The sequence below is a fragment of the Beta vulgaris genome, chromosome 1, assembly GCF_026745355.1.
Source record: "Beta vulgaris subsp. vulgaris cultivar EL10 chromosome 1, EL10.2, whole genome shotgun sequence".
In the NCBI taxonomy this organism is placed as follows: domain Eukaryota; kingdom Viridiplantae; phylum Streptophyta; class Magnoliopsida; order Caryophyllales; family Amaranthaceae; genus Beta; species Beta vulgaris.
In genome coordinates this window covers 9,052,890-9,124,978 of record NC_079202.1, presented here as the reverse complement: position 1 = coordinate 9,124,978, position 72,089 = coordinate 9,052,890, and the positions used below count along the sequence as shown (strand labels likewise).

The 72,089-nt window shown below is 41.5% G+C and overlaps 1 long non-coding RNA gene across 1 annotated transcript; it reads right to left on the bottom strand.

Annotated features, from left to right (window-relative positions):
* Positions 1-39,835: 39,835 nt before the first annotated feature.
* On the bottom strand, positions 39,836-48,218 carry LOC125491898 (uncharacterized). The gene is made up of 3 exons (XR_007268471.2): positions 47,935-48,218; positions 47,524-47,663; positions 39,836-40,115 (listed from the first exon to the last, which is right to left on the bottom strand). It is a non-coding gene; the product is annotated as an uncharacterized LOC125491898 (long non-coding RNA).
* Between the last annotated feature and the right edge of the window lie 23,871 nt (positions 48,219-72,089).

Below are 72,089 nucleotides of genomic sequence, written 5' to 3'. Positions count from 1 at the left end.
ACAATTTCTATCAATTGTGACAATACATGACAATGCAGAAACACAATATGTTGCAATTATGAACACCATTTCTATCTATTAGTGTATAATCCTAATTTGTGTGACTTATCATCCAATAAAATCATATATATACTAATAAACCTTATAACAAGTATTAGTTACCCAAAACGAATATTATATTGAATGTTAATGGAAAAAAAGTTTACGCATTTCCTTTTTCAATCTGAGTGATTGACTACTAATAACACTATTTTAATGTCACATTAATAGTTATTTTACAACGTGGTTTAAAAAAGGCATGCGTGGAAAATGTTCACATGAACACCATTACTATCAATTTTGACAATACATGACAATGCAGAAATACAATATGTTGCAATTATGAACACCATTTCTATCTATTAGTGTATAATCTTAATTTGTGTGACTTATCATCCAATAAAATCATATATATACTAATAAACCTTATAACAAGTATAAATTACCCAAAACGAATATTATATTGAACGTTAATGGAAAAAAAGTTTACGCATTTCGTTTTTCAATCTGAGTGATTGACTACTAATAACACTATTTTAATGTCACATTAATAAGTATTTTACGACATGGTTTATTAAGAAAAAAGGCATGCATGGAAAATGTTCTTATGAACACCATTACTATCAATTTTGACAATACATGACAATGCAGAAATACAATATGTTGCAATTATGAACACCATTTCTATCTATTAGTGTATAATCTTAATTTGTGTGACTTATCATCCAATAAAATCATATATATACTGATAAACCTTATAACAAGTATAAATTAGCCAAAACGAATATTATATTGAACGTTAATGAAAAAAAGTTTACGCATTTCCTTTTTCAATCTGAGTGACTGACTACTAATAACACTATTTTAATGTCACATTATTAAAGTAATTTACAATGTGGTTTATTAAGAAAAAAGGCATGCGTGGAAAATGTTCACATGAACACCATTTCTATCAATTATGACAATACATGACAATGCAGAAACACAATATGTTGCTTCGGTCGACATAAGTTTTTTGAATTTATAACGTAATGTCACCTTAACATGACATTAAAATGGTGTTTACGACGCCTTCATTAGTCAATAAACCGATACTAATTACACTAAACATATGAATGATAAAACTTAATTATTGGTTGTCAGTTTTTTATACACCAAAACCATCATTTCTTCAAGATAAACAATATCTATTAGTGTATAATCTTAATTTGTGTAACTTATCATCCAATAAAATCATATATATACTAATAAACCTTATAACATGTATAAATTACCCCAAACGAATATTATATTGAACTTTAATGGAAATAAGTTTACGCATATTAATTCTTTTTTCACATCTAAATGATTGACTACTAATAACACTATTTTAATGTCACAATAATAAGTAATTTACGACGTGGTTTATTAAGAAAAAAGGCATGCGTGGATAATGTTCACATGAACACAAATTCTATCAATTTTGACACTACATGCCATTGCAGAAACAAAATATGTTGCTTAGTTGGACATGATATTTTTGAACTTATAACGTAAATCTACCTTAACACCATTAGATATGTTGTTGACAATATAGCAGAAACGATAAACACAATTTGATGCTTCATTTTAAATACAAAATGATTAGTTCACATATTCATAAAACCATAATCATACAAAGTACTTAAAATTATCCATACAACCATTATAATGCTAAGTGAGGTACTTAAAATTACACTTGCATTAGATCGTTACAAAAGAAAGCAATCTGACGCGCAAAATACAACGAACATGTCATTGTTATCTATCCATTTCGCTGTGAAACCTTCCTCCACCACCCCTAACTTGCATTAAACTACCGGCTACAATTATGAACAAAAATTGTTAGAATTAAAATGTAACTCATAAACTTAAAAGTAAAGACAATATGTAACGTAAATTAGATACAAGTAAAGACAATATCAGCTTCACAAATTCTTATATATATGATTCTTATTTATTTCTAGTGGGATTCTAAAGAGAATAAGTGTGATTTTTATTGGTTGTACGAAAACAAGGTTTTGCTCAAAGTTAACACTTACCTGAGGTAGAAAATAGCCGCAAAGTTCTATAATACACAGATGATAATTCTATTTGGTCCTCAAAGTTCCTAAAAGTTCTATAAATTACCGGAAAACAAGCAATTTCAAGAAGTAAAAAGTCAAATTTCAGAACAAAAATCACCATCAAATAACTCGTATAAAATTTCAGAGCATAAAACCCACTCAATTTGCTCTAACACCACCATAAAATCCACGAATGGAAAAAACACGAAATTTGGAAGTGTAGAGTCTAACACCACCACAAAACCCACTCAATTACAATGAAATTTAATAAAACGCTAGTTATAATACACGAAATTAAGACATGTTTAGAACTCTAACATACAATTTTCATGAATTAAACCCACTAAATTTAAAAAACCTAAGAAATTTCATGATGTAAACCCATGCAATTTTCAAGTAATTAAACATACCTTAAATTCACGAAAAACACAGTTTAGCCTCTTTCCGACGAATTTTCCGGCGAATTCCGGCTTGAAACCTCCCAGTTCCGGTGGGTGGGTCTCCGGTGGGTGGGGTAATGACCGAGGTTGAGGAGTGAGATTGAGGAGTTAGGTTGAGGAGAGAGATAAAATTATTATTAAACTAACTTATGGAATGAGAGAGAATACCCCATTCCCATGCTTTTGCATTCTATCTTACTAAATCATTTGAAATGACAATATTATCCCTGATATAGGCAAAGTTGCCTATATCTGATATAGTTTTATCAGGACTCGTAGTAGGACTACTCTTACACTAAAGTTTTTGCAACACTATAAGATAAAAAGTAGGAGAGGCGCTTTTAGCCTTTTAATTGGTTTTACCTTAGCTGTCTACCACGCAAGTCTGACTTTTTTAAAACTTAGAAGTTACTCACTCCTTGATATTTAGAAAAGATGCTTTCAGTTTGAGCCGTGCAACGAGTGTCCGAAATATGTCCTTTAAATGCGTCCAAACGGTAGAGTAGGGCTTCGCTGGAAATGGAAACAGGAAACAGGAAACAGGAAACTAACGCAGGAAAACCTCTCTAAAATTCCCTGCGTGCCGCATAGCTGATATAATGTGATATAGTGCGTGTAAAAAAAATTGATATAGTGAGGTGTTCGATCATGTGGAGTACGTAGGAAATCATACATCAACATCCTACCTTACTACCAAAAAGGTTTTTTCCTTGCTACGAGCAATGATATTCCCGTATCATGGCATTTATGTAATTTTTATGACAAAAATAATGTTAAAAAATTATAATTTTTTAGTTTTTCAATTATTTTTTGGAGCTTGTTAGTTGAAATTTTATATCATATCAGTTAGCTATTAAATCATATCTGGACTACATCTAATCATATCAAGTATCCGATATGGAAAAAGTTGTCCCATATTGGATATGGGCAAATACTTTCTCTCCTTGCTACCATGCATCAAAGAAATTTCGACCTTCATAAGTGTCACTCTCATTTCAGTGGATTTTGACTCAAGTCTAGTACAGTTAAAGCTGTCAAAAAATGACATGATCTGATAACCCGACCCGAACATGTAACGACTTGTAACTGACTTGCACCTGAAATTTTGGCAAAACAGGGCACCTGTAACCTGACCTGTACCAGATCTGATAATAACTGATACCTGCTCTTGATCCGATACTCTATGACCTGAACCTGAACCGATACCCGTCCAAAAGAAAACCGATAACTTAAATGATATAACCTGACAACGATCTGAACCCGATTCGACACCTGATCTGAGTAGGACCTGAAACTGATTATAACTCGACATAACTTGTCATTAAACCGACCTGTTGCAACCTATTACATGATTTTATAAACCTGTTGTGACCTGATACATTATTTTACCTGACTTGTTGCTACATGTTACCCGATTTTACTCGACTTGTTGATTGTTGATAACTCGACTTGTTAATTATTTCATCATAAATATAATAATCATATAACACTACTATAAAAAGGTATATAACTAGATGAACTAGTCAAGCATTACTTTTCAAGGAAATCTTAAATAATGATACAAATTTGAAGCAACGCCACACAAAATACATGACATGTTCCGTGCTCGAAGCGACCCGAAAGCGACCTGAAATCAAGTATGGTATAACCCGATAACTACCAACCTGAACCCGACTCAAAACTGATCCAAACCGCTATGGTCCTGACATGATAAGTATCCGACCCACGCATGACCTGAACCTGAAAGCACCCGCTACAAAACTGCAATAAACCCGACTCGACACCATATGATCACGAAAGATAACCTGTCCCGAAATTGATTGCGCAGAACTCGATCGAACCTGAAAGAAAAAATGAACCGAGAAAATCTGGCCGAATCATGACCATTCCCGACCTGCACTCGGCCTGTTTGATTTAATGACCTGATACGACCTGACCGAACATGACCTGAAATCTGAGATGACTCGACCTAAATGATAAGTCATTTATATATATAGTTTTTAGGTGCATTTAGGTTGCATTTTAGAGCATTTATTTTCATATTTAGTTTCATTATTTCATTATATTCTTAAGTTTTGCATTTCTATTCCTATTCGGTATGTTTTCTTGTTTTTGATGAATTTCAGGCATTAAGAACGTATTTGGATTATGATTAGCTAAACTTGAGTATTAGGAGCACTTGGAAAGGAGTTACAATGCATAAGGTTCGTATGGATATGTCATAGTACGAGTTTGAGCAAAAACGAAGCGGAAAAATCATTAAAAGAAATGTAAAAAAGGAGTCACGTCTACTCTTCTGATCATAACTTTTGATGTGCTTATTTAAATCGAGTAATTCCAGCATATTTGGAAACTAGACTTGAAGAGCTTTCCGACAATAGGTGGAACGCCCCGAGGAGACTTCTATTCAAAGTTACGCCTTTTTGAAGTTTGGCTGTTTCTGCTGGAATCTGTCACGCGTACGCGCGGATCACTAATCCGCCTATTAATGATTTAATTAAGACTTTTCTTAACTTGTAAATTAATTTTCTAGTCATATTTGGTGGATATTATTTAGATAGGTTTTCATTCTTTTTCTCTCTCCTCCCTCTCACGTTATTTTTTTAGGTTTTAGTTTTCTCTCCTCTCTTTCTCTCTAGTTTTTAGTGTAAACCCTAGTTTTTATTCTTTTTCATTAATTCATGAGTTTCATTAGTTTCTTTCCTTGATTTCTTTGTTTATGCTTTTCTTGGTAGATTTAGATTTCAATATTTATTTCATGATAGAGTAGTTTCTTTTATCTATGGTTAAGTTGAACCCTAGCATGATTTAATTCATGATTGTTCTTTAAATTCTCATATTAATTGTTAATTATTCTTGCTAATTTGATTGTGCATATTCCAATACTAGACTAGGGATAACTAGTATTGTTCCAATTCCATTGTCTTGATTACAACGGGAGTTGGATTTTGACGGTTTTGAGTATTTCAATTAAGGACATGAAGTTCTCCACGGGAGTAGGTAGAATGGATTGTTAGGAAGTTAAAGTGCCGCGTTCAATGTCTTTAAATTGCATGATTCCATGGGAGTAGGCTTGAATGAATATTAGAGAAGCCATAGATACTCGGGAGAGATCTATGGTACTTTATAGCACTAGTAGAATAAAGGCTATATGCTGCGGTTAAAAAGTGCCCTATTGTTGCGGTTTTGGGCACGCAGCAATTAAGGGGGCATCAATAGTATTAATAATATTGCTGCTGTTTTAAACCGCAGCAATATCTACCAATATTGCTACGGTTTTTAGTCCAAACCGCAACAATATTATAATTTTTTATCTATTTAAAACACGTAATATTGCTGCGGTTTCTGGCCCAAAACCGCAACGATATTATTAATTAACAATAATAAAAGTAATATTGATGCGGTTCTGGGCCAGAAACCGCAAAAATATTACTTTTATTATTGTTAATTAATGATATTGCTGCGGTTTTGGGCCAGAAACCGCAGCAATATTGTTAATTAAAAAACAAAAAATTTAATATTACTGCGGTTTCTGGCCCAAAACCGCAGCAATATTACTATTTTGTTTATTATTTTTTTTTTTGTTATATAATAGTGATATTTTAATTAAGGTAAATTTTTTTGATGTCAAAAAAATATACAAGTTAGTTTAATTATAACCAAATCCATTTTTGTCTATCTTTATACTTCTTCAATTTCTTAGTCACTACAAAGATAATTAGCTTGTTAGGTATCCGATTCAAATAAGTGCACTACAACACTAGTAAGTACATTTTTGTTTGAAAGAGAAATTTCATTAATTGATGGCCAAACGACATCTACAATAAGTATTAAAGAAAAACAAGATCAAATCAAATTCGTTTTGGAATAAACTACAATGAACCAGATCGAGCAATACAGCGCAGCTATTGATGGGGAAGTCTATCATTCTGACATAGTTTGGGGAAGAAAATTCTTGATTTAATCATATTGACCACATCCGAATTCCTTATACTTCGATGTTGATGGTCTTGAAATTCAACCAATAGGAACAATTTCTTATACTAGTAAGTACATATTGCAACACTTAAGTTGTCTATTATATATATATATATATATATATATATATATATATATATATATATATATATATATATATATATATTATATATATATATATATATATATATATATATATATATTTCTAGAGCACTACATGCAAAAATATTATGATTTAAATAATTAATGTTTTTTGAGAAATTCGTAGATGTTACTATTATAATAATATAACCTACGGTGTAACAACACATAAATTAAATTAAGGCTCTCCTCAAATTAGAAATAATTCTGGAATTTATTTTTGCCCTAAGATCTTATATGCATTTTTACCGAGAATTTCTTCTCGCGCTCTCTCTCTCTTCTCCCTGGCAACTCGCTCTACTCTTTCATAACCACCGGAAGAAAAACCTTCACTTTCAGTGATTGATGCCTTAATTACACCATTAATATTCTGGTTTGCTAAACGACGCCCTATAATTTCCTACTAACGCCCTAAATACAGTATTTTTATTCTGTATTTATATACTTCCCTAAACCCTCCTCCAATTTCAAAAGTCCGCTTCCCGCTACACCACCACCACAATCCTCTTCTCCACCGCACCACCAACACCACCGTACCCCGGCACACCACTACCACCACTATCTTAATCAAAGTGCATGTAAGAAGATGGATCCTCACCTCGATAATTCTTTAAGATCTTCTAGATGTATGGCTTGTACGATGTTGAAATTTAGCTTTGCCAACTCAAGCAAGATCACATTTTTATTATCTTCTTGTTCGTAAGCATGAATTTGTTGTTTGACATGAAACCACTGTACTTTCCTATGGCACGGAATCCTTAAAGTAGAAGACACTTGTTTGGCAAGTTTGTCATCCATGTCCAGATAACTATCTATGAGATATAAGGACGAAATATAGGGATGGCAAATGGGCGGGGCGGATGCGGATACCCCTAAATCCACACCCACCTCCACCTAAAATTTTCATACCCACCACCTACCCGCCAACCATGGCGGGTACAAGTTTCCATATCCACCTCCGCCCACGGGGGTATAAGGTTATACCCACATCCGCTCCACCACCCAAGTGGATATCCATTACCCACCTATACTCGCCCATCACCTAGGTGGATTTTCCACCCGCCCACCTGATTTATTTTCTATATATAACCTATTACATAAATTAATTATTAGAAACACCCATTTCAAAGAAAAAAAGTACACATTCTTAGTATTCATATTTCTTAATTATCTTTTACAATTTTATATATTTATGAACATAATTCTTTATTTTATAAAGGGTAAATTAGTAAATATTATACGGGGCGGGCGGATATGGGGCGGGGCGGGCGGATTTGGGGCGGGGCGGGTGGATTTGGGGCGGATGTGACCTCATATCCACCACCTACCCACCACCATGGCGGATTTGACTTTTCGTATCCATACCCACCCACTACCCACCAAAGTCATATCCATACCCGCCCCAACTGGGGCGGATGTGGTGCGAAACCCGCCAAATTATACCCACCTGCCATCCCTAACGAAATAGCCTTAGTTTTTCCATTATCTCTTCACCGTCTACAGCTAAATGAGAAGCCTCATATAGCTCAAGCACTCTTCTAGGGTCGCGGCACCACCACCACCACCACCTCCTTCTCCACGGCACCGTTACCACCTTCTTTTACACGGCACCACCACTGCCACCGTACCGCGACACACCTTGTTCTCTCCTCTGTTTCTTTTCGTTTAAATAAAAAATTCAGAAAAAAGGGGGCGCCCACCAAGGACGCCCCACCATCGGTGGAGGTGTCCTTGGCAGGCGCTCCACCACATGGTGAGGCGCCTGCCAAGGACGCCTCCACCGTTGGTGGGGCATCCTTGGTGGGCGCCCCCTTTTTTCTGATTTTTTTTAAAAAAAATATAAGGGAGGCGTCCACCAAGGACGCCCTACCACCGGTGGAGGCGTCCTTGGTAGGCGCCTCACCATGTAGTGGAGCGCCTGCCAAGGATGCCACTACCGGTTGTGGGGCGTCCTTGGAGGACGCCTCCCTTATTTTTTTAAAAAAAAATTCAGAAAAACTTTAGAAAAAACAGAGAGAAGAAGGTGGTGGTCTATCGAGGGTAAGGTGGTGGAGGTGGTATGTCGGGGGTAAGGTGGTGGTGCTGGTGGTGGTGGTGGTGGCGGTTGTTGTAGCCTAAAAATCAACGGCTACCCTGATGACGCATGGCATTATTTCAGCCCTACATGTGGCATTCGCTTATGCAAAGAAAAGTACAAAGGCCTGCAGGTTCTTTGGGCTAAAGTACACTTTTCTGAGGAAAAGGTGTACTAGAAAGCTCTCTTTTGGCCCTAAAATTGTACTTGGGCCCAATGCAAGTGAAGCCTGATTCAGCTAAAGGGTAAATTGTATTAGCAAATCAGCATTTGCCACGTGTCACCATATTATTGCTTAGCCAATCAGATGCTCCCAAATTAGGGTGACATCAAGGTACAACACTCATTCCAAACAGTATAAATAGTCCTTGAAATCAGGGGAAAGGTACGTTTTTCAGAGCATAGTACTGTTATTCTGCCATAAATTCTCTCTCTCTCTACTTTCTCTCTCTAAAAGTTCCTTCATATCCATGATATCTGACTTAAGCATCGGAGGGGGAAATACCACCCAAACCTCCAGGGTGGGTCCCTTTTTGCAGGTTGCTGATCAGAGGTCTGTACCGGGATCTGAGCCCAATCATTGTTGCACAAGTCTCCAACTCAAGAATCCCAAGTTGGGAGTTGTTGTATTAGTTTACTAGTTTTACACTACGTAACATTTGGCGCCGTCTGTGGGGAGACGCAACAATGACGGATTGTCATTCATCAAATGTCGCAAGGAACAGAAGTTTTAGAGTTCAAGTACAGGACACGGTGGATGACGAGAGGCCACCCCGTGGACGGGACAGAGGCCATGCTGCCGTCCATCTGGAGGGTAGGACTGTGACTCCAGTCATCCAGGAAAACCTTGATCGTCTAGTGACAGCTGGTCACTTGGAGAATGTCTTAAATGATTTCCAGGCCAGAATGGCCGCTGTCATGGAAGAGCAGATTAAGAACAATATGTTGTTCTTTCAGATAAGTCCAGGAGGAGAGGCAGCAGAGCCACTCAAGGGGAGGTCCCAAAAGGGTCGTCCAGGGACTAGCCGGCCACCTCGGCCAGAGTTGACCAGGCCGCTTTCCAAGGGAAAGCAGCCAGCTGTTAGTGACTCTAGGAGGAAGATGGACTGGAGGCTGGTAGTTCGTCCAGGAGACAATATTCCCCCTACCGGCGACAAAATGGAAACTGATGCTAGGGAATATCTGGAAGCCAAGAGAGCGGCAGCTCAGCAGCGTTCAGCCTCTGGTTCCACTCCTTATATGAAGGATCCGTCATTGAGGCTCCCATCCAGAACAGTAGGACGAAGCCATGGACCTTCGGCTTTCCAGCCAAGGCAAGAGAAAACAGTTTTGCAGCCAATGGTGTATAGGCGTCAAGCCTTAGCTAACACCTCTTCTAATCCGGTACTAAAGGAGTACCGCCGGGAGCACATACCCATTAAGGGTCAGGTTGGGGCACTCCAGATCAATTGGCCAACTCCTTTCTCGGTCAGAATTATGGAGTCCCCTCCTTTCCCAAAGGTTTTGCTCCCGACCATCGAGCCTTTCGATGGGACAACAGATCCAGATGATCATCTATCAACCTATAAGCATCAGATGTATGTCCAGGGGGTGGACGATGCTACTTGGTGTAAGAATTTCCCAGCTACGTTGAAGGGAGTAGCTCAAAAATGGTTCAATAATTTGCCGCCTAACTCAGTGAACAATTTCACTGAGCTTAGTATCCTGTTCACTAGTCACTTTGTGGCTAATCGTCAAGAACAAAAAACAAGCATGCACTTGGGTAAGGTGGTTCAGGGTCCTAAAGAGGCCTTGAGAGGTTATGTGAAGAGATTCAACCTAGAAGCATTGCAGATCCAGGATCTGAATGCGGGAGTGGCGTTTGAGGCCTTCATCAGAAGTTTAAGACCAGGAAGCTTTAAGTTTGATTTGGTCAAGAAGAAAATCACCACATTGACATAAGCTTTGAAGGAAGCTGAAGCATTCATTCATGGCACGGAGGTTTGTGCTGAGGCAAAACAGCCGGAGGTAAAGAAGGTAGAGGAGGCTATTCAGCCAAAAAAGAATCCGCCCAAAAAAGCTAAAACTTGGGCAATGACTTCTTTGACCACCTTGTCCAAGAGGAGTAGGCGGTCTGAGCCGGCGGCCTCAGTTGAACCTATATAGTTCAACAAAGATCAGTATTCCATTCTTATGGAAATTAAAGATTAGCATGAGCTAAAGGCGCCGGCCGAAATGAAGACGCCCTACCGTAACAGAGACAAAAGCAAGTATTGTCATTTCCACAAGGATTGTGGACATGAAACCAATGAATGCAAGCACTTGAAGAGAGCATTAGAGGATTTGGTCCGAAAGGGTAAGATGAACAATTATCTACCTTCGTCAGGAAAGAAATTCCAGTAAAGAGATAACCGTCAAGGAAGAAAGATGGATGGTGATAGCACGGATGATGATGTTGTAATGGTCATTTCAGGAGGATTTGCGGCCGGAGGTCCAACAAATCGCGGCCACAAAAACTATTTAAGGGAACTCAGCCAGGTTATGCTCACTAACCAGGCAGAGTCTAATCCTTTCCCCAAAATAGTGGTCAGCGAGCTGGACCGGGGTAAGATAAGGACGCCGCATGATGACCCTCTAGTTGTGGAAATGAAGATTGCCAACCTCAGGGTTAGGCGAATTCTGATTGATACCGGAAGCTCTACTGATATAATCAGTGTTGATTGTTTGTCTCGATTGAACTTTGATAAAAATGACCTGGTGCCTGTGAATCACCCTATAATCGGTTTCGGCGGGGGGATCATTCATCCCATGGGGACCGTCACTCTGCCCATCAGGGTTGAGGAGAAAGATGCCTCCCGGACGACCTACCTTAAATCACATCAAGGCTGTTATTGTGACGCACTTAATGCTGATGAAGTTTGAATGTGATGGGGGGAAGATTGGATCTCTCTATGGAGATCAGCAAGCTACTAGAGAATACTATCTTACCACCCTCAAGCCATCATCATGGAAAGAAAAGGAAGACCGTCTGAAGGGCAGAGAGGATGATTCGGCCGAGAAAGTGAAGGGTCAGACTATTGTGTTAAACCAAGAAGTGAAAAAGGTGCAAGTGGTACTTCTTCCTGAGAGCAAGCCGTCAATGCTCTTGCCCAGCAAGAAAAGAAAGTGTTTGGCTATTAAAGAAGAAAAGAATTCATCTGAGGAAGTTATGGCAATAATGAGCCTGGGACTAGAACGTCCGGAGCCGGTAGAATGTCCGGTAGAAATATGTTTAAGACCAGATCGTCTAGAAAGGACATTGAAGGTTGGGTCTGTCCTGAATTTTGAGCTCAAGGACGCTTTGATCAAGCTGCTAAGAGAATTTGAAGATGTTTTCGCCTATACCGTAGAGGAAATGCCTGGGATAGATCCTGAGGTGGCGGTGCATAGGTTAAATATTGAGCCATGGCAGAAGCCCATCCGGCAGAAGAAGAGGCATCTTGGGCCGGCCAGGAATCAGGCCGTTGACCAAGAGGTTCAAAAGTTGCTCAAATCTAAGTTTATCCGTGAAAGTTATTATCTAGATGGGGTAGCAAATGTGGTGATGGTTCCGAAGCCGAATGACACATGGAGGATGTGCGTTGACTACACGGATTTAAACAAGGCTTGTCCTAAGGACAGCTTTCCGTTGCCCAAGATTGATCGGCTGGTTGATTCTACAGCAGGTCATGCACTGCTGAGTTTCATGGACGCTTACTCAGGCTTCCACCAGATTCCCATGTGGCCAGACGACCAAGAAAATTTCATTATAGAGAAAGGGCTGTATGGCTGGCTCCGGATGCCCTTCGGCTAGAGAAATGCGCCGGCCACCTTTCAAAGGCTTATCAACACTGTGTTTCAGCCACAGCTTGGGAGAAATATGGAAGCTTATATCGACGATATGATCGTCAAGAGTCGAGAAGAAAAGGATCATCTGGACGATTTAAGAGAAACTTTCCTCACTTTGAGGAAGTACAAGTTAAAGCTCAATCCGCAGAAATGCATATTCGGCATAGTAGCTGGGAAATTTCTGGGATTTTTGGTCGATCAGCGAGGGATTGAGGCCAACCCCGACAAAATTCAAGCAATCATGAATATGACCTCGCCGTCTAAGGTCAAGGAGGTTCAGCGTCTGACGTGATGTTTAGCTGCCCTTGGACGGTTTCTTTCAAAATCAGGGGACAAATGTCACCACTTCTTTGCAACCATTAAAAAGAATGCCAAGTTTGAATGGACGAAAGAAGCTAAGGTTGCGCTTCAGCAAGTTAAAGATCATCTTCGGCAGCTGCCTAGGCTGATCAGTCCGGCCAAGTGAGAAAAATTATACGTTTACCTGGCCGTGTCTCCATTCGCGGTAAGCGCTGTTCTCTTAGCTGAGAGAGAGTAGTGCAAATACCCGTCTATTTTGTTAGCCATGTCCTAAAATACGCGGAAGGCAGCTATTCATCCATTGAGAAGTTCGGCATGGCGCTGTTAATTGCCAGCCGAAAGTTAAGGCCTTACTTTCTAGCCCATAGCATTCTTGTTTATACAGATCAGCCACTGAGGCAGGTATTGCATAAGATGGACGTATCTGGCCGAATGTTGAAATGGGTCGTTGAGCTCAATATGTTTGACTTGACATTCGAGCCTCGAAAGGCAATCAAGGGGTAAGCTCTAGCAGATTTCATTGTAGAGCTTACCCGGCTTATGGTAGAAAGCGTCCAAGACCCAGCAGAGGGAAGGAGGCATTGGACCCTAATGGTGGACGGATCCTCCACTGCGAATGGATGTGGGGCCGGGATCATTTTCCAATCACCGGAAGGGGCTAAATTTGAGTATGTAATGAAGTTCCAATTCCAGGCCTCAAACAAACGAGGCAGAGTATGAAGCTCTGATCTCTTAGCCGGCATAAAAATGTGCAAAGCGGCTGGGGCCCTGGAGATTGAGGCTAAAACTGACTCTCTGCTAGTGGTCAGCCAAGTGAACAGAGATTTTTAGTGTAAGGAGGCGTCCATGGGTAAATATATGAACTTAGTCAAAAAGGAGATCAACTCTTTGAAACGATTCGTCCTAGATCAAGTGCCTAGATCTGAAAACCATCAGGCTGATGCCCTCTCTAAGCTAGCCAGTTCAGCTGAAGGGGATGTCCCTAGAATAGTCTTCTGGGAGGTCAAGGCGACTAAGAGCATTGATGCCGAGGAAGTTCGGATACTCAGCCGGGAAGATAAGTGGATGAGTCCCATTATTGAGTACAAGAATACAAGACGGTTGCCTCTTGATCCTTTAGAAGCTAAGTACGTGAAGGCTATGGACAAGTGGTTTGAATTGTGGAATGAGACTCTATACAAAAAATCCTTCAACCGGCCTCTTCTTATGCTAGCAGGAAGGAGGGATTGGACGTTTTAGAAGAAGAGAGGAGCTTGTGCTTCCCACATTGGAGGGAGAGCGTTAGGAGAAAAGGCTCTGAGGACTGGCTATTTTTTGCCGACCTTGAAGGAGGACGCCTTGCTCTACGCCAAGAAATGTGATAGTTGCCAAAAGCATGGCAACATCTATCAGAAGCCGTCCAATTACTTAACTCCAATCCTCTTCCCTCTCCCCTTTGTTAAATGGGGAACGGATATTCTTGGCCCCTTTCCTATTGCTGTCGGCCAGAAAAAGTTTGTAATAGTAGTTGTTGACTACTTTACGAAATGGGTTGAAGCCGAAGCATTGAGAGGCATTACCACCAATGACGTCAAAGGGTTCATCTGGAAGAACCTCATCACAAGGTTTGGTATGCCACAGTCGATCGTCTTTAACAATGGACCGCAGTTTGAAACACCCAAGCTTCGTCAATGGTTGGCCGATCAAGGAATCAAAGCTCACTTTGCTGCCGTGGCTCATCCACAAGCCAATAGGCAGGTCGAGGCTTTTAATAAGATCTTGTCGGCCGGGATCAAGAAGAAGTTGGATAATGCAAGGGGACTTTGGGTAGAAGAATCACAGCTGGTCTTATGGTCAATAAGGACAACGACCAAGAATTCCACGGGAGAAACTCCATTCATGCTGGTATATGGCTCTAAGGTCGTCCTTCCTATAGAAATTGAAGAGCCAACCCTGAGGGTGATGATGTACTCAGAAGATGCTAATTGGGCAGCTCTTCGGACGGCTTTGGACTTAGTCCCTGAAGTCAGGGGCAATGCTTTGCTGCGGGCGCAACTCTATAAGTTAAGGATGGCAAGGGAGTTTAACAAAAGAGTTGCAAGGCGTCCATTAAAGCTTGGAGACCTCGTCTTGAGGAAGATGGAAGCGGTCGGCCGAGCTAAAGAGCTGGGAAAGCTCACCCCTAATTGGGAAGGACCCTACAAAATAATCGAAGTAGTTCAGAATGGCACCTTTCGTCTGGAAGGCATGGACGGGCGTTCTATTCCTAGGACGTGGAATTCTGATACTTTGAAGAAATACTTTGTTTAGGGTATCTTGAGAAATTGTAATCTACTCATAATGCATTACAATGAAAAAAGTAGAATGTATACATGTACCTTGACTACCCGTCAAGCAAAATTCATATAATACAGCTCTACTTCTCTACGACTCTCTGTTTAATTTATTTGCTTAAGTTATATACTATCGTCCACAGCTAACTAATATAACAGAGCAGCAAGACAACGCACCTTCTATTAGGAGATCGGCCAACATGTTATCATCCTAAAATGGATAATTACATAAAATGGACAAAGACAACGCTTGTTTACTTAAAAAGTTGAACATCTCATAAACAAGGTCGGCTGGAATTAGGACGCCTTAGTAAAGGTATCCTACTTTCTGTCCAAAAGCCCAAAAATTAGAAATAACAACCTTAGTAAAGGAAAAAGTTATTTCATAATTCAACAAAGATGGACGGGTTGCAATCATCTTCCTTAAAACGTCCAAGTTATTAAAAAAAAAATTATGGCCTTTTCTCCTTCTTGAACAAAGGAAGGTTATCAAAACCTCCTCGTCCAAGAAGGGAGGCATATAGGGGCATAATTTATTAAAAATGACTAAGTCTTTGTCCAATGACAAATTATTGTCCAGATTCAGGCTGAACTAGTTATTAGCAGTTTTTAAACTAAGTCTTTGTCCAATGACGAATTATTGTCCAGATTCAAGCCGAACTAGTTATTAGCAGTTTTTAAACAAGTTTTTGCTTAGACATCTGGTGAACGTCCTACTCGTCCAAAAAAGAACTAATGGTTCAGACGAAGTGGATTATGACGAATTGTTTTTCATACTTGAGTATCAATGATAAGGCAACTGATATGTCTTGATATACTCGGCCAAAAGAGCTGTTGGATCAGACGAAGTCTTTTAGGACGAATTTCCCTTGTACTTAAAGTATAAATGTTCAATTGCAAAACAAGGCGTCCTTTGCATGAAAATGTAAAGCATTAGAAATGAAGAAAGATAACTTTTAATTTTATAGATAGATGGAGGGATTACAAGCTAATCTAAAAACTAGATTACAAGCTAATCTAAAGCAAAAGTACAAAAAAATTACAAGTGGCCCGCGGCCAAAATTGAAAATGGAGAAGCTAAGCTTTAGGAGGGGTGTCATTCTCTTCGTCCTGGGCCTCAACATCATGTTCTTCTTCTTCGTCTTCTGAAGACTCTTGGAAGACGGGGGGTTCCTCCCCTTTGATGTTGGTTCTGTGCAGGCTTTCTTGAAATTCTAGCCGGCGAGCATACCTGGGGATGTCCTCTTCCTCGGCCATCATTCCAAAGGCCTGCACGACCCAGTCCTTTGAAGTATCAATGATTGTATTCATGGCCTCCTTGGCCACTTCCACTGTGGCCGTGACTTTGGCTCTTAAGGCTTGGTTTTTCACCCTAAGGACGAGATTCTCTCTGATTCGGCAGCCATTAGCATGACTGAGTTTCTCTCGTCCTTATGAGAACGCTCCAGGGCAGCCTTCTCGTCCAGCAGTTCGGTCAGCCGAAGGAGATAGGTCTTGTTTTGGGACTCTAACTCGGCCGACCGCATTTCCCAAACTAGCTTGGACTGTTGGTGCAGCACCTCTTGCGCGGCCATCGAGTACTGAGCGTGGTCCGCAGCCTTAGTCACGTCCTGTACGAGCTGCTTGTTTTCTTTCCTAAGCCCTCTCGCCCAGTCTTCAGTTATCATGCTGCGAGCAAAGAGCTGAAAATGGAAAAAGACGAAGATATGCCAGGACGGTTGTATAGACTGATAAAAAATTCTAACAAGTATAAAAGACAAGCATCCAAAGAAGAAGGATGTACCTCGACAGCAAGTTGAGACATGTAGCCTACATGTCCTGATGATGCTCCCCTCAACCCCTTGATGTAAGGTTGAGGGAAGCATTTGAAAAGCTCCAACTTGAGCTTCTCCCGGTCAGCCGATGAAATCTTCCCAAAAGCAGCAGAAGACTCATCGTCTGAAAGGATGGGAGAGCCGTCAGTAGCTGGTCCTTTCCCTTTATCTGAAAGAGGAGATTCGTCAATATTTCGCACTAGGATAACCACGGCTTGTTTGTTGGACGGACTCATCGGACGCCCGCCAACCCGCACTGTTCTAACTATATTTGAGTAATTTGACTCACCAGAAGAAAGTGAGTGAGGGAGGGGGACAGAGAGAGAGAGAGGAGAGTGAGAGGAAGCGGCGGTGAAAGAAATTTTAGGTTTAAGTTTCAAACTGCTGGAGTAAGTGAGGGGTGATTCGGTTAAACCTAAAGACACGCGGGTTAAGTTGTGGGTCGCGGATCTGCGTCGGACGGGTCATGAAGTCCGACGCAAATTGGGCTTTTGAAACGCGTTAAAGTAACATGCGACGCAAATCCACGAAGACGATTTACGTCGTATGTGCCTGAAGGTCCGACGCACATTAGGCTTTTACAACGCACCTATGGTATATGCGATGCATATAAGAAGGAAATCGTCCAAGGATAGTCTAGGACGCTCTGCTCCTTGAAGCAGGAGCTCGTCCTTAGGCATCTAGAACGGTCTGCCTTTGGCAGAAGGAAAACGTCTAAGGATAGTCTAGGACGCTCTGCTCCTTGAAGCAGGAGCTCATCCTAAGGCATCTAGGACGTTCTGTTTCTTCGAAGAGGTAGTTCGTCCAAAGACACCTGAGGTTTTTCCTATTGCAGAAGAAGACCGTCCTAGGATAACCTAGGACGTTCAAAAAAAAAAAAAAAAGAGAAAAAAAGACTGTACCAGTGTATCTGTTCTTTTTTCACCACCGGTCTTGCTGAACTCCTTCCAGAGAGAGTCTGTGAACTTGGACGCACTCATATCTCCTCTCCAAGACTTTCTAAGTTTCGCCTTGGCCGACTCTGCAGAAGAAAGGAAAGCATGGTGAAAATCCTAAACTTAGGACGAAGGCATTTACTTAGAGTTTATTGAAGGGTATACCTCTATCCGCGGCCGGCCTCAAACCGGCCGCGACCAAAAAATCGTCGCTGTAAAACATCTCCTTGAAAGGGATCCAGTTGGACGGACCCTTGAAGGAGATGTCATTGATGGAATACTCCGAGACCTTCAAAGATTCCATCAACTCCTCATCCGAGCTGTTCTCCAGCTCCAGAAAGGACGCTGTTCGTCCAGTGTTGGTAGCACTCCGGCTAGTAAAGCGATACCGTCTGGCTACCGCCTCGTTGGGAGCTTGGACGAACAAGAACTTGGCCTTCCAAGCATGCATCTTGGACGTCTTGTCCCAAGACGTCATGTAGCCTTGCCAATTACAAACAATAACCCAAGCCCCATTAACAGTTTTGGGAACCTTGGAGACATAGTGCATTTGTGAGAAAGCCGCAATGGACGGATCGACGCCCTTAAACTCACAGATAGCTATGAAAGTCAGGATGTTTTGCCATGAATTTGGGTCAAGTTGAGTAAGTCCTATGTTGTAGTAGTAGAGAAGTCGAGTGATAAAGGGATGTAGAGCAAAACGAAGTCCGGCATCTAAGGCCAGACGATAAACAGCGAAATGGCCAGCAGGAGCACTAAGTATAGTGTCCTCCCGGCCAGGAAGAACAAACTGATACCCCGGCATGGGTATGGCTGAAGAAAGGTGGTCAAGATGGCGACCTACTCGTCCTAGCCAGCCACTTTCGGCCAAGATATATCTAGGGTCAGACAAGGGGCCAAGGCGCCGCCTTATCTCAGAAGAGGTGGTGGATGGCTCGTCTGAGTCGCTAGCTGCATCAGAAGAGGTTTCGCCTCATTCGACTCATCTGAGGCCTCCCTTGGATTTGATGGGTTGGGCTCTGAAGAGCCCCAAATTTCAGATTGCTCCTGGACGAGTTCAGGAGACGGACTTCGGTTCGCATGACGAGCGCTCTAGACTTCTCGCTCTCCATCAGCGGGAATCCGTCCAGTTGATGCCTCCCTTTCTGAGCTAGAGGCCGACATGTTAACCCCTCTTTTGATACGAGTCATTTGCTTGACGCGCGCCAGATTACCCTCCACAGGTAAAGACTGGGTCGTCTGACTATGCCGTCCATGGTTAAAGAAAAAGAATGCATGTCCGGCCGAGATAAGTCCAACTCTAGAAGATGCCGAGGAAGTCAGGCCCTATGTTCTAGGGTTACCACCAACCCTTGAGCGGCCGGGATTGTTCGATGAAGAGGACGAATCCATTTTCTTAAAATATGCTTGAAAATATAAAAGAAATGAATGAAGAAATACCTGTAGATGAAAGCTCGGACGAATGTCAAAGACGAGTTGAAATCTCGGACGAGCGGAGTAGGAGTTTGCAAGAGCTTGGACGGAAGTAAATTCTCTCTCTAAAAAGCTCAGTAAAAATTGCAGAGTCTCTCTCTCTAGAAAATATCTCAGCGATGTTAAAATGATTCCAGAAACGACAAGGTCACATATTTATAGAGGGGTGAAAATGACCCCCTCATTCGGTAAAAGTAACCGTTGCACTTAAGGGTTGACCTGTGGAGACCGGCAAAATGGCGCCTCTTTTTTGAAAAAGATGGCAGTACCAGGTCGGTTAAAAGAGGAAGATCAACCGTCTTGGCGCCTAATAGGTAACTCCCTCTTTTAAGGGGCAAATGTTGTAGCCTAAAAATCAACGGCTACCCTGATGACACATGGCATTATTTCAGCCCTACATGTGGCATTCTCTTATGCAAAGAAAAGTACAAAGACCTACAGGTTCTTTGGGTTAAAGTACACTTTTCTGAGGAAAAGGTGTACTAGAAAGCTCTCTTTTGGCCCTAAAATTGTACTTGGGCCCAATGCAAGTGAAGCCTGATTCAGCTTAAGGGTAAATTGTATTAGCAAATCAGCATTTGCCACGTGTCACCATATTATTGCTTAGCCAATCAGATGCTCTCAAATTAGGGTGACATCAAGGTACAACACTCATTCCAAACAGTATAAATAGTCCTTGAAATCAGGGGAAAGGTACGTTTTTCATAGCATAGTATTGTTATTCTGCCATAAATTCTCTCTCTCTATTTTCTCTCTCTAAAAGTTCCTTCATATCCCTGATATCTGACTTAAGCATCGGAGGGGGAAATACCACCCAAACCTCCAGGGTGGGTCCCTTTTTGCAGGTTGCTGATCAGAGGTCTGCACTGGGATCTGAGCCCAATCATTGTTGCACAAATCTCCAAATCAAGAATCCGAAGTTGGGAGTTGTTGTATTAGTTTACTAGTTTTACACTACGTAACAGGGGTGGTTGTGGTGGTGTGGCAGGAGGTAAACTTTTGAAATGGGAGGAGGAGGGGTTAGGGGAATGAGTCAAGTGGAGGAGAGAGAAAAGAAATGTAAAGTATATAAATACAGTATAAAAATATTGTATTTAGGACGTTAGTAGGAAATGAAAGGGCGTCGTTTAGCAAACCCCTTAATGTTTGGATCGATCTTCTATGTGGCCTTATCTTTGCTCGTTCATATTTTACGGATTTGTTTTGGTTTTTAGGATTCATTATTACTATGAATTGTGTTTCTTTGCTTGATTCTTCAGTGAAGTTAATGGCAATTTGATATGATTGAAGATAAAGAATGAAAAGGTATGAGTGTAATGGTGGTGTGATGGAGGAGAGAAAGATATAAATAAATAAATAAATAAATAAATAAATATATATATATATATATATATATATATATTATTAGCTAGAGATTATACCCATTCATTACGGAGGAGCAAAATAAGGTGGCTCTCTTATTTTCTTGTGCATAAGATTTCTTCCGCAAGTTGCAGTAGATTAATTGTTGATTGAGTCGATCCGGGTTCTCAATCTGAAATTTGTATTGACTATTGGTTTGTTGGGCTGATTGTTGCGAACAATTGTTCATTGAGTTGAATTAGCAATTTCTTGATTGGATGGTTGGAATCTAGTTTGATTTGCTTTTACTGCTCAAAAATTGCTAAATTTGTTGTTTTATTAATATCGATCTCCTTTTGATTTTCTTCTTCAAATCTCAAAGTTATAGTTTTATATTTTCTTAATCATTCATCTTGCTTTATTTCTCACATCTTGACTATCACCTTCTTGATTTGCTTGATTCATGTTCCTGGAATGTCCTGAAAGTTTCTCCACCTTTTTCATACACCTCATTATGGAGTGTGTTACAACTGGAGTTTTTTGAAGAATGTTGTCCCTAATGTCTAATGAAAATAGGCCTTCAAGACATTGTAGACTGGTGTTTTTTAAAATAAATGTTACATGCTTTGCAATTTCCTGCTCATTTCATACACCTCATTATGAAGTGTGTTACAACTCCTAAATTTTACTTGATGATTAATGGGAGTTTGCAAGGTTTTTAAAGTTCCAAGAGGTTATTAAGACAAGGTGATCAAATATCACCTCTACTCTTTATTATATGTAGAGCTGTCAATTCAGTTACTCGAGTCGGGTTCAGGTCGGGTCATCTCAGGTTTCAGGTCATGTTCGGTCAGGTCGTGTCAGGTCCTTAAATCAAACAGGTTGGGTGCAGGTCGGGAACGATCATAATTCGGTTAGGTTTGTCTCGGTTTATTTCTTCTTTCAGGTTCGGTCCGGTTCTGCGCGGTCAATTTCGGGACAAGTCATCTTTCGTGATCATATGGTGTCGGGTCGGGTTTATTGCAGGTTTGTAGCGGGTGCTTTCAGGTTCAGGTCATGCGCGGGTCGGATACTTATCAGGTCAAGACAATAGCGGTTTGGGACAGTTTCGAGTCGGGTTCAGGTTGGTAGTTATCGGGTTGTACCATACTTGATTTCGGGTCATTTTCGGGTCGCTTCGAACCCGGAACCAGTCATGAATTTTGTGTGGCGTTGCTTCAAATTTGTATCATTATTTAAGATTTCATTGAAAAGAAATGCTTGAATAGTTCATCTAGTTATATACCTTTTTATAGTAGTGTTATATGATTTATGTTACTATGTGGTGAAATAATCAACAAGTCGAGTTATCAGCAATCAACAAGTCGGGTAAAATTGGGTAACATGTAGCAACAAGTCACGTAAAATAATGTACCAGGTCGCAACAGGGTAAGTAAAATCAGGTAACGGGTCGCAACAAGTCGGGTTAATGACAAGTTACGTCGAGTTATAATTAGTTTCACTACCTAATCAGGTCAGGTGTCGAATCGAGTTCAGATCGTTGTCAAGTCAGATGATTTCAGTTATCGGTCTTTTTTGGACGGGTATCGGTTCAGGTTCAGGTCATAGAGTATTGGGTCAAGAGCAGGTATCGGTTATTATCAGGTCGGGTACAGGTCAGGTTACAGGTGACCTGTTTTGCTAAAATTTTAGGTGCAAGTCAGTTATAGGTCATTACAGGTTCAGGTTGGGTTATCAGATTAGGTAATATTTTGACAGCTGTAGTTATTTGTATGGAGTACTTGTCCATAATGTTAAAGAATGTGGGTAATATGGAGCAATTTCACTTTCATCAAAGGTGTTGAGAGGTTAAGTTTACTCATATGTGCTTTGCTGATGACTCAATGATGTGTTGTACAGGTGATTTTAGGTCAATCTACTTGATCTTACAAGGGTTTAAATGGTTGTCTGACACTTCTCCCCTCTAAGAAAATAAACCGAATTCGACAGCCTATTGTTGTCGCATGCCTGAAGCAGTTGTGTAATGAATATTGATGTTTTTGGTTTTGTTAGAAGTTCTCTTCCTTTCAGATATTGAGGTTTTCCTATTTGCTCTAAAAGACTTTATGTGGCTGAAAATGATGTGCTTTTGGATAAATAGCGGGTAGAATTAGGATGCGGAGTTCTAGGCACCTTTCATGTACTGGTAGGGTGCAGTTAATCACTTCTTTATCTTGATAAGTTTGCACGTGTTTTAGGCACATGTGTATGTATTGCCTAAGAAAGTGCTACACAATATTGTGAAAATTCACAGGGCTTTTATTTGGAGTAGCCATGTTTCTTTACCAAAAGCTTAGTTACATTGCTTAGATCAATTATTTTTCTGATAACGTTGCTGGGGTTTGGGGTTTGGAGATGTATTTTCTTTGAATTTGGCTCATATGGGGAATTATGTGAGGGCTTTGGCTACAAAGCGAGATAATGCTTGCATAAAAAGGATTAGCTCAATTTACGTGAAGGAGGACGTATGGTGGGATTACTCCACCTAACTCTGGCTCCAGTTGGTACTAGAAGAAAATTTTTTCTGAAAAAAATTTATGTTCTGCAACAACATTATTCCTTAGTTGAGTTATGTGCTATGCCAACATATTTTGGTAAAGTTTTACATGCAAAACTTAAACGTGACTCTCCTCTAGTTCAATGGGACAGTTTGTATGGAACAAACCTAATTATTATTCATAAGCATAGGTTTATAACCTAGCTTTCTATTCAGGGCGGATTACATACTATAGAGAGTTGTGCTTACATTAGTATTAGTTCCACATATAGATATTTGATTTGTGACAGTGGTACTGAAAGTCACAAGCACTTATTCAAAAACGAGTGTTTGGTACGCTACTGTCATTTGTGTCATTTATTTAGTCTGGTAGCTAGTACATGAATGACTATTATCGGAATACTAAAATTTCCAACAACTTCGAGTGTCATTGATGTGTCCAAGTTATCCGCCAATCTTAGGCAGATTTCGGGTCGTTTTTGGTGTTGGTTCGAGCATAGTATCGGGATTTAGGAGAGATTTGACGTTAGAAGGTGTTGTCGGAGGATGTTGTGATTTGAGGAGTCTAGGGAGTGGATTGCATGGTGGCATAGTAGAGGGCCGATCTTAGCCCTCCGATCACTTTTTGTACCCCGGGGTCCTTTTATGTGGTTTCTTTATGGCGTATCTTCCGAGGTTTTCGAGCTTTGTTCGAGTTCCGAGGTCCATGGTTCAAGCTTCGTAGTTTGTTCGTCTCCCGAGGATCATCTTCACTCTAGTTCTACAGCTTTATGGCTTACTCAAAAGCCAAGTTATTTCACTTTTTGTTCTTTGTAATTAGTTTTGGTGGTTTTTGAGGTAGACTACAGGTCGCGACCCGCGATCAGTGTCGCGACCTGCCCTTGGTCGCGAGTCGCGAGGGTTGTCGCGAGTCGCGACGCTTGTGTCAGCGCTTTTATGTTTTTCTTTTCCTCCCTTGGAGGGTTAGGTTGTTATATTAGTTTTAGTTTTTGTTCTAACTACGAGAGAAGGGCGAAAAAAGGACAGTGTTCTACATGGTTTCTTCTTCTCTTCTTTGGTAGATTTTTAATGAACTCTATGGCTTTGCTAGCTTAAACTTCTATCTTGGATTTGGTTGTTGAAGCTCTAATCTATTTGTGAGAACTTCTTACTCTTTAGTTTCTCTATGGTCATTGTAATGCTTCTTGTACTTATTTCTATGATGTTTGCATAATCTTTGCTAGGAACGTTACTAGTATTGTTGTGTGAATCATCTTATGCTAATTCTAGGTGCATAATCGGATTGTTGTGTTCCTAGCTCCATGTAGCATACAAGGTATTTGATTAATTGCTGAACATTAATCTTGTACACTTAGAGAAGCATTGTTTATTACTTGAATGTTATTGCTTTGATAACATTAGTAATCCTATCGTGTTCCTCGACTTTAATGCTACTTTGGTTTGGACTTAAGTGCGATTCATTTGAGTTAAGTCATAGTAAGAGCGGTTCAAATCACGCGGATTGTGTGTTTAACCACGATCTACGAGGATAGAGGTCTAGACTTCTTGATAGGTGACCATATGAAGTGTTGAGGGTTAAGGTTTCGTGATCACAAACTAGGTAAGGGTGGATGCTAATCGAGTCCAAGGCCTTTTTATATTGTAATCTCTTTGGGTTTTAATACCGTGCGTAGTTTAGTTTACTTACATTGTTCCAGATCCCCCCCCCCAATTTGGTTACTTTGGCCTTAACACATACTAGGGTTCTTAATCCGCTAATTTCCGATCAAGTTCCTGATACGATCCCTACTTCCATTCTACTTGATTAGTGTGCATGAGAGTAGGTTAATTATATTTGGTCATGAGTACACGACAAACACCTACCAAATTTTGGCGCTGTTGCCGGGGAGCAACGCATTACTTGTTTGTAATTAGTGAATTTTTATTCTTAGGTTGTATTGCTTTGTAGTTTATGGTTAATACTCGTGCTACTAACCAACATCCTTGAGTACGATCGAGATTTGGAATTAACTCTTTTCAGGTTGAGAAGAGAAGGCGTGAAAATTAAGGAGCTTCCTTTTGCTATCGAAATAGAAGAAGAGATGCCTCCGAGGGTCGAGCCACGCACATTGAAGGAGCTCACAGCTCCTAACCTTGATCAATAGCCCTTATGCATTACATTCCCACAAGAAGATGAAGGGGATACTTTTGAGCTGAAATCAGGGTTAATACATTTGCTTCCGACATTCTATGGGCTAAATGGTGTGGATCCGAATAAGCATCTTTCAGAGTTCCCATGTGGTGTGTAGCAGCATGAAACCAAGTGGAGTGTCGGAAGAGAAGGTGAAACTCAACATTTCCATTCTCATTAAAAGGTGCGGCAAATGATTGTTGTATTACCTTCCACCGGGTAGCATTTCTACTGGGCTGATTTGAAAAAGGCTTTTCTCGAGCAATATTTCCACTTCAATGTCTTCGGTGTTGAAAAAGGAGATAAGCAACATCGAGCAAAAGAGTGATGAAACCTTTTATGAGTACTGGGCTAGATTCAGGAAGTTATGTGCTAGTTGTCCTTATCATGGCTATGCAGATGAAGACTTAGTGCTTATCTATAATGGATTAAGTGTGGAAGATGCACGAATGGTGAATGCAGCAAGTGGAGGTTCAATTGTAATAAAACGCACAAGCTGCTAAAGATTTGATAAACGAGCTAGCTGAGGGCTCGAGACAATTCACTAGAAGATCAGGAGCTCGTCGTTGGCTGCCGAGAGTCTGGAACTTCTAAGTTAGAGGATCAAGTGCAGTTGACATCTATGGTGTGGAATTCATGACAAAGGAAAAGAATACTCAACATGTGAAAGCTTGTGGCATTTGTTCTTCACCATTCCACATATTTTTGTCCTCATTTGCAGGAGGAAGCGAGTGAAGAGGTAAAGGCGGCCGGGTTTCAGGGCCAAGGTTTTCAAAAGCGGTATGACCCATATTCAAGCACATATAATCCTGGGTGGCGAGATCACCCCAATTTGAGATATGGGATGCCCCAGGAAACCAGCAGGGAGCGCACCAGTATAACCATCCTCCACCTCCTTACCCGAGACACCAGGAGCAAGTAGCTCCACATTTTAGGCCACAAGGCCAAGTACAGGGACCGAGTACTAGCATGTCAACTGAAGAAATGATTAATGCTTTAACTAAAAATGTGACTAACATGCAGGGAAATATGGTTCATTTCAGGAGAGCCCGATCGAGCATCAAAATTTGAGCAACAAATGAGTCAGGTCTCTGGAGAGTGAGCCGTTAGAGGCTCGAGATTCGGGAAAGCTACCGTCTCAAACGGAGCTTAATCTGAAACATAATGCAATTGCAATCACATTGAGGAGCGGAAAAGAGATAAAAGGAAGAGATAAAAGGGTCGAGGAGGAGATTGTTGTTTATGAACCAGAGCCAGAGCCCGTGCCTGAGCTTGAGCCAAGACCTGAGCCTTCCACATCTCGTGAGAAGCCCAAGCAATCACCACCTCCACCACTTTACGAGCCAGCTCCTCCTTTCCCAGAAGCACTGCGAGATACTCGGAAAAAGGAATGTGATCGTGACATTTACGAGACTTTCCATGAATGTGAGGTAAATATTCCCCTTTTGTATGCTTTGAAGCAAATTCCTAGGTATGCTAAATTTATTAAGGAAATGTGTACTACAAAAAGGAAACAAAGGTTAAGGGGAGCCCAAAAGGTAAAGGTTAGCGAGCATGTCTCTACTATGTTCCAAAACGCACTTCCTCCAAAGTGTAGTGATCCATACGTGTTCTCTATCCCTTGCGTGATTAGGAACACCACATTTCCTAGGGCTATGCTAGATTTAGGGACTTTGATTAATGTCATTTGATATTCTTTATACGAGTCCCTAAAACTAGGTACCCTGCATGAAACAGGTGTTGTGATTCAGTTAGCCGACCGCGCTAATGCTTACCCGAAAGAGATAGTGGAAGACATGTTGGTTAAGGTCGATAAGTTAATCTTTCCTGCTGATTTTTATGTTTTAGATATGGAGCATGACAAGCATGCTACTCCTATTTTGTTAAGAAGGCCATTTCTAAAAACTTCTAGAACAAAAATTGATGTGCATAGCGGTTGTCTTACTATGGACTTGATGGAAGCCTTGTAGAGTTTAACATCTATGATTCCATGAAATTCACGAGAGATGACCACTCTTTTTACTCCATAGATGTCATTGATTCATACGCGCAGCATGTTTTTGAGATAGGTGGTGAAGATTCTTTGTAGGTAGCTCTTGAACATAGCTTGGAAGGAAATGATGTTGAGTATGTTTTAAGTGTTAACTTGTAGGAAATAGTCCAGGCATTGGAGGAACATGTGAATCTTCCACTCGTTCTCCTTTGTGGGTCCTTTGCCTTTGACTATCCCACCGGAGAGCTTTTACCGTCTATTTTGCAGGCACCCATAGTCGAGCTGAAATCATTGCCTGAGCATTTTAAATATGCATTCCTTGGAGATGGAGATACACTACCGGTGATTATATCAAGTAAGCTATCCGAGGAACAAGAAAGAACACTCATCGAGGTGCTAAAAGAGCATAAGGAGGCGATCGGGTGGACTATAGCAGGTATCAAGGGAATTAGCCCAACCACTTGCATGCACCTGATTTTGTTGAAGGATGATGCAAAGCCCGTGCGACAGCCTCAAAGGCGGCATAACCCACGTATGATGGAGGAGCCTGAAAACTTGGTCACATACCATTTGAGTCGATTAGTATCCTCTTATGATCTAGAACCAAGTTCGGAGAAGCCATGGCAAGAGCCTATTCGGGAAGAGTTCCCGGATGAGCAATTGATGGCCCTAGGATGCTTACACCCATGGTATGCCGATATAGTCAATTTTCTTGTTTCTAACTGTTTTCCTCCTCATTTTTCCAAGGCACAGAAGGATAAGCTCAAGAGTGATGCGAAGCACTATGTATGGGACGAACCTTATCTCTGGAAGCACTATGCAGATCAAATAGTAAGGAGATGCATTCCTGATGAAGAGGTAGCTTCTAAGTTCTATATCCTTACCTTTTGTCATTCCCATGCATGTGGGGGTCATTTTGGAGCAAGAAGGACAGCACGAAAGGTATTGTAATGTTGTTTTTATTGGCCGAGTCTTCATAGGGATGCATTTCATTTCTGTAAATCTTGTGATAATTGTTAAAGGGTCGGGAATATATCGAAAAGGAATGAAATGCCACAAAGTGCGGTTTTGTATTGTGAAAACTTTGATGTGTGGGGCATTGACTTTATGGGACCTTTCCCGACCTCTTTTGGTTTCATGTATATTTGATGAGTCATATTAATATAGGCATTTCATGATGCATTTTAGGATCATTTAGTTGCATTCTTAGTCCGTAATTGCGTATAGTTACTTAAGTTGAGAAGATATTACTCTTGTGTGTGTTTTCGGTGTTTTTGATAGTTTTCAGGTATTGAGGACACAATTGGAGTATCATTGGACAAGCTTAAGCATGAGAAGCATCTAGGAAGGAGCTAAGTCAAATGAGGAGTCCAAAGGGCATCTTTGAGTCGGATTGCAACTCAAACATAGCGGAAACATGTTAAAAGAAGTATGGAAATTGAGTCATGTGCACTCTTTTGATCATAACTCATTATCCAGAGATCGAAATTTAGTGATTTCAGTGGAATTGGAAACTAGACTTAAGTTGAGAAGAGTACTGCTTCTTCTGAGTTGATATATATAGGTTGAGATCATTGAGTGTCATTGATTTTCGCCCTAAACACAAGAGAGTACTAGTTCACATGCCTATAGTGAGGTCTGTCAAGTTTTGTTAAGTCCAGCTTGGGAGAAAGGGTTTGTGGTAAGATTGTTGAGTTGATTGGTCACATGACGTGCTATGCGACTTTGTTTCATTGATACTCGATGCTTGGTTCATGTAGTATTGATATCTCTCATGTTGTGGATTGTGTGCTTGACCCTGTTTTAGCCCCATATTGTAGGTTATCATTTTCTTCCCGTGTCTATTGTTTGATTGCTTGAGGACAAACAACAGTTTAGCTTGGGGGAGTTTGATGAGTCATATTAATATAGGCATTTCATGATGCATTTAGGTTGCATTTTAGGATCATTTAGTTGCATTCTTAGTCCGAATTGCATATAGTTACTTAAGTTGAGAAGATATTACTCTTGTGTGTGTTTTCGGTGTTTTTGATAGTTTTCAGGTATTGAGACACAATTGGAGTATCATTGGACAAGCTTAAGCATGAGAAGCATCTAGGAAGGAGCTAAGTCAAATGAGGAGTCCAAAGGGCATCTTCTAGTCGGATTGCAACTCAAACATAGCGGAAACATGTTCAAAGAATTATGGAAATTGAGTCATGTGCACTCTTTTGATCATAACTCATTATCCAGAGACCTTAATTTAGTGATTCCAGTGGGGTTGGAAACTAGACTTCAAGAGCTTTCCAACGGTATATTACACGCCCCGATACGACTTCTAGTTTGGGAGATATGGTCTTTGCAAGTTGACGCTGTTTTGCAGGCCGAAAACCCGCGGCCGCGGGTTATTCCGGGTTTCCTAGTCGAATAAGGCTTTATCTTTTGACGAATTAGACTATATTTTTCTAGTTGGTTTAGGAAATAGAAAGGTATAAAGACTCAAGGGAATATTATCATTTCCTATCTTATTTTCTATTTTGTTTTTTCCATCATTAATTCATTAAAGATTAGAACTCTTTTTTCTCTCAATTAGTGAAGAACCCTAGTTTTGCTTTTTCCCCAATTACATTGAATTTTCAATAGAAGCTTTGATTTTTGCAAGATTGGTTCTACAATTGGTATTATTTCTTTTTCTCTTTTTATTCCTATTCAATCCTTTAGTATAATTCATGTTTGCTTATTTAATTATGAATATGTTTTCCCCAATTATGATTGAGTAGTCTATTTCTAGGGTTTAAGGGGATCCATGATCAATTAGGAAGGGATGTTTATAAAGTATTGATTTTTTTGATGCATGTTGATTCCTATTGAATGTTTTTATGTCTTTTCAATCCAATTTGCCAGATTTGATTGTTATAGTGTTGCAATATTAGGTTATGCGCCGAGAGGTATAAACTTGATATTAAGGCTAGTTTCAATAGGTAGAATTGGTGTTAATAAATTGCGGGAGCCTGTTAATATCGTTCTATGCTTGATTTAGACTTGAGAGAGCGAATCAATCTGTTTAACTGCATTATTAATTGTTGATTTTAGTGTTTCATCCCGAAATATTGATCATTGGTGAACCTATGCCCTAGACCTTTTATTCTTGATAATTCTTGATATAGTTATAGTCTAGTTTAGTATAATTACTCACAAACACTCGTTCCTATACTCTAGATTTGACTGACAATTAGGAAAAGAACATTGTTTCTCTGTGGATTCGACCCTACTTCCCTGACTACTATTTGTTAGAGGACTTTAGGATTAATTTTGATAAGGTGATACGACTTTAGCCAGTCAATATTCTTTTTGTAGTGGATTATGTATCAAAATAGGTGGAGGCTAAGGCCACTCGTACTGACGATGCTAAGGTGGTTGCAGATTTTGTGAAATCTCACATATTTTGCAGATTTGGAATTCCAAGGGCATTGATTAGTGACAAGGGAACCCATTTTTGCAATCGAACCATAGGTGCGCTGCTGAAAAAGTATCATGTGACTCAAAAGACCTCAACAGCCTACCATCCACAAACAAATGGCCAAGCGGAGGTGTCTAATCGCGAGATCAAATCAATCTTGGAGAAAACGGTGAATCCAAGTAGGAAGGATTGGAGCTTGCGATTGGAGGATGCACTATGGGCATATAGGACATCTTATAAAACCCCCCATTGGTATGTCACCATACCGATTGGTGTTTGGAAAGCCGTGTCACCTTCCAGTAGAGCTTGAGCACAAAGCATATTGGGCCGTCGAAAACTTCAACATGGCCTTGGATGATGTTGGGCATCGGAAATTACAGTTGCAAGAATTGGAGAAGATAAGGAACGAGGATTATGAAAACGCAGCAATTTACAAAGCAAAGACGAAGGCATGGCATGACAAGCTAATTATAAGGTAAAAGGTCCTCTTGTTTCAGTCCCGCCTACGTCTTTTTCCAAGAAAATTACTGTCTAGGTGGATCGGGCCATTCATTGTCGTGAAAGTGTTTCCACATGGAGCTGTGGAAATCCGAAGTGAAGCCACCTCAAAGATTTTAAAGGTAAATGGGCAGCGGATTAAGCCGTACTTTGAAGGATTCAAGCAAGTTGGAGCCGAGGATGTTCCTCTCGGTGACCCAGACTATGGTTAGACCATATGGTTGTAAGTCGTGTCGACGACGGTAAATAAACGAGCTTGTTGTATATAATGTACAAAGTTAGTTTTCTTTTGGTTTTTGGCAAATATTATGCTTTTGGTGGTTGTTCGTTTTGCAGGGAATAAAAGAAAAGTTCGTGACTTGTGAAGTTGTTGTGTTTAAAAATGTTGATGAGCGAGTATTAAAAGCCGAGAGTTGGTTATTGGTGTGTGAGCAAAAGATGAAAGAATAATGAGAGTGATAGGTGGACAAGAGTAAAGAGGGAGCATAAAAAAAAAGAAGCAAACACAAAACTGTAAAAACATAAGACACTCGCGAGCCGCGATGAACATCGCAGGTCGCGACTATGCATGTTGCGACTCGCGACGCTGTTCGGGACTCACGATGGCATCAGGTTGCGACTCGCGACACTGTTCGCGACTCGCGACAACCGTCTGTTTTTTTTTTAAGAAAGCTCAATAACGCCTCCCTTTTATCTCTCCCTAACATTTCACACGAAGCCCCCTCTCTCTCAGCACACTCTCTCAATGTCAAAAATCACTCAAGGACCTCATCTTATCTCCCACACTCCAATCTTCACCTCAAATCTCTCCTCTAATCTTCTCCTTTTCACCTCTCTACACAAATTCCGTACTCTCTACTCTCTTACACATCATAATCTCTCCACAATTTCTGAAAATCATTACCTTCTACCAAACCCTAGAATTTAGGGGTTTTTGATTTGGAGCAACACCATCCGAATTGAAGCTTGGAGGATCATTCTACATGCTTAGGGAAGCTATTCACAAGTTCTAATCACCCTACATAACACTACTTCACTTACATTTTGGTATAACACCCTCTTTCCTACTTCTCTTTGATTTTGCTTGAAATATCTTGTTCTTGCTTAATTGTAGAGTTGTAGCTTGATTAAGTCATTGTTTGTAGTAGTTGATTAAACTTGTTGAGTTGTGTGGTGTTGTTGGTGTGATTGTTGAACTCATTTGGGAATTGGTGGTTGGTTATTGGTGTGTGGAGGGTGTTTGGAGTGTAAGAGTGTTATTGTTTGTGTTCATGTGTCTAACCCTTGTTGTTGTTAGCTCTTATAAGTTGATAAAATGAGCAAGTGAAGCCGAACTGAGCCCGTCCCCCACATTAACTCCCGTGGCCTTAAGAAGCTAAGTGACCAAGCTAAAAGGCGATGGGACCACCTTGATAGACTCGGGAGGGTGATACAAGAAACTAAGTTTACGGATCACTCTACCCTAGAAAAATTGGGGTTGGCTAGCTTGGTTGAGTTTCTTCTCGACAAGGTTGGCCTCAAAAACTTTCTATGGAAGAGGGCCCGAACTTATGAGCGGTACGCCGGCACACCCTCGAGTTCCTTTCGACCCTACAAAAGCATGCCGAAACCAAAGATGAATCTGAACACATCACTTTTTCTCTTAATGATAACCAATACAAGATAAATTTCCTTGAGATAGAGAGTGCTTTTTCTTGGGACTTTATGGCCGAGGATGACTTTTTGGAGCCTGAGAACTATAATCCTGCCGTATTTTGGTTCATAATCACTGGTAGGGGTGAGCACAACCGGGTACCCGGTAGAATTTCATAGACCCGGACCCACTGAGTATTGAAAATCTGGAATTGGAATTGGAATTGGTCCAACCGGGTCCTAAAGTTTTGGACCCAGACCCGGAACCAGTGGGTACCAGGTCCCGAACTGGGTACCCAGTTGTAAGTTTAACAACATACTAAAATGGGCCAATTGAGCTATAAAATTTTTTAAAAAAATAAATGGGCCTAAAGGCCTACTAAATACAAATTTTTTACTTAACAACTATTATCCTATTACCAATTCTATATGAGTATATGAAAAAAAACCAATTCTAAGTACTGGGTACCCGGACTTATACCCGCTCCAACCGGGTACCCAGAGCCGGGACCGATCAAACCGGGTACCCACCAGGTACCGGGTCCAAAAAATATACTACCCAGAATTGGAACCAGATGCAACTGGGTCCACTTTTTTAGACCCAGACCCGGACCCAGTTGGACCGGGTCCAGGTCCGGACCCGACGGGTCCATGCCGGGTCCGGGTGTGGGTCCGGGTACCCAGAATTTCTGCTCACCCCTAATCACTGGTGGTCGCACGTGGCATAGCCACTGCAAGAGTAGCGCCATTCCCTACTCTGCCTTATGCTACGTGCACCGTGTTTTGTCTATGACGGTCTTTTTTGCAGGAGAGCCCACTAATTTACCCGAATTTAATCTTAAATGTCTTTGGGCCATGACACCACAAGGGGAGGGGTGTCCAGATTGGGTGAAAATATGGGTGGATAAGTGCTTAGCTCAGTCGGCTGAGGGGAAGACCTCGGGGAAATTGAGTATGGGGGGTATGATTAGCCTTTTAGCCTCCCAACTAGGTGTCCAAGTCCCAGTAGACAAGAAGGGCACCCCCTCACTGACCCCTTTAGGGGCAGCTAGTGGTTGGTATTCTCGTGATTCTAACTGCAATGATTCCATTGCCTTGAGGAGTATTACCATGCTTCAATTTAAAACCATAGGCAATGAGATAAGATATGTGTGGCTCTTTCGGCGAGAAATATCAGGTATATGGCTTTACCACAGGAGCGGGTGGCCATTACGGAGCAAACTATCCATGAGGAGCTCTTACTTGCCCCTGATGTGAGGCATCCCCGGGGGGTGGCGGAGGAATTAGGTCAGAGGGACCCTGAAGAGGTCCAACCCGTGCCTCAACTATAACCTCAGCCACAACAGTTCCAATACCAACAGTTTCAGCAGTACCACCGGTAGTACCAGCAGGAGCAGGGTTACCTCCCTCACGCCCAATTTCAGGCTCAGGTAACTGAGCAACGATCCAGTGTTAGGGGAGATTTGGGAGAGATGTAGGATATGATGTACGGGATGGAGGACCAGATCTCTTCATTTGGTTCTATAGTTTCGGCTATGAACAACTTCTTCGTGTCCCGTTATCCACCCGAGGGACCGGAGAACCAGGACTCCTGGTACTCGGATCCCACATCCGAGATTGAGGCTGCGCGCATTATACGTCGCCAGGAGAGAGAGAGACCCGTAGGGCAGCCCACAGATTTGAGCGCGGGGGGGTCCTCGGGATCTTAGAGCTTTTCCTTTTCCCTTTTCCTCTTATTTGTATTTGTCCTTTCCACATTGAGGACATTGTGCATAATCAACGTGGGGGAGAGATTGATTAAATGTGGTGATACTTTAACTTAGTTAACCTATTTTAATTTGTTCTGTTTTGGTTTGTTTTGTATATATTGTGGTAATTTGATGGAAATTTGAAAAAAAAATGAATGAAAATGAAAAAAAGAAAAGAAAAAAAGTGACAAAAAGAAAAATAAAAAAGAATCTCGCTGAGTTGAAAACTCGCAAGGGCGGGCAACTCGGGCAAATTTGGGGGCTCGGAGAGGTCGAGAACCCGAAAGGGCGGCCTATGCAAAAAAGAGCTGGTTTAGCGGGTGAGTTTTGTGAGCCGAAAAATGAAGAGAGATGAAACAAAAAATGAAAATGAGAAGCTAGGATGAAAACCCGAAAGGCCTCCTAGGCAAAATTACAGAAAAAAGAAAAGAGAGAAAAGAAAATTTGCTTTGATCCTCATTTGTCGGTGTCGGCGTCATAAGGTGGCGGCTTTGGAGTCGGTGTTTTCAGGCTAGATTAGGTTCTTGTTTTGTGTCCTTTGAGGGCGGGGTGTACATCTCTTTTTAGCTTTTTTTTTCTTTTGTTGCTTGTGGTATGATTTGATCGGAGCAAGAAGCTAAGCGTGGGGACCTTCGTGCCTTAGTTTCCTTGCATTTTGGGTAGGTTGGAGTTGGGAGGTCATTGTTGATGATCGTGTCCCGAGACCTTTCGGGATTCGAGGTTCATTTGTATAGAAGAATTCTTTTGGGGTAGATTTTGTCGATTGGCTTTTGTGTTTTGTGGATGGCGATTTTGGAGGTTGGCGTGGTATGGCGTATTTTGGGGCTTGGGTGTGTTGAGTTCTCTTTTTCTTTTACTCAAGGTTGAGTAAGGTTTATGCGTCGGGGAATTCGATGTGTCAAAGTTATTAAAACACAAAGAGATTATAATATAAAAAGGCCTTGGACTTAATTAGCATCCACCCTACTCGACGCATCAAATTGGTTACTTTGGCCTTAGCATATACTAGGGTTCTTAATTTGCTAATTTCGGATCAAGTTCCTTTGCTCGCTGTGATATAAGTTTATCAAATAATTAAAAACCTAGGGCAATTGATCGGTCCACCATGCTTATACCAATCTAATCAATACAATATAGTTCAACAATACTTGGATTGAGGTTCGAATAACTAGAGTATTTCGCTAATCCTTGGTCAGGCATTAACAACTCTTAAATTAACATATGCCAGTACAGTCGCTCAACATAATCAAATCTACCTATTGTAACAAGCCTCTAATGAATACGATCTTTCGATTCTAATTCTTATTAGCTAAACATAACTCATAATATTGCGCAATTACATGAATTAAACAAACATAACAAATCAATAGGAATTATTCTAATTCAATCCAATTATCAAAGAACATCAAACCACAATCAAAGAGTTATAAACATGGCTTCCCTCTCTAAGCCCTAGAAATATACAACTCACTCATAACAATAATAAACTCAATAAACATGATCGAAGTAAAAGAATTCATTAAATTAAATAAAGTAAAGAGGAATACCGAATGATTGAAGTAACAATGAAAAGAAAATCAACGATCTCTATAATCTTCAAATGTAAAAGTTCATACAAAACTAGAGAGAGAAAAACTAAGTGTTTGGCCCTAAAAACGTAAAAAATAAGATAGTCTAATCAAAAATACTAAAAACCTATTTATATTTTTTACAAAACCGGCTAAAAAAGGCGAAAAAACCCGTCCCGAGAAACCGCCCGGTCGGGAGACGGTGATTGACAACTTATGAGTTATGACAAAACTAGAAAATCCGCCCGGTCGGGCGTGCAAGCGATTTTGGCTCCTTTCTTGCCCGGTTAACCGGGCTAACATGCCTTGCGTCCTGGTGAAATTTTCATTTCACCCGGTCGACCGGGCGAGAAAACTGCGGTTTTGCGTTAACTTGCAAAGGTTGTATCTCTCAAACTAGAAGTTGGATTGAGGCGTGTCACCTATCATTGGAAATCCATTGAAGTATAATTTCCAACCCAATTGGAATATCGTGATTATCAATTTTCTATTAAAAGTTATGATCAACATAGTGAACAGGTGTCAGTTTTGGCACTTCTTTCACTAACTCTTTGCTTCATTCTAACTCGAAACTGTCCCGAACGGATGCATTGTCATCCTTGTTCAAGCTATGTTCACCTTCAATGATTAATAGGCTCGATCTTAGATCATCATAATCAATTTGCATCAAAATAACCTGAAAATCAAAGAAACACGCAAACGGGGAGTAGTATAGCACAATTTACGTAATTCATGCCATTATACATTTAAATGATCTAAAAGGATTTCTAAATGCAATCAAAATGCGTCTAAACACTATATATAAATGTGACATATCACTGACCACTCCTTCCTCTTCTTCGGCTTAGCAGGGTCCTGGGTTGGACAGAAAGATATCAATAACACTTCAAGCAATTCATCAAGATAAGAAATACACTAACCTTGGTGGCAGCAAAAGGAGAAAAACACATAGTCAAAAAGAAGAAAAACATAAAATAGAGTCGACGAAAACCGGTCCCCTCTCAGCAAATTACCCTTCAAGAAGGTCGGGCTCAGACCCATGGCGAAAAGGAAATGTTTAATCCATAAAGGGTAGCAACTGGGTAGCCAATTGCCCGCCACATAAGTCTCGCCCCCATTAATGATCTTGGACTCAGTCTGCATGTAGCAATCTGTTACACCCTCCACATCCTGTAGATCAGAAACTCAAAAATTCAGTTGAAAGTTAGACTCGACATCCGGTCGAACCAAAGGGATCTAAATGAAGAGCTCCCTTCGTGTAACACCCGACAATTCTCTATTTTCCAAAATACCTTTTTAACATAAAACTTGAAGAATTGTCAAAGCATTATCGCTCATGTGATAACGTATCGGCTTATTCAGAATTTTGAAGTGGAAATAATAAATAACTTTGAAAATAATAATTTAGTCAACCAAAGTTAACTTCAAAACCAAACTAAAGTTAAACCAACACAAATTCAAAACTCAACTATAAATGTAAAACTCAATTATAATATTAACAAAGTCAACACAAGCTCTCAACGAAATCCCAAACCCATGATGCATCATCTTCAAACTTGAAATGGACGATGCACTATTGATCCCGAGAGACTGCTCACCAAATGGGTCATTACAAGATCGATAAGACATAGTCATGATCAACATACACACATACACAAATCACGTAATCAGCAAAGGTAAGTACTAAATATAAAGCCTAGCATGATAGCCTAGCATGATACTAATAAACATTGAGGCAAAGATAAAATAATAATATAATAACATAAAAGACTACTTCAATGAACTTAACTCCACAACTAATAAGTTAATTAATTGAAATTGAATAGGCAATGGAAAGAGTTGGCCAAACCAAACCACTTTTCAATTTAGAAGACGAGGTATATGCGCGACTTCGTACTCCCCTGACCTACGATATCAAGGAACCTTTTAAATAAAATAGGATGCGGTGATCAATTCGGTCCCAAAAAAAGCATGGGCTACCACTATGTACTCCAACTCATATTAGTCCAACATTTCAGATGTGCACAAGTCTAAACCTTATTGCTATTCACTTCCAACTTTAGGTAGGTGATTAATAAATTATTTACTTGTTATGACTCACAAAGTAAGACAAACAATATAATCATCAAGGATATATAAGCTTCCATTTTTATCGAAGGATTAGATAAGGTGATCATTAACTTAACAACCAAAGAAGAATTCCATTATTGATTCCATAACCATTATTTATTTGTCGATCCAAGTCAACAATCAACCAACCTTCCATAGGTGAATAACCAACTTATCAAATAAGGTCATCAGTCCTGATAAAGTAAATACAATAATCCAAAGGAAAAAACATGATCCAATTCATGATCCAATAACAACATAATTATTAATCTCTCATGTGAATTAATAAAAAAGAAGGGTTTTTCTACGTAGTGCCCTGCGTTTTTCAAAATTTTACGTTGTACCCAGCCTTTTTGAACTATCCACATTGTACCCATAAACTTTCTAAACGTCACACAAAATACCCTTACTAATAGAAAATCCTACTCCAAACCTCATTTAGTCTTCAATTTATCATATTTTATCCCAAATCTCAGTCAACTAGTAAGGCTAAAAAATCCTACTCTATGCCCACATGGTAAGAACGTTCCAAAATCTACTGTTTGATATCGTATATAATGATATTGTGTGTAACGTTAAGAAATCTTAGGGGTACAACGTGGAAATTTCAAAAAAGTTGGGTACAATATAGAATTTCGTAAAACACATGGTACGATGTAGAAAAACCCATAAAAGAAAGTTCTGAATCACATATGCTTGCGTCAATCATCCATACAAACATAACATAATCATCATATATAGTCAACATGATTCTCACAACGACATCAAACATGCAATTCCACTTGAATATAAATCATATATGAACTATAAATAGTTTCCTATACATGATTCTACATCAATCCCGTGCTTAGGACATGATACTAATCCAACCAACACATAGTTATGAACATATATACACTACTACAAAGAATCCTAAAGAGACCCCCTAAAATCTCATTTAGAGACCACATGAGAGGTGATCTTCAGCTCACAGGTCTCTCAGGATAAATAACCACTTATTGCATGTGGTTTCTTAATTTAATAGAAGAGACCACTTTCTTAAAATAAGTGGTTATTTATGAATTTAAATAGGAAAAAAAGAAGAAGGATAAGGCACCACATTTTACAGATAGGTGGTCTTTTTTATCTTACAAAGAAATCATTTTTAATATATAGGTGATCTTTTTAATCATTCCTAGAAACACCACGTGAAAGGAAAATGTGGTCTCTTTAACCCTTTTTTTTTTTAAAAAAAAAAAGCAATATTTCAATATTATTATACGTTTTCTCCAATCTGTTTCACCTGCTCAATGCGCGTCTTTCATAATATACAAGTGATTTACATATATATAGAACATCTAGGCACTTGTATTGAGATAATTCAGATGACTTTATAATTGGCATAACCTTTTCATTCATTGAATATTATTCACTACAAAATCACATGCATATCAATATAAAAAAATAATAGAGCACCTAGGCATGTTCCTAATTCATGTGCATAAACTTAAGAATATAGCTCTCAAAATTTCAATCAATATACACAAAAGTTTCAAAGACCAAAAACGATGTAGATCAATTACACTTCCTAATAAAAATCTATGTTATCTCAAAATTCCTCCTCCTCCAGCTTGTTTATGCTTGTGAGTATGAGCTCTGCCAAGTACTGAAAAGCACAAAATCTATGCATTAAAAATAGAATACAACCAAAAAGGACAAAAAATGCTACTTCAAATTAAAATTTACTAACTTTGTTCCATAATATCATCTAATGAGTCAAAATAATTGCTAAGATTTTTCTCTCTCTAGAATTTTCTCTCGAAAATATTTTGTTTCTTTCCTTGACTATTTTATCCTTCCTTATTAGTGTGGTCATCGGAGGTTTCTACCTCTGTGCTAATGGTGCAGGGGCTCCGGGAGCCGACTAGCAAGGATGATCAAAATAGGCCAAGGATTTTAGATGAGTCTAGAATGGACATGGATCTAGTGCATGGTTTGAAAGCTCTGGGTCCCCAAGGTAATATTGAAGAGATGGATTGTGAAGTAGTTAGTGTGAATCTGCAGAAGGAGGAGGGGCAGCTGGCTAATGAGCAAGAGCCAACTGAGGGTCAAGAAATGGCGGAATCCTTCAAATGGGAGCCTGAACCACCAAAAACTATGGTCTCATTTCGAGATGCGGTGGCAGGATCTTCACAGTGGTTTAAAGAAGCAAAGAATGTTGTCTTTAATGCCCGTGAATGGGAAGATGAAGATATTCCCATACCGAGTGATGCTCTGGCTGTAACCTTCCCCAAGGAAACTCTCAGTAAGTTAAGGGAACCATGGCGTAATGCTTTGATGGGAAAGGTCCTAGGAATGTCTATTAACAGAAATTTTATGAATGATAGAGTTCGTAGAATGTGGAAGACTCAAGATCGAGTAGAAGTTATTGACTTGGGAAACGATGTCTTCTTATTTAGGTTCAATAACAGGGAGGATCTGGAAAGGGCCTTGTATGGTGGCCCATGGTTCATTATGAATCACTATCTTATGTTGTCCCGCTGGAAGCCGGATTTTAGACCTTCTGAATCTGGGTTTGATAAAATTTCGATCTGGATTAGATTTCCTGAACTCCCCATGGAATACTATGACAAGGAGGCCTTATTCATGATAGCTGCGAAAGTTGGGAGACCAATTAAGGTGGACTACGCCACGGATAATGCTGTTAGAGGAAGATATGCTCGAGTTTGCATTGAGGTTGATTTGGCGATCCCTTTGATCACTAAAGTTTGGGTTGGTAAAGCTTGGCAAGCTGTTGAGTATGAAAATTTATCTCTGGTGTGCTTTGAATGTGGCAAGATAGGCCATAGAAGGGACATCTGTAATACCCGAGAAGATAATAAGGTCCAGGAAGAAGGTAGGAGACAGAAGGGGAAGGCCGCCATGAAAGAATCAGCTGAAAGTAGTTCGTATCAAGCAGCTAGGATCGTGTCAGACCCAAGTGGGTCAGTTAGAATCAGGGTTTCAGAAGACAAGGAGCAATGGAAAAGTTTGGACAGTAGCTCAAAAGATATGGGAAAAGATGCGGTTCAGGAGAATCAGGAGAATTATGGCCCTTGGATTGTTGTGACAAGTGGAAGGAAGAAAAATAATAATCTTAGAGAAGTGAGGAAAGGAATGGGGAAATATAATCAAGAGAAGAATCGAGTTTTAAAAGAAAAAAACATAAAGGAAGGAAGTGGGGTCCGGGGAAGTGGAGAGAGAGTGATAGTGGATGTTAATAAATGGGAAAATTTAAATAGGACAGGGGAAGACAAAGAAGTAAATGAGGAGTTAGAAAGAAGCAATGATGACATATATGGAATAAATACAAAAGTGGCAGGTTTTTTTGGAATTAACGAGATTGCGGCGGAGCGGATTGGTGAGAGAAAAAGGGAGGTGGGCTCTCCAAAGGATAATAATTTGCATGGCAAAGCTACGTCTATTCCTCTTCCAACTGATTTAAATTCTCGGAATTCAACTATTAAGCAACCTATTTTATCTTCATCCTCTCCCCCTCTGCATGAAAGTTATGGAAGGAAATCAAAACCTGCCTTTAGCTCTGCATGTGCATCAAGGGCCCCGGAAAAAATCTCCGATGGAGCCATCTCGGTTCCTCACACCGGTACCTCCTCCTTTAACTCAAAGCTTGTTCCCAACATTCCCAACTCCACTGCTGTGGAAATTTCTGGCCAAACCTTTGACCCAGGAGAAGTCTCTGGAACTTCACTTTCACTTGAGACACCTTATGATGTATCAACACCACCGGATATCCGAGCCATGGATTTTCGACTTCGGCCCGGAACCACGGCTTCAGGCACCGCGAAAAAATCTCCCAGTTTTTCTCTTAAAGTCCGAAAGTCAAGAGGTAGAAATTTCGAAGCCGCAAAACCTTATGTCAGTCGTAATACTAGAGGAAATGCTCGATCTGTTCCAGTTAGAATTGGAATTTTACAGAACACCAGCGTCTCCTCCGGAGATCTGGGCACTGATGATTCCGGTGAAGCTGAGCATGGAGAAGGGAGCAGTGGGGTCGGATATGTTGCCACCCAAGAAGCGCCTGCGTCAGGAGGAGACGAGCTCGGAGAACGGGAGGGGGAGGGTTCAAAACTCGCTTAACATGAAGGCTGTTATTTGGAATGTTAGAGGGGCCAATAGTAAGTTTTTTCTTTGGCATGCCCTAGATATGGTGAAGGTGCACAAGCCGGATATTCTGATCATCTTGGAGACCAAGTGTTCTAGCCTTCGTGCGGACCAGGCTGCTGCTAGGTTAGGCTTTCGAAACTTCAGAATTATCCCCTCCTTTGGAAGAAGGGGAGGCATTTGGTTGCTTTGGAAAAATGACATCACTCTTGTTCAATATGCTGATTATAAGCCGAATCATTTCCATGCTCTTTTTAAGCTTAGCCCTAGCATTCCTGAGGTCCTTATTACTGGCATGCATGCACCAAGTATTGCGACTGATAGGAAGAAATACTGGGTTGACCTTACTCATGACTCTCCTCCGAAGGGGACTCCTTGGCTGGTGGCGGGAGATCTGAACGAGGTTTTGAGTGCGTCGGAAAAATGGGGTGGCAGAAATGTGAACTCGTCTCAGGCTCAAGATTGTAAGAACTGGATGAATGCTAACGCGCTCATTGATCTTGGGTATCAAGGTCCGAGCTACACCTGGACCAATGGCAGGGATGGCAATGACCTCATTAGAGAACGCCTGGACAGAGCTCTCGCCAATGCTGATTGGCTTGATGTTTTTCCTAATTCTAAGGTAATCCATCTTCCCCGGATTTTTTCTGATCATTGCCCTATTCTTGTTATTTTTGAGGATCGCCCTACGTCTTATGCCTTCCCTTTTCGTTGTAAAGAGGCCTGGGTGTACCACCAGGATTTTGAAAATGTGATGAAGAAGGCTTGGGGGGATGGTAACATAGCTTTTCTAGATGCCAGGAAGGATTTCCTTTGCAATGTTAAACACTGGAGTAGGTATACTTTTGGTAGGGTGGATCTTAAAAAGAAAAGATTACTAGCTAGGTTGGGTGGTATTCAGTCGGCCCTTTCTAGGAACAACTCCACTTTCTTGATTAACCTGGAGAAGGATTTATTAGTGGAGTACAATAATGTTGTGTTTCAGGAAAGGGTTCTTTTGGCTCAGAAGGCTGGTGTGGAGAGAGCTAAAATGGGTGACATGAACTCTAAATATTTCCATACCCTTGCTAAGGTTAGGAATTGTCGCAAGAAAATAGTTTGTTTGAAAGGCCAAAGTGGGGAGTGGATCACGAGTGGGGAAGTTTTAAAAAAGATGATGGTTGATCACTTCAACCAGATTTTTACCACCTCTCACTATGAGGAACGAAGGGAGGGGCAGTTTCAAAGCCTGGTTCGAGTGTTGGATGAGGATTATCATAGGATGGCTTTGAAGATTGAGGAAGGGGAGGTGTCTACTGCCATTGCACAAATGGCTCCCATGAAGTGCCCTGGGCCGGATGGGATCCAAGCTATTTTCTTTAAAAAGTTCTGGAAGCAGGTTGGCCCATGTGTTGTGACCTTAGTCTCTAAGGCTTTTGTTAGTGGTCGGATCCCTAAGGGCATTAATAATTCGTTCCTGGCCCTTATTCCGAAAGTTGACCCGCCGTCTGAGTGTAAGGATTTTAGACCCATTGGGCTCTGCAATACCATCTATAAAATCCTTACCAAAGTGATTGCTAATCGCATCAAGCCTCTTTTAAATAATCTCATCCACCCCTCCCAAACTAGTTTCATCCCGGGAAGAGTTATTCATGAGAATGTTATTATTGCTAAGGAAATGGCGCATTTTTTTAAGAAATGTGGCAAGAATAAGAATGTCATGGCTATTAAGGTTGACCTTTCTAAAGCCTATGATAGTTTGGAATGGGGTTTTATCAAAGATACTTTGCTGGGCTTTAATTTTCCCAATGAGCTTGTGAACTTGATCATGGATTGTATTTGCTCGCCTGAGATTTCGGTTATTTGGAATGGTGAAGTCACTTCTTCCTTTTGTCCTTCCCGGGGTATCAGACAAGGGGACCCTTTGTCCCCTTACATCTTCGTGCTGTGCATGGAAAGGCTTTCTAGAGCGATTGAGGAGAGTGTTGTGCGAGGTGAGTGGAAGCCTATTAGGATGGGGGAGGAGGTTAATATCTCGCATATTTTTTATGCGGATGATGTCCTGCTCTTTGGTCAGGCTTCCCAGGACAATGGGGAAGTGATAAAGAAGGTCTTGGATGAGTTTGGTGAGCTTTCGGGTTTAAGGATTAATGTTGGTAAGTCTACGGTGATTTTTCCTCCTAAGATGCAGCACCAAAGAAGACGTATTTTGGCGGCTACTATAGGGATTAGAGGGGCTACAAGCTTTGGGAAATATCTGGGTATACCCATTATCCCAAACAAGTTGAGAAGAGCTGACTATGGGACCCTTCTTGAGAAAGTAAAGAATTCAATTAGAGGCTGGCAAACCAATTTTCTTAACCTGGCTGGTAGATGTACTTTGGTCAAGTCGGTTGTCACGTCGTTTCCGGTGTATGGCATGCAAACGGCTCTTCTGCCTATTGCGGTCACTAAGGAGATCGAGAAGGAGTGTAGACGTTTTCTGTGGAACAAGGTTGATAAAACTCACTACCTCGCCAGAATTTCCTGGGATGTGGTGTGTAGTCCTACCAGGGATGGAGGGCTGGGGTGTAGGAAGATCCATAGCTGGAATTTGGCCTTCATGGCTAAATTGGGCTGGGCTATTCTTAAAAATGAAGATAAACTTTGGGTGAAACTTATGAAGGCTCGTTACTGGAATAGGGGCTCCTTCTTAAATGCTCAGGCTAAGAATCACCACTCCTCTATCTGGAAAGATATTGTTAGAGGACGAGAGATTCTGGAGAAAGGTTTAAAAAAAAGAATTGGTGATGGGTGTGGTACTTCGCTTTGGCTTGATTGGTGGGTTGGGGAGGCACCTCTTATAAAAGTTGCTGTAAGTAGAGTGTCAGATTCCATTTTACATTGGAGGGTGAGCAATATTATTAAAAATGGGAAGTGGGATATTGGTGAAATTCAGGAACTGATCCCTGATGAGTATTGTAGGAGTATCCTGCGTACTCCTCTCCCCTTTTTCGACATGGAGAAGGACGTTTATATCTGGGCTTGGGAGAGGAATGGGAACTTTAGTGTCAGGTCTGCGTATAGAATGCAAGGTGGTCCTAGTGTTTCGCAGGGGCAGAGGAACACTTGGAGTCAGATGTGGCGTTTGAGTGCCCCGTTTAATTACAAGCTGTTGTTTTGGAACCTTTTGCACAAAATCATCCCTACTGCTGTTTTCTTGGCTAACCGTATTCCTAATTTTGATGTTGTGTGTGTTCAATGTGGTCAAGCTAGTGAGTCTCTTTTTCATTTGTTTCGAGACTGTAGAATCCCCAGTATTATTTGGTCTGACCTTTCCCCTATTATGCCCCCTGTTATTGCTCACTCCTTCTTTTGTCTTGACTGGGATGGTTGGCTTAATTTGAATTTAAGTCAAGAGGCTACGTGGAAGCTTCTCTTTGCCACTGCCATTTGGCACATTTGGTGCTCTAGAAATAGGGCTGTCTTTGATGCTGCTGTCTCTCACCCCAGGCATCTCCTGAATAGGGTGAGAGCAGACCTGGTTACTAACTCTAAAGCCTTTCAGGTTACGGTAAAGCAAACTGCTCAAGGGAGGTCTCAGATTCATTGGAAGCCGCCAAAATTGGGATTCTTGAAGCTTAATGTGGATGCAGCTTGGAAGCAAGAATGGGTGGTGGCAGGTATAGGAGGTGTTTTCAGAGATAACAAAGGAAAATGGGAATTTGGTTTCGCTAAGAAGATGGAAGCTAGCTCCCCAGAAGCTGCTGAGCTCTTGGCTGTTAGAGAAGGTCTTCAGATTGCCTGGGATTGCTGCTATCCTAAAGTGGAAGTTGAGTGTGACGCCTTGGGGGTTATTAACCTCCTTTCTAAACACTCTGATGTGGCTAATCATCCGCTGGGGGTTGTCCTAAGTGACATTAACATCCTGATCGCCAGAGACTGGTGTGTGGAGTTTTCCCATTCCAGGAGAGATGCTAACAAAGTGGCTCATGGCCTCGCCTCTTCCGCAGTGGTGCAGAAAGACAGTAGGGTGGTTTTTGTGCTCATTCCGGAGCATGTTAAGGAGGTGTATTTGAAAGATCTGGAGTATGTACCTAGCTCCTCTAGTTAAGTTTGGTTGTCGTGTCTGGTGTCGGTGGAATAGATTGTATGGTTCTTTTTTGTCTTGCTGTGTTGGTATTTCCTGGGGTGGCTGGTGTAGTTGTTTTGGCTGGGTGGTGTTATTTTATGTGGTTTTCCTCTTTGTTGTAATTTTGGGTGGCTTAGCCACATGTTAATTTAAGTTGTTTCCCTTTTCCTTAAAAAAAAAAACAACAAATTATAAAATCACCTCTTCCCAAATTACAAAATGCTGCCTGAGCTGCACTAGTGGCGGTGGCAATTATAGGAGCATTGCCACCACCTCTTCCCAAAACTGATATAGCTGCATCCATCAGAATTAATCCTCAAAGCAGTAAACAAGAGCGACCTTTGCACTATCTTATCCCTTACTTCAGTGTCTTTCAGCCATTTTTATATATTTTGGGTGGACACAGTGTGATTTGTTGATGTAATTTTATTGCTTTAATGGGTAAAATTTACTGTCTCTACTCTCTAGCAATAGATTATGCACTTCAAATGCAGCAAAGTCCTATGCTGAAGATCAGATAACCCAACATTTTTCGTTCTATCATCATTACCTAGAAGACCATACAATTCTAAACCTTAATGATAAATGTCTCAATGATATCTTTAACTGCATGAGCTTTTAAACAAAACTACACAGCAATATCACACACCCAAACAAATCCCACAAATCTATAAATTGCTTATGATACCGACGCCTTCATAAGTCATTACAACGTATGCAAATCTAAGACATCAATAATCACTAAAAAAACAAAATTCTTTAAACAACATTCAAAAACATTATTATATACCACTGGTGCAACAAAACCTCAATCATATGGTACCTCTGGTTTTTAGTAAACACGAATTTCTCATACGCCAATTTCCCCCCATTCGTGGACCAATCATCGGAATAATACTTTACAGCTACCCTTTTCCCTTCTAAATCAAGCAAAAGTATGTTTTTCACTATTGGGCATGAGTCCTGCACAATCAAATCATAATCACATACCAACTCATAAATCACAAATCAAAAGAACCAAATTCAATGAAGATATATCATTTCAACACTACATTACACAGTACGTCATTAATGAAAACATAGTAATATGAAATGCTTCACCGACGAATGAAATTGGTTAAATCAAACCATAATCAATGTTGATTTTACTCATAATGAAAAAAGAAACAACAAATCGAGGCGGCGACGACGGCAGCGCAGACCAACCACAGCGACCACAAAAGAAGGTTGGTACCTTCGGTACTTTGTGAACCACCAGGAAATCGAGGCGGCGACGACGGCAGCGCAGGCAAGACCGACAGGGGCAATAGCACACCAACCACATCAACAACCGCAACATCAACAGAGCTCCGGCGAGATTCGGCAATTACCAGCGAGGGGAGCGAAAGAAAGAGTCGGGGAGGTGCGAGAAAAATGGGGTTTGAGAGGTGATGAGGCAGAGAGAGATTTTTTAGGTGAAGTAGTTTTGTTTCATTCACATTAAACTGACAAAAGATAGTTACAAGAGTATATTGATTTTATTTCTTAATTTGGCCAAATATAACTTTAAACTTAAAAATTGGAATAAGTTTATTCCTCATTTCCTTGTTTAAAAAATTCAGGTGCCTTTTTTTCTCTTCAATTTACAATTCATCATTATACCCGTTAATATATATTTTAGGAATCGATATTTTCTCTAAAAGGATATAAACTAAAAATAACCACTTAACAAAAATAAGTGGTTTCTTTAATATTTGTGATTTTAAGGATGTGCAAAAAGACCACATGTCTAAAAAGGAGGTCTTTTTATCGTACTATAAGAGACCTCTTGTCTAAGAAACTAGGTATTTTTTGCTAAATAATCACTTATACCATCAAAGTGGTCTCTTATGGGTGGTCACTTTGCCCATATTTGTAGTAATACCTCGTGTAGACAATATGCGAGGCGACTTTAACAACCTTAGAAGTCGCCTAAAGAGAACTCTCCGCCTACCAAATACTAATACAACCACTAATCAATCCTCAAATAAAATACCAGCAACTTTAAAATATTCTAAACCCTCTTTAAAAGTGTTTAAAATCATTTTTCATCATTAAAACTTCAATTATTAATGTCTCCTAGTATAGTATCACTATACTAGCCATCAAACTCTCAAAACCCCGTACTTTGACAATCAAAACTCCATCACAAGCATTGTAATAAAAATTCCAGCAATTTATAATATGTTTAAAACCCTTTAAAACATGCTTAAATATAATCATAATCATAAGAGTATTCAATTTCATAAGCTATAATATAGTACCATGATTTTTCAACTCTTAAAACCCTAAAAATTCATACTTTGATATTTAAAATCTTAATTAGTTTAAACATAATAAATAAATCTGAAATTTAATTACTTCACTATATAAATTACATAATCGAAAATTTATATTTGAATCATCAAACTATAAACTTTAATCATGAAAACATTAAATCAATCCTTAAAAACATAAACTTAACATTAAATAAAATAGAGGATGAAGAAATAAACCAAGAAGAAGGAAAGAAAAGACACGCGTTGAGGGGGATGTAATGTCGACTGTAGGAGATGGCGGCGACGACAGTCGTCGTCTGGCGGTGGCAGTCGAGAAACGAAGGAGAGAGGAAGAAAAGCCGGTGGAGAGAGGAGAGGAAAGAATGGCGTGAGAGACAGAAAGAAAAGAGGAAGAAAATTTAGGGTGAGTTTTCAATGTGGCAATAGTGTTTATTGAATGAGTATTTATAGTTTCCCCATTAGGGTAAATAGTGAGTTGGGTTTTGATGGGTTAGTTTAATGAAGATGCTCATATGAAAAACTATAAGGCTTGGACTCTTCTAACCTAATAGTAAAATCCTTTTACTTCAACTCCTCTAGTTTAATTATAAATAATTTTTAAAGTATGGCTAAATAAAATACTTTATTGTTTAAAACATTAAATAGTCCTTTTGACTTTAAAATAGTCAACACATTAAGAAATTAATTATTTAAATATATATATATGTACTCTAAAATATATTTATAAAATTCATAAAATTCTCATTCCCATTTCTATTCTTCTTAAAGTCACTTGATTTCCTCCAGCATTGAAGTCCTTTTCTTTCTCACCCAATACAGCATTCTTCTTGTCACGCCTCGATTGAAGACCATTAATATGGACAGCTCTTTTATACACAACATCTTGAGTAAAAATACATTACCTGGATGTTGTGATGACGTGGGCGAATTTGGCATCTTCCTTTGATCAGGCTTTAGATGTTGCCACGTGTTTCCCTGGGGTGAATTGTTGATTTCAAAAAGCGTAATCGTTGTTTTTTCTGGAATCCCACTCGTTTTTTCCTTTGTTTTTATTAGGGTGTTCTGTGTAGGCGACACTTGTCGCTGATCTGTGAGGACAATTGATACGGTTTCAATCTTGACCATTTATTCCAATACTTAAAAGCGAAATCCCTTTTTTCTTTTCACTTTTACTCAACTTCTTCTCCTTCCTTCAGACATTTTCTCTGGTTTTCTTTGCTTTTCTACGAACTTCAGACTTACTGTTCAGTGAGCAAAGAACGTTTCTTTTACTCTAAAACTACTAAAGATTGTTACTTTTCTTCGTTTCTTTCTTATTTACTGGAAAAATTCTTGTATCCTTCGACGCTTCCCCTGGGCTTGCTTTTGGGAGTTTCTTTGGCTCTGTTGTGACATTTTTTCCGGCGAGTACTTGCTTGAAGAACGCTTTTGGGTACTTTTCGGGAATCTAATCCTTCACGCGAGTTTTTACTCAGGTACCCTTTCTCATAACTTTTTAGTTTTTTGCTCTTTTTTCTTCCTTGAGATCATGTGGGGCCAGTCAGATAGTCAAAATTCTCTAGGTAATAACTTTATGATTGAGAATGAACCCTCTTCCCCTTCCTTTGATGGCGGACTTAGTTCGTCAGATTCTAGCCCCCGAGATGGGAGGACTCGTCTTTTAAGTGACCTTCCTCTTCCGGCCGACAAGAACAGAGAACTTAGATCTAAATTTTTGAATGACCGTTCTTCTCCTGAACGAACAAGCTTAACTTCCCAATTCTTGACCGCTAGGATGAGTGGGGATAATCGAACACTTAAGGAACAGAGACATCAAATTATTGCCTGTAGGACCCTTAGGCACCCTCCTCCTGAAGCTGTTCCTCGCCTAGACATCCAGCCTTTGAAAGAGCATGTCTGGTTGGAGAGTTTGGCTGATGCTGGGGTCGTGACCGACACCAGTGTTTTTGATCGTCTTGCCCATGAGTCGGCTCCTTCTCATCCTCCTCCTGTTGTCAATTTAGGTTCTGATAGTGACTCTAACACCAGCATGGAGACCGATGCCCCCCCTCTACTTCTGGCCGGGACCAGAATTCCCGTCCCCGCCAAATTGATATAGGCGAGAGTTCCAGTATGCCTTCCTCCTCTCTTCCCGAACCTATTCCTGCCCGGGATGACGTCCTTCACTCTGGGATATGGCTGCCTCTAGAGTCTAGACTATAGCCATGGGCCTAAGAATACTGTCATCTGCAAAGGCTGGCGGGCGTCGGCTTTGGAGTTAGATTACTGCAAGGTGACGAAGGAGCTGTATGGGTTCCCACCTGAGTACAATTTGGTCATCCCGGCTGAGGGATCAAAGGTGGTTGACTGTCCGGCAGGGCACGTGGCTATATATGCCCACCATCTCGAGTTTGGGTGACGATTCCCCTTGGACTTGGTGTTGGTGAAGATCCTGATGTTTATGCTAAAATTTGTCACTTACCACGAAATCAAAGTTTATGAGACGTGTCAACCAGATGATGTTAAAGACAATGCGACAAAAGTATGCTAAGAGGGATCAAAGGGGATGAACACACAAAAGTGGTGACGCGGAAAACCCCAATGAAGGTGGGTAAAAAACCGCGGGTGGTTGGAGATCCACCAAACTAATATAGTTCACTATCTTTCTTTGCGAATGTCCGTCGTTTACAAGAATGCTTAGTTCTCTCTAATGTTCTTCTAATAGTATTGCGTAAAAAAACCTGTCAATGACCTCTCTCTCCCTTTTATATACCTTTTTTTTGTCCTTGGCTTTTTCCCAACGAATACAAAAATGAAATCACTAATTATTACATTAATTTCACGCTTTAATCATGGGAGATTTTCTATGCTCACGCTCCAACGTCTTAATGCTGTCCCATTTAACGGCTAAATTTATGGCTTATAATACTCTTTCCTTATTTGGCTGGACCGTTAACATTCAATGCCCTGCTCTCAATCTTGCATCCTTCACTGTGTCTTCGGGTTGCATTTGCTTTGTCATCACGTCAGATGGTATCACGTCATTGAGGCATCGCGTCAGTGTCACCCTGTCAAAAAATTCAGCCATAACAGTTTGCCCCCAATTGTTGAATTGGGGTGGCACAAAGCCCATGAGACAATTGTTAAAAAATGAATCAAATGAAATTCTACTCAAGTCATTAAGATATCACAAATCGCAAGAAATCTCGCCCTTGTCAATTTACGGAAAAAAAGATTCCCAAAGAGACGCATGGAAGGAAAGGAGATCTGTTTTGAGCGGTTATTTTTGGTAGTCCAAGAGTCTCAAAATACAAAAGGTAGTTTTGTTTTTAAATAGCCGTTTTAATTATAGCCGTTGACACGATTGTCATGATTACTCGCTGTTGGCATAAATAACTTAAGCGGCTAAAAAATCGCAACTTTTACTCTAACTTCATCAAATCTTTCTCTCTCTTTAAGTAAGGCAACTTCCATAACTTCCCTTATTCTCTTCATCGGAAAACCGATCGCTGACACCAGGTAATTTCGCACTTTTTCGTTCGTTTTTTCCTTTGATTCGCTCTACTTTCTCTTCCTCTACTGTTCTCATGGCACCTAGTAGACGCAGCATTAGGACTTTTGTAAAAAACCAAGAGAAATCGAAAGGGAAAGAGAAAGATGTAGAACTAAGGGTAGAAAATGAGGATGAACTGTCAACGATGTCAGAAGAGGATCTTTTAAGGTTTTTAGACTTAGGAAATTTGCCAAAGAGTACTGTCATTAGAAATGCTGATCCTCACGAACCCCCAGCGTCGTGTCCCCAAAAATGGGTAGTGCTCTATGAATATCCTTTCAAAATAGGTCTTAGACTTCCCTTCACCCCCCTGGCAAGGGATCTGATGCAGATTTACCAAATCAGCCCAAGGCAGATTATGCCCCAAGTCTGGAGGATCCTGAGCGTCATCGACAGGGTGACGGCGTCGTGGGACGAGGCCTTCACTCTGCACGACTTGCTGTTACATTATGAAATTAGGGTCAAAAAGAAAAATAGGATAGTCTTGCATGCAAAGGCGAGGTTAGAGCCTCTGGTCGGGGGGATACAGTCAAATGACAGAGGTTGAAAAAACAGGTTTGTGTTTATGAAGAGATCGTCGCTAGGGGAAGCCGAGACGTGTCTGGTTGGCGGCTGGAATACCGAAGGTGTGTTTAATTTTAGTCTTTCTAAGTTGTGACGTGTCGTTAACACCACTCTTACATCGTTTCTACTGCAGGTCTTAACCCAAAACTACTGTCGCATCGCGACGAGTCTCAGAGTCTCTGTGACAAGTTTCTGAAGGTGTCAGAGGAGGACAGGCAGTTCAGAAGGGTTCTTTTTGCTTCTCAAGATAGTTGTTCATCTATGGCTTCTGGTTAGTCTATCTAATTTAAATTCCTCTTCTTCTTTTTATTCTTTGGGGTAGGAATCTATCAGGGAAGGTTTTATACTAACGAATTAATCACTTCCGGACAGGTTCATCTCAATCGCGTCCTAGGGGGAGTCTGGACGGGCAGGCGCTGGCTGAAATGCTGCGCAAACGCAAGAGGGAGTCCTCTACTGACGCTGCGTCAGCGTCGTCTAAGAAGGATACAGCGGTTGTCGTTCACTTGGACGACGAGCTGGACGTCGCGTCTAAGACGCATAAGACTTACTTCCTAGCTCTCCCAGACAAAAGTGGTCCTTCCTATTCCGTGACCGTCCCCAATGACTTCATGTCGTTGGAACGGTCCATATGGCCTGAAGCGGACAGGTTCCTTTTTCCTAGCGCAGTGGAGAGGATCAAGGAACATACTCTTCCTCGCATGATGTCAGATGGACTGGAGCTCCTATTTCAGGTATAGACCCCTGGTTTTTTTTTATGCATTATGCTCATTATGACAATAACTTGTGATTCTCTAAGTGACGCGTATCATGTCTTTTTGTGCAGTCTTCTCAACATCTCCTAATGGCTAAGAGGGAGATCTCCTCTCTGCTGAAGGGTCATCTGACCATGAAGAAGAGAATGGAGAAGGCTGAATTGGACGCGAAGTCCAAAAGCGATGAGGTCGTCTTGCAAGAAGGCCATGGAGGACATGAAAAAACATTACAGAAGAATGCGGAGGAGCTGGAAGAGATAAGGCAGAGGGAGATTAAGTTGGAGGAGTCTTCTCGTCACGAAATCACGACGCTCCAGGCGAGCGTCGACGCACAGAAGAACAAGCTGGACATGCTCGATGCTGAGGTGACAACTAGGGTCAAGGCTAAGCTGATGTATCAGTTTTTAATGAAGAAGACGGCATTGTGGACGCCACAGAAGGACATTGACCTGTACCTCCAGTTCATGGGATCCATGAAGGATTTGATGGACGAAGAGGACTTGGCCGCGACGGCGGACTCTTCATCAAAAGTTGATGAAAACGCCCCGTCTTGTGCTGGGTTTCTGATGTGCCCCCCGACCCCGAAACCGAGAAGGAGGCTCCAACTACTGTCTTGCCAGCTGAAGCGTCCGAGTAGAAGGAAGCTAAAGAGGTCCCTGCCGTTTAATTTTTAGGCCCTTTATATCATCACCCTCTTATCTAAAGATTAATCAAACTTTTGTTAAAGGTCACTTGAAAGAGTGACCGTTTGTACTGTACTTTTGGGTCACCCACGGGGGTGGCCATAACTATTTATCGTTTTAAATTTTTTGGGTCACCTATGGGGGTGGCCATTACGTTGATGCTTTTGAACTTTGGCAAAATTGTTCTTATGTCTTTGTTTTACATGGCATGTATATGTTTCAGTCGTTATTCTGACGTTCCTAGAGGATGGTCAGGCGCTCAGTAAGCCATCTTTGGTCGTTCAGACGTATCGTTTGGACTTAATAAAAGTCATCATTGGTCGTTCAGACGTATCGTTTGGACTAAACGATTTCAGGATACATATAGGAAATACATAAAAACTTACGTGTGTGCATCAGGGAGATAGACGAAATGTCGTCAGCAGTTATGACTTTAAGATGACTGTGCCCCTGTCGTAACGTCGGCTGAGGCAATAGTGGACCAAAACACTTTACATGGTGGCAAAATGCAAATCTGCCTGATGCCTTGTGAAAATCGTTGGGACGTTAATAAGTTGGACGGGAACAATTTGCCTGCAACTCAACAAATACCCAGTGAGAGAACACTATGGTCGCTAACAACTAGCGACACAGATATAATAGCATTACCATCTATCTATATCTTTATGTATATATATGTATCTTTTTCTTTTTTTCTTTTTTTTTTTTTAAAAAAACTGGGAAAACAAAGCTTATCACTTAGCTTTAAAAGTAGTATCGTTTGAGGTGTGTGGCATTCCAGCTACGTGGCACGGAGCTTCCGTCACGTCGGACCAATTGGTAGGCTCCATGGCCTACCTTTACTAATTTGATATGGTCCTTCCCACTTCTGACCTACCTTACCACCGTTAGCCTCTTGTGTGTTCTAGAATACTTTCCTTAGGACCTAGTCTCCTTCGATGAAGGATTTGGCTTCGACGTTTTTTTGTTAAGCTCCTCGCTACTATTTGCTGCTGGGCCGCCATGCGTACCAAGGCTGCGTCGCGCAACTCCTCAATGGTATCTAGGTCGTTTATCAATTCATCGCGGTTCTGTCGTTCCGTCGCTAGGCTGCATCTCGGAGTTGGGATGCTCACCTCCGAAGGGAGGACAGCCTCACAACCATAGACTAGTGAGAACGGAGTTTGTCCAGTCGCGGTGTGCGGTGTCGTGCGGTTAGCCCATAAGATGGAAGGCAACGCCTCCGCCCATTTATCTTTCTTGGCTGCGAGTCGCTTCTTCAAAAAGTCAATGATCGTCTTGTTACTGGACTCAGCCTGTCCATTGTTTTGCGGGTATCTTGTTGTTGAAGTTAGGAACGCTATGCCCCATTCATCACAGAAGCGTCTTGTCTCGTTGCTGATGAACTGCGACCCGTTGTCGCATACTATCTCGGACGGGACGCCAAATCTGCAAATGATGTTAGTGTATATAAAGGAAATCACTTCCTTATCGCTACCTGTTGAAAAGAACCTGCTTAATCCACTTAGAAAAGTAGTCAGTTAGTGCCAACATAAAGACCTTCTGACCTGGGCTGGAGGTAATTTGCCAACTATGTCCATGCCCCACTTCATGAAAGGCCAAGGTGTTAGAGTAGGATGCAAAAGTTCACAGGGTTTGTGCGTCATACCTGCATGTCGTTGACAACATGCATTTGGCGACATACCTTATTGCATCATTCCTCATTGTTGGCCAATAATAGCCCATGCGCAATACTCTGTTGGATAAGCTGCGTCCTCCTGAGTGATTTCAACAAGTGCTGTCATGCATGTCCTTCAGGACTTGCCCCCACTGCTCCTTCTCCAAACAGCGTAGGTAGGAGCCCGGCAGATTTTTTGAACAGTACTCCTTGAATGAGTACGTATCGCGACGCCTTGAATCGAATTCTGCGTGCTTCCGCCTTATCTGTTGGGTACATCGTTAGCAAGGAAATCATAAAATGGTTTTGTCCAACTGACACTTACTTCCTCGCGTCAGGGTCGCTCTCAGGTGCGAGATTATCGATTACTGACGACCCCTGATTGTCTCGAAGCTGTTCGACGTCGTTGTGACAGCGTCTCCGATGCTCCTAGCGATAGCAGGGCTTGTCAAATGAACCATAGGGACGGACGTAGACGAAACATCCCTCAAAGAATATCCGAGATTGGCCAACGCATCCACTTGCGTATTCTGGTCCCTAGGTATCTGCAAAATGTCAAATGAATTAAACACTTTACTTTTACTCTGAGCTATTTCTAAATACATGGCCATTTTAGAGTCTTTTGCTGCGAATTCGCCTTTGACTTGGCTGACTATCAAAGTGAATCGCTGAAGACTTTCAATGCTTTTGCTCCCATGTCCTCTGCTAACGTCATTCCTGCTATGAGCGCCTCGTACTCGGCTTCGTTATTCGTCGCTCTAAATTCACAGCAAATGGCTCGTACTATCTTGCCCCTTGTGGTGACTTTAGCACAATGCCTAGACCTGCACCACGAAAATTAGAAGATCCATCAACAAACAATATCCAAGAGTCGTCGTTCACTTGATTAATCCTTGCGACTTCGTCGTCTGCAAGCTTTTCTAGCTCTGGGCTAAAGTCTGCCACAAAATCTGCCAAAGCTTGTGACTTGACAACGGTTCTTGGATGAAACTGGATATCGTACGCGCTGAGTGTTATTGCCCACTTGCTCATGCGACCTGTCAATTCTGGTGTCGCAAGACAGACTTGATAGGATAATTAGTCATAATGACAACAATATGTGTTTCGAAATAGTGCCTAAGCTTTTTAACAGTTACGACTATGGCTAAAATGAGCTTTTTTAATGAAGAATACCTGGTCTCCGGGTCTAGCAGAGACTTACTGACATAGTAGATTGGTAGCTGCTGGCTCTCCGCTTCCCGCGTCAGGACAGGCTGACGGACACTTACTTACGCGAGATAGAGCTGCAACGTTTCCCCGATATTTGGTTTGACAATAAGGCGGTGACGCTAAGTAGCTTTTAAGTTTTGCAGCGCGTCTTCTGTGTTTTGCGTCCACTCGAAGCCCTTGTTCTTTTCAGGACGTCATAAAATAGGTGCATTTCTCAGATGACCGGGATATGAAACGATTTAACGCAGCTACGCGACCTCAACTTTTGCACTTCCTTGACGCTTCGTGGGGACTGAATGTTGATGATGGCTTTTATTTGATCTTGGTGGCTTCAATTCCTCGTTGGTCACGACGTACCCTAGAAATTTTCCTGCGGACACTCCAAAGGTGCACTTAGTAGGATTTAATTTCATGCGATACCTTCCGACAGATGCTAAATGTGATCATCTGCTCGCTTGGATTTGACGAGCATATCGTGTATGTACACTTCCATAGTGTCACCCAGTTGATCTTTAAACATTTGGTTAATCAGTCGCTGATATGTGGCACCTGCATTTTTCAAACCAAAAGGCATAACCTTGAACAATATATACCTTTATCAGTAACAAACGCGGTCTTTTCCTGGTCGTCCGGATGCATCAATATTTGGTTGTACCCGGAATAGCGTCCATGAACGTTAAAAGCTCGTGACCTGCCGTCGCGTCGACCATTGCATCTATATGAGGAGAGGGAATGGATCCTTGGGACATGCTTTGTTTAAGTCTGTGAAGTCGATGCAAACTCTCCACTTCCCGTTCTTTTTGCTGACCACCACGACGTTGGCTAACCAATCCGGATACTTGACCTCGCGGATCTTTCCGGTATCGATCAGCTTCTGAACCTCATCATTGATGACTTGATTCCTTTCAGGGCGAACTTGCGTCTTTTCTGCTTTACAGGCTTGTGAGCGGGTCGACGTTGAGCTTATGCGTAATGACGTCGGGACTGATTCCTGTCATATCTTCATGGGACCAAGCAAAACAATCTTGGTTAGTTTTCAAAAAATCAACTAACTGACCTCGTATTTCTTGGACAATGTCGCTCCGATTCGAACGACAGCGATCGGGGATGGATGGATCGAGCATCACTTCATCCACGTCCTGCTCGCTGGCGCGTCGGGCGCTGACCCATCCTTTAATTGCTAGATAGTCGCTTTGGGGGTTTGAGCGACGAACTATAGCATTCCCTTGCAGACTTCTGCTCGCCCTTTATTTCTTGGACGCCCCACTTGGTAGGAAACTTCAGCGATTGATGATAGGTTGAAGGGACGACCTTCATCTTATGTATCCATGGGTGCCGAGAATGATATTGTACGCTGACGGCAGTCCACAACGTTGAATTGGTTGGCAGGTTGACGCCTTTGGCCAGCATTGGCAGTGTGATCTCTCCGACAGTATGTTGAGCCTCTCCACTGAAACCTACCAAAACAGTAGATTTTTTAGTAATATCTTTATCGCACAAACCCATACCTTCGAGGGCGCTTTTAAATGATGTTGGTGAGCTGCCCCCATCGACTAACACTCGCTTAACAAGCAGTTGCTGACAGTCAGGGATATGACTAATCCATCGTGATGCTCCACGTCGCAGACGTCGTCGTCGTCAAAGGTTATCGCCATTGCTTCAAGCTTGCTGTTCCTCAGCTGACCTGCAAGATTTATAAACGGCGGACGAGGGGTACCCTCTCTTGCTAGCCTTTTGGCTGCGGAATACGTTAGTCCACATACATCAGATCCACCAGAATATGTTGATTACCTTTACGTGTGTGGGGACGCAGGAGGGTCGGACTGCGGGTATTCCTACCAAGGAGCTTTACCTTTGTCGCTCAAGAGGTCTTAAGATGCCCCTTATTGAGCATGAACGCACCTCTCGTCGCAACGCAATGCACTCCTCCGTCTTATGGCCATGGTCATGATGGAACTGACACCACTTTATTTGATCTTTTTGCGCTTCCGGTCGGTCGCTCTTTTTTGGCCAATGAACTGGTGCTCAAATTTTGGATAAAGCATTCATGACACCTCCGACATCGACGGAAAATCCGTAGGAGTCTAGAGTAGGGAAGGTTGGCGACTCCGTCCTCGCGATGTTACCTGCATTTTCGACAACGTCAGTAACATTGTTTACCTGGTTTGAACGGCTATAAGGGTGGCTTCGCCAATTGTTCTTCTTATGGACGAAAGACTTCCGATCGGCAGGAGTCTCTGGTGCGCGTCGGTGGATATGGTGTTGAGGATGCATCGTCTTCCTCCAACCTCATCTGTGCTAAGCTCGCGACTTGACTTCCTCAAACGTCTGGCATGGGTACTTCGTCAAACGTTTGTATAGCTTCGATCGCAAGATTAATCCTTTCCGGAAACATTCAATAGCAGTCTTAGTATCAAGATCTTTAATGCTAATCATCTCTTTTTTAAAGCGATTATGATAATCGCGAACGGATTCTTTGGTCCTTGAACGACGCCATATAAGTCGCTCGTCTGCTTCTCCAGGCTGCAACTGCCTTCGAACTTCTCATAGAACTTATTGACTAGGGTGGAGAAATTGCCAATGCTTCCTGGCCTGAGAGATCCGAGCCACTTGAGAGCGGGACCGGTGAGCGTGGCTCCAAAAGACTTGCACATGCAGGCCTCTACCAAATGCCAAGGGATTGACGCTTGCCACATCCGTTGCTTGTATTGCGCGATGTGCTCGCCTGGATCGGTTGAACCATCATAACTAGCAGCTAGGGTAGGCAGGTTGAGCTTCTTGGGGAGCACGGCCCTTGAGATCCTATCGACGAAAGGCGATTCTGCATAGCCGTCGGGATGCTCCACGATGCCTGGTGTTGGGGCTCCAGGGAGCTGGGACATGAGCTTCATCAAGCGCTTGTTTTGCTTTTCGATTTGAGCCATGCGCTTTGTCATAAGATTCGCTTCTCCTTCGCCTTAGCCGTTCTCTTCATTGTTCAAGGGCTCTTCATCCTCGGGCTCTTCGTCGTTTTCAGGCTCTTCATCATCTGACTTAGAAAGATTCCCCATCAAAGGGATGTCATTCAGGTTTTCTCGACGCCGGACCTTCGAAGCCTTGGACGATGCTAATCCTCTTGCAATTTCTGGATCCTCTCTCCGATGTCGTAAAGTCGGTAACTAGACGCTCGTTAGCTTGCTTCATTTCGAGCATTTCTGCTCTCATTTGTTCGTACTGCCTCCGCATTTCCTCGAGGTTAGGTGTTTCTCCCATTTGATGGATTTTGAACAGTAGATGGTCTGGTTATGCCCCACGGTGGGCGCCAAATTGTTTATGCTAAAATTTGTCACTTACGACAAAATTAAAGTTTGTGGGACGTGTCAACCAGATGATGTTAAAGACAATGCGACAAAAGAAGCAAAGGGGATCAAAGGGGATGAACACACAAAAGTGGTGACGCGGAAAACCCCAATGAATGTGGGTAAAAAACCGCGGGTGGTTGGAGATCCACCAAACTAATATAATTCACTATCTTTCTTTGTGACTGTCCGTCGTTTACAAGAATGCTTAGTTATCTCTAATGTTCTTCTAATAGTATTGCGTAAAAAAACTGTCAATGACCTCTCTCTCCCTTTTATATGTGTTCTTTTTTCCTTGGCTTTTTCCCAACGAATAAAAAATGAAATCACTAATTATTACATTAACTTCATGCTTTAATCATGGGAGATTTTCTATGCTCACGCTCCAACGTCTTAATGCTGTCCCGTTTAACGGCTGAATTTATGGCTTATAATACTCTTTCCTTATTTGGCTGGACCGTTACCATTCAATGCCCTACTCTCAATCTTGCATCCTTCACTGTGTCTTCGGGTTGCATTTGCTTTGTCATCACGTCAGATGGTATCACGTCATCGAGGCATTGCGTCATCGCGTCAGTGTCACCCTGTCAATAAAAAAATGCCATAACACCTGCTGGCTTTCAATGTCTGCCTTGCTCAGCTCACTCCCCTGGCCGTGAGGAATATCATAGCCTATGTCTGGATCTGCCGCTATTTAGGTTTCCCTGAGACTCTGAACCTCTTCCGGCGTTTTCACTTGCTGAGACGGAATGGTTCCACCGAGAAGGGGTGGTGGACTCTGATGACGGCCAAAGACAAGATGACTATCTACCCCAAGCTAAGTGAGTTAAAAGACTGGAAGGGGGCCTTCACCAAGCCTTATTCAAGGATGGAGGACGTGCCTTCATATGGTCTGTCCGAGGCCGAGCAGGAAGGCTTTTAATTATTTTGAGTCAGAGGAAGAAACTGTTGAAGGTGATGAGGTCGATACACGGATCCCCTGCACCTAGCTTCCTCACGCCAAATATATTCTCGGCAACGAGCCGTTGTCCGCTGTTTTCCTGTGTCGGACTCACCCTGAAGGTGTATAGTGTTATCTTTGGTCCGACATAGTTCTTGGAGTTTTTTGTTATGTGCTCTGCTTCCTTGTTATTTACTGACGTACTAATCAACTTGTGCCACAATTTTGGTGATTTCTTTTTCAGTGACGTCAGCTTGGATCTAGAAGAGTTAGGATTAGACGACCAATTGCGTCAAATGTCTAAAACTCCTGACGAGCCCATCTTCGACTATGATACCGTCCAGACCAGAATGCCAGTCGTGGGGGTCGTACGGCCAGGAGAACTTTTCGCCGTGCTGGGCGGACTCAAGGTCAGGCTCCCGGCCGGGGGGAGCAAACTCCCACTCGCTCTACCGTCCAAGTTCCTATCAACAGGGGTGGCGGCAGCACCACCCGCAGGCGTCCAAGGAAGCCTTAAGCTCAGGCTCCTCAAAAACGTCAGTGTGTGGATGTTGACTCAATTGACGTGACCGTCAACGAGACTAGGGGGCTCTCTGCCTCTCCTGTCCGGGAAACAGTACAAGAAGGTGCAAGGTCGCCACCATCTTATGCCCGCAGCATGGGCGCAGCCCTGGGTCTAATTCTTCTACACGCCAGAGGGTCTACGAGATGCTCAGCGTTCCGAGTTTTCTCTTGGACCTTGGTCCAGGAATTTATTGTCGGGCCCACGAGTGGATAGAAACGAAGATTATTCCCCTCTGCGCTTTCGTCAAAGCAGCCCTCTCTCATCCTCCTTCCACTGCCGGCCAACCATTTAGGCCGGCTTTGGATGTGAGGGAGGACGAGTCCATCTTTGCAGATATCCCTGCTAACAGCGGCACTCTGGGGTATCGTCTTTTGAAAGGGCTTCAACTGCCCTTTGATCGCCCTGCGGACAAGTTGGTGGTGCCTGCTGCTCAGTTGGCTCACGACCTTGTTGTGGTAAGCTCTTTGTGTTGTTGTTTTTTTTTTTTAACCTGTTCTTTTGTCGTATTTTGTAGGCTGGGAACTCCGCTGTGGAGTTGATAGCTCAATACCTTGAGTATCAGCGCGTAGCCGAGGGCGCCATGGAGATCATTAAAGGCTTGGAGGCTGCCCGGGACGGTGCTCTATCCCTGGTCACTCAGCTGAAGGCCGGCCTGGAGGCCGAGAAGATAGCCAAAGCCGAATTTATGGAGAGGTGGCGGAGCTGCGCCCAAAGGTTAAGGAGCTTGAGGATGTCAAGACCAAGAACCAGGATTTGGAGCTTGCCTTTCAGGCTGCTAAGGATGAGAAGGCGGTCGCTGTGGAGGATGCCAAGGCTGAGGCCAGCCAAACTGCTGTGGCCGATTTCAAGAAGTCTGAAGAATTTATCGGGTTTCTGGGCGAACGGTATGACGGCGGGTGGGTGGCCGCCAAGAGATGTGTCTGCCATTCCCATCCTGACTTTGACTGGTAGCGGATGGAGACCGCTTTTGGCGAGGGTGTTCATCTGCAACCCTTAGTGGATGAGCCTTATATCTGCCCCGAGGACGTCATTGCCAATGTCATGCCTGCTGCTGAAGATGGGGCGCCTCCCTCCTGAAGACTTTAGCGGTCATCTTCAACATCCTCCATAGCGTCTAATAATTTGTAATAGCTTTTAGTTGTCAGCCTTATGACGGCATGTAAAAACTTCTTTGACTTAAATTTTGGTACTGAATTCATAAATTGCTTGCTTTGAGTGGCTGCCTAGTTTTGCTTGTAGTTGGCCGCCATGCTAGTAGTTTATGATTCATTTTCTGTTTCTAAAATACATTGCCCGCTAATATTGATAACAGCTTGTTTATTGACTCCAACTTTTGTTTGTTCGAGGCCTGTTATGTGGCCGCTAGCATTCATTTTGCCTGTCATTTGGCCGCTAATAATAACTTTGCCTGTCATATGGCTGTTAACGTTTATTTCGCCTGTTATTTGGCCGTTAACAATTACTTTGCCTGTCATATGGCTGTTAACGTTTATTTCGCCTGTTATTTGGCCGTTAACAATTACCTTGCCTGTCATATGGTTGTTAACGTTTATTTCGCCTATTATTTGGCCATTAACAATTACCTTGCCTGTCATATGGTTGTTAACGTTTATTTCGCCTGTTATTTGGCTGTTAACAATTACTTTGCCTGTCATATGGCTGTTAACGTTTATTTCGCCTGTTATTTGGCCGTTAACAATTACTTTTCCTGTCATATGGCTGTTAAATAACCTGCGAAGATAATGCAAAAAATGCAAAAAGTAAAAAGTAAAGAGAGAATACATCAGAACGCTGGCAGAATCTGTATTATTTATGTAATTCAATCAGAGGCTCTCGGCCCATTACATCGTTCTTGTCTACACGTAATACTTTCTAAGGACATCAGCATTCCAACAATTTTTAAGCTCTTTCCCTTCCATTCCCTTGAGGATGAAGGAACCGGGACCTATCTTCCGAGCAATGATATACGGACCTTCCCAGTTAGAAGTCAACTTTCCCTCAGCATGTGCTTTTCCGGTAGCGGCTATTCTCCGTAGCACCGATTCGCCTTCTGCTAGCGGCCTTTCCATGACCCTCTTGTTTTATGCTTTGCTGATTCTATCCTTGTATATTGCTGCTCTCAACTTTGCCTTTAGTCTTATCTCTGGCAAGAAGTCCAGATCCTCTCTTAATGCCTGGTCATTCTTCTCTAAGATTTGGTGTTTAATCTGGTAAGTGGGCAGCCCTACTTCCACTGGCAATACCGCCTCCACTCCAAAGGCCAACCTGAAGGGGCTTTCCCCTGTCAACTCTTTTTCAGTTGTTCTATTTGCCCACAGAACGGCCGGCACCATCTCGGCCCACTTTCCTTTGAACTCATCCAACTTCTTCTTTAAAGCGTTCAAAATTTGTTTGTTAGCGGCTTCTGCTTGACCGTTGCTCTGTGGATGACATACTGCTGAATAGGCAAACTTGACCCTGTAATCCGTGAGAAAAGCTTGGATGGGCCGACAATCAAACTGAACCCCGTGGTCGAACACGATTGCGGCCGGGATGCCAAATCTGGTCATGATATTCTGCCAGATGAACGTTTTATCTGGTTTGCCTTTATCTTTGCTGTCGGCTCCGCTTCTATCCATTTTGTGAAATAGTCGATTCTCACAATCAGGAAACGTTTACCACCTGTCGCGGTAGTGAATGGTCCCAATATATCCATCCCCCACTGCGCAAATGGTATCGGACACAGAATTGGTTGTAAGTCGTTTGCGGGTCTGTTTATCACAGGAGCGAATCTCTGGCACTTATCACATTTTTTTACATAGCTCTGTTCTGCTAGCATGCTAGGCCAATAAAATCCAGCTCTCAGCGCCTTTAAAGCCAATGCTTTTCCCCCAATGTGGTTCCCATAGATTCCTTCATGGATTTCCTCCATTATCTTCACGGCCTCAGCGGCTGTTGCGCACTTCAGTAACGGCAAGCTAAATGATTTTTTGTATAGCTCGTTTTGGTATATCACTTACCAATTAGCCTGCTTTCGCAGCCTCTTAGCAGACATGGGATCAGCCGGGAGCGCTCCCGTCAGCTTATATTCCACTAGCTCTGTGAACCATTCCCCTTGCTGATCTATGTTGTTTATCACAGCCACCTTCTGGGTGATGCTCTTTTCCTTAAGGACGTCAACAACCACAATCCCTTCAATACTGATAGAAACTGAACTGGCAAGCTTGGATAGCGCATCCGCTTTCATATTCTCGACCCTGGGGATCGCCTCTACATCAAACTGCTCAAGCTGGGCTATTATCTCCTTAGCCTTCTCTACGTATTTTATCATATTGGCCTCTCCGACCTCAAATTCTCCTCTGAGTTGGCCGCTAACCAACTGTGAATTGTTTTTAAGAGGACACTCTTAGCCCTGCTGCGATGCACATTCTTAGTCCAGCAATAGCTGCCTCGTATTCTGACTCATTGTTTGAGGCTGGGAACGCTAACTTAATCGCGTATTCAAAGACGTTTCCTTCTGGACTGGTTATCACAATTCCGGCCCCTGCTCCACTCGCGGCCGAAGACCCATCAACCTCCAACAGCCACGACTCTTTTTCTTTCATCTCATCCTCTTCATATGCTTCAGTTATGAAATATGCCAATGCCTGAGCTTTTATGGTCGTTCGTGGCTTATATTGGATATCATACTCTGACAACTCGACGACCCATTTCAGCAAACGCCCGGAAGTATCCATCCTTTGCAGCGCCTTCTCCAGCGGCTGATTTGTTAACACTTGTATTTGATGGCAGTCAAAGTAGGGCCTAAGCTTTCTGGCCGCTATGATGACTGCCAACGCCATCTTTTCAATTAGCTGATAGCCGCCTTCTGGGCCGTTAAGGATGTGACTAACAAAGTATATTGGATATTGTTGCTTCTCCTTTTCCATTAGCAATACCGCCACTACAGTTTTAGGAGAGGTCGAGATGTATAACTGCAACGTATCTCCATCCTCGGGCCTTGATATTGTTGGCAGCTTTGCTAGGTGCTCTTTGACAGCCGAGAAAGCTTTACTCTCCTCTTCTCCCCATTCAAACTTCTTGTTCCCTCTTAGCAACGCGAAAAATGGGAGGGCCTTATCGACTAATTTTGAGATGAACCTTGTCAAGGCAGCCATCCTTCCCGTCAATCTCTGGATGTCCTTGACTCCTTTCGGCTCTGGGAGATTCATAAGTGCCTGAACCTTGTCCGGGTTCGCATCAATACCTCTTTTACTCACCATAAACCCTAAGAATTTTCCTACTCTCACGCCAAAGACACGCTTCTTTGGGTTTAACTTCATGTTGTATTTTCTCAATGTGTTGAATGTTTCCTCCAGGTCCGCCAGGTGCTCGCGGTCAGTTTTACTTTTCACAATAGAATAATCCACGTATACTTCTATGTTGCGCCCATTCTGGTCCGCGAAGACCTTGTCGACCAACTTCTGATAGGTCGTGCCAGCGTTTCTTAATCCTAACGGCATTGCCTTGTAAGTGTACACACCTCCATCTGTAATAAATGTTGTTTTATTCCGGTCCTCTTTCAACAGACTGATCTGCTGATATCCCAAGAATGCATCCATGAAGCTCAGTAAGGCATGCCCGCTAGTGGAGTCTACTAGCTGGTCTATCCTTGGCAAAGGGTAGCAATCTTTTGGGCATGCCCTATTCAGATTTGTGAAGTCCACACACATGCGCCATTGGCCGTTAGCCTTTTTCACCATCACTATGTTTGCCAGCCATTCTGGATAGTCGCATGGTTCAATGAAGTCGGCAGCTATCAATTTCTCTACTTCTTCTTTGATTGCTTTGTTCTTCTCGGCTGAAAAATCCCTTTTCTTCTGCTTTACTGGTCGGGTCTATTCCCAACATCTCATCCGCCGAGAATGCGAATACGTCAGCATTTTCTCGTAGGAGGTACCAGGTTGATCCTGACCTCTGGGTCCATGTCCATCCCGACAGCGACCGCTCAAGCAGGATCATCCTCCAACGTTTCTTGCCTGGTTTCACCATCTGGTTTTGGTCTCGGCTCATCCTCTGGCCGGGACTCTAGATCTTCCAGCGATACTACTTTACCCTTCCGGACTATATCTATTTCATCAGCTTCATTATCTTCCTTTCCTTCAGCTTGGGCTTTCCTCTGGGCCCTTCTCTGCTTCCTTGATGGCGGGTCAAGATTCTCTATTGGGAATCTCCTGGCAGGCTGCTTTAGTGTTGTCAAATAACATGACCTTGCCATCTCCTGGTTACCCTTCAACCTTGATGTCGATCCACTATTGGACACATACAGCATTGTCAGATGGTAAGTTGAGACGACACCTTGGATAGGGATGGGCATGGGTCCAGGACCCTACCCGGACCCTGTTGGACCCGACCCTAATTTAAGGGCCTGGGTCCAACTTTTTCAGACCCTAAGGGTTCGGGTCTGGGTCCAAGTAAATTTTTTAGCGTCCGGGTCTTAAAGTTTTGGACCCAGACCCGACCCTTAGACCCTAAACTTATCTAATATATACATTTTAACTTTTTTTGGAAAAAACAAACTGATTTTCTAAAAGACTAAAACACCAAAACACCCATTCTAAACTCTTATGTAAGTTGTGTTTATTTCGTTTTTTTTCAGTGTAAGTTTGTGTTTTTGTTTCGTTTTTTTTAGTTTATATGTTTGTGAATTGTGTTTGTTTCGTTTTTTTTTTTCAGTTTATAAGTTTGTGTTTGTGTTGGTTTCGTTTTTTTTAATTTATATGTTTGTGCTTGTTTCATGCGATTTTTTGTGTTTGTTTCATGCGAATTTCAGATGATTATTGATATTAATAAAGCTGAAAATTTAGCAAAATAAAAAATTTAGGCCTGGACCCTCCAGACCCTAAGGGTCCGGGTCAGGGTCCAATTTTTTCAGACCCTTAGGGTCCGGGTCCGGGTCCGGGTCTGGGTCTGCAAAAAAAAATTAGGGTCCGGGTCTAGGGTCCAGCTGGACCCGACCCAAACCCTACCCTTGCCCATCCCTAACCTTGGACGTCATGAATGAAGGGACGCCCTATGATAGTTGTATGCTCCCGGGACATCCACCACCATAAATTCAGCCATGACATCTCTGGTTGTGTCATCTTCTCCAATGCGCACCAGGAGCGAGATCAATCCTTCTGGTACCACTGACGCTCCTGTGAACCCGATGACCGGATACCTGGCCGGCTTCAAATACTCTCGGCCAATCATGAGTTTTTCGAATGTTGATAAGTATCGAATGTTTGCAGAGCTGCCTCCGTCTACTAAGATTTTGTGGACTAGGCAATTTGAGATTTTCAGAGTTACTACCAAAGGGTCGTCATGTTTAGCGTCCTCTAGCGTAAATGACATCGCTGGCATTGCTGGCGGCTTCTTCCATGGCAGACTTTCATTGAAGTTGACATGATGCCTGAATTCCTTCAAGCTTGCCTTCGCACCGTTAATACTTCCTCCATGGATGGGACCTCCGCTAATAACATGAATCTCGCTGATCCGAGACTGGACATTGCGGTTCGCTGACTTTCCCAAATCTCCCTCTTTGGTCTGAGTTTTGTACTGACTGAAGTAACCTCTTCTTATCAAGTCCTCCAGGTTATCTTTAGATGCCGGCAATCTTCAGTTAGATGGTCGTGATCCCCGTGGATATCACACCACTTACTCTTGTCACGGTTCTTATGGAACATTTGCCTTGAACGTTGCCATTTGTCACTATCTTCATTCATCAGAAAAATCTGGCTTTTTGAGGTGGTTAGTTGGGTGTACGCATCAAATCTCTCCTTGCGTTCACCTCCTTCTTGACTGCTTTTTTCCCGGTGTAACAGCCCGTTTTCCCGAGCTGCTAGGGAAACACACTTAAGATCCACTAATCACAATCAATGCTTAATAAGCCTCAAAATAAACATTCACTCGCAGCGGAAACATAACCTTACAAATTGATCCTGGACCTGTGGGTTACTGGCCCACAAAACAAAATCCTTTATATAAGACTTCAATTACACCGATATCTTGACTAATATTCCCAAATATTATATACAACGAAATATAAATATCTAATCTCAAATACACTATCTAGATACAAACTCAATCCATAAGCTACGACGACATCTTTATCTTGCTTCACTTCAGAATCCTGAGCTCACAACACAAACCTGCAACAATATTCACTCTGCCACCCACCAAGTGACAGGCCACAGAAATGACAACACATCAGCAAAGCTGAGTACACATTGTAATAGAAAATACAAGTTTAGGTGTATTTTGAAAACTAACACATAGTTATAGTAACAGATAATCACACTCAACTTAGTTATATATTTCACAAAATAATCGTTTGGCATGAACGCGAGTGGGGAGGGGTACCACGCAGTACCAGCTGTCTCCAAACTAGTGAGGGTCGTCACCCAGCCTTTTATTGTTATGCTTGCAAGACTTACCGGACATGTCCTATAACGCCAGGAATTCGCCCTCCTGGAAGGCAACAGCTAGGGACTCTACCCGCCCTAACTCGGGGTGCCTATTCATGCCTCACTTTCATATTTATAAAATAAGATATTTAATGATTCATACTTGAATCCTCAATACTCATAACATAACACCATATTCGACCTTATCTGGTCTTAACTCATATCCGAATCATTTCCTCATTATCATACCAAATCATATTTTGAGAAATATAGTATTTTCGAACGATTTCGATAATTGAACAAAATGATACTTTTATAACAATCCAATAGCAATTCACAACTAACTCAAGAGATGTATCTATAATCATGGCCATTACCACAAACGATATATGATATCCAAAATTCAATATAACCCACGGAGCATTTAAATATATTTTGCTAACCCAAAGGTTACCTCAACTCTAAACAATTATACGAAACCTCCAAGCATCATAACTTGATTTCCCATATCATCTTAATTATATACGTCTACATAGCCATTCTCCAACAACCACTCACGATAACATCAATAATCAATAACCAAACTTAAACTAATTCCCAATTCACAAATTATCAACCTTTAACATTCTAATTTCCTTAATCCTTAATTAATATCTATAACTTCGATGATATTAGCTACATCGACTTGCATCCCAATTCATAATCATAATTCCAAATTATATAACTAAACAAACTAAACATAACTCACAACTGTACCTAAATCAAGCACCTAATTGTGCTACCAACAATTATATTGAGAATATAAAGCTAGCTCGACTCGTAAATAAACCTCAATAAACTGATTTCTATGTTGCACTCAAATCCTTAACCAATATATCAATTCCAACATTATAATCTCCTTCATAATTCCGAATGATACTCCATTCCAAAATCATCCTCCAATAATCTCATAACAATAACAATAATCAACAACCAATCTTAACTATTCTAATTATCTTCTTCTAACGCAACCATTATGCTAATAAAACTGAATCCGCAAATAGAAATTAATGAAGTCATTCCCATAACTCATAACTCGACTTCATACATATCAACTCCAACTACAATAATTATAACAGTTTCCCAATTCTAAGATTAGGACTTCCCTGCATCATCAACAACGACTATCCAATAAGAACGATACAAAACACAAATAGCAACAGCTTCACAGCAACTCCACCACAACCACAATGACAGAACAACAATAACCCAACAACACTACTACAACAGAGCAACAACAACAATAGCAACTCCACAACAACTTCACCACAACCACCACAACAACTCCACAAAACAATAACATAACAACTCCACCTTAATCATCATAATTACTCCACAAGTCCATGTACTAAACACATTCCATTAAGAAGCATAATCGTAATACTTAGTGTATAAGTGTTGTTTAGGTCAAATAAACATCTCTAATGAACCTTAGCATGTTATATCATTTAAACTCAATATACACATAATAAAATACACATCATAAGTAAATTCATTTCATAAACATGCTTTACACTAGAAAGAAACAATCACCTAACTATAGGTATGGAAATCTCTAGGGTAAAACCAAACTAAGTGTGTACCTTAACTAAGGATGCTTAAAGCCACGAAATTCCTTAATCCACTTGGTTAACTACTCCTACAGCTTCCCCTGAATGTATAAAATGCTAAAGATTAGTTTCAACAAGCTTATAGATATGAAAAACTAAGCTTAAATACAAGAGGTGTAAACTGTTGAACTTACAGCAACTTATGTGATCTTTCAGCAAGGTTTTCTATATGAGTTTAAGGTCTAAAGATTGGAACCAAAGCTTAACTACTTTGTATGGAGTCTAGAAGATTCTATGTAAAGAAAAGTGGGTGTCCAAGAGGAAGAAATAAGAGAAAAGAGACGAAAATCCAGAACAGCTTTTATAGCTGTTCTGGCGGTACCCAGGAGGAGGGAAACCTCTTCTGGGAAGGTCGGTTTCTTGGAGTTTTTGGGTGATTCTTGCTTGAGGTGTTAGCCTAAGGTGTTGGCTTTCATGCATAAAAAGTTTTGAGAGATCGACACTTAAGTAGCTGCTAAGCAGCTTTCTTTGAGGATAGGTCTGAGCTGTAATTTCAGCTGGCCAGGTTTTACTATGTAAGCAATTTACCCTTATTGACCACGTAATTCTTGGGATAAATGACCATTTTAACCTTAAGACATCCAAGCATGTCATATATCAAGTTTGGTTAGGTTCTGAGCTCGGATTCAACCCAAAGGCTTTTAACAGAAGTTCATCGCTACCCGATAAAACAATCTCCAAACGATTTTCATAATCTTAATGTTTAAGGCTCTCAAGGACTTTCTAACTTATCTATTGGTTTCCAAAGCCTTCTTAGCTAATAAGAATGATGGTTCTTATCCTTTTTGACTTTTGTT